Source organism: Castanea sativa, chromosome 12, assembly GCF_040712315.1.
Source record: "Castanea sativa cultivar Marrone di Chiusa Pesio chromosome 12, ASM4071231v1".
NCBI lineage: Eukaryota > Viridiplantae > Streptophyta > Magnoliopsida > Fagales > Fagaceae > Castanea > Castanea sativa.
In genome coordinates, this window is record NC_134024.1 from 35,622,970 (window position 1) to 35,695,058 (window position 72,089).

Genomic DNA, 72,089 nt, shown 5'->3' on the forward strand with positions numbered 1-72,089 from the left:
CAACAATTATCAAACACCTTGCAAGCAAAAAATTAGCATTAGGTGTGTCAAATGCTAAATTTTCAAAGAGTAAGCTGAATTGCCTAGATTACCCTCAAAAGTGTCAATAATGTTTCCTCAAAATTCAAAATAAATAGCTTCTATTGAAAGAGATGCCTCTAACTATTGACAAAGTTAACACTAAACAGTCTAAACATAAGAAGAAAGAAATAAATGTCAAATACGTTATCAGAGCAAAGGAAATTGTAATGAAACCCTTGGCATCACACTGTATGTATTGACAGCCATATATATTATTCTCATTGAAAAAAAAAAAAAACCTTATTTCAACAATTATCAAACACCTTGCAAGCAAACAATGCCCATTTCGCTAATCTCACTATATGTTAAATAATTATCAGACAGTGACGCGGTAGTGAAATTGCAAAACAACAAAAAGGTAATATCAAGCATATGCTGGGAATTAATATATATATATATATATATATATATATATATATATATATATAAACTGAAAATAGATAAAATTAGAGAGAACAAAGACTCGAGAGTAAGATAGCTAATATACATGGCCTCCACTGGCCTTTTAATGGTCATTCATAGACGATTTAAAGGGATTGAGCTGGATGGATTCATCATTTGTGATTGAAAAGTTTGTAAGTTTCAAGGATGCAAGAGAACTGTAAAAGAAAAACAAAGTTTTTCTTCTTGAATGATTTTGCCCGGGAGTGTTTTTTGGATTTAGATGTTTTAGAGAAGAATTGCGAGAGTGATCTGTGTTGATGAAATTTCAAGTTTGAACAGTCTTAAGAGGCTTAATTCATCTTTTTAGTGGTTTTAAAAAAGTAAGTTAGTGGATTGATGGGGTGACAACATCTTAGATCATTAATTTTAAATGAGAGGTGAGGATTAAAAAAAAAAAAAAAAAAAATCTAACTAGCAGAGCATCCTAGAAACTATAGAATATTTGAATCCCAATCACCATTGAACACCTTCTCCCCCACTTACACCGCACGTGTATGCGGGTGAGTGTAAAATGATTAAGGAAAGAAGGCTCACTTCAAAATGATTAGCATAGTTCAATGATTAAGCAGCACCCAATGTTCTGGTTAAAGCTTATTTTATGGATTGAAATTTATGACCTGGGTTTTGCAGGAGTCGAGATGTTTTAACAAAACTCTTGCTTCTGGGTCGCATGAAGTGAAAATTTAGTGTGTCTTTGTAGATTACCTCCTTGGTGTCCCTGAACCACAAAAGTAGATAGATTATCAAGCAGGAAGTTGAGCCTACAGGGCTTGGCGTGACCATCAATGTAAATTCCGCTGGACAAAGAAAGGAGGCTTAAGTTACCAAAAATAGTTGCATAAAGCAAATGATGGTGGCTGTTATTGTCCGCCAATTCCCATATTAGGAAAGGTAAGTAAATTATAAAAATGGATACATGTATTTGCTCAAATGGAAGTTTGCGTGGTGAGATTTTGGACAGAAAAGAAGTATAATTAAATACATTGTATATCCCTTAATGTAACAGGAAATAATGAACTGCGCCTGCACTATTTTTCCCAGCAATTACTGAATCAACGAAAATGCAATGTTGCATCTTTTGATAACACCAACAGCAATTTTCTTCATAAGGAGAGAAGTTTGAGAAGCGGCGAGCTTCAACTCCCAATTCGCCTGACAATGACCACCCAGTGTGATCATATTCTTCCCTATAGCATGGTTGAAGGAGTTCATCAACTAAAGAAGCCTCTGTAACGCACATCTACCCAGATGCACATTGATCTTGACTGGAAAATGCTACAGCAACTCCAAAAGGTAACAGTAAAGACTGAATAAAGGACCAGTAAAAAGATGCTTCAATCAAATAGATTCATAAATACCCAAACCAATGAGCTCGTACCCTAACATCCTTCTATTGTTTATAATCTTGGTCAAACAAGCAATAATTGACAACCTAAATGTCCTAATCTCTTGGAGTAAATTCTAAGGTCTATGTCCTCTCATTGTCTAACAAAAATGGGGAAAATCTCTACAATTCTGTACTCTACAGCAAAAGGGTATTTAGTGTGATCAGAGAATGCCAAACACTAGAGTGCGGCGACGATAAAGGGGACTTCTTTATCACCTTTGCCTGTCACTAAAATTTTGGAGAACAAAGTTTGGCTCCAAACATGTTCAGATCTCTTTTTTCCAACCCATTATGTAACGATTTATAAGACCATTTATGAGTATGTGATTAAAACTACACTTGGATAGTCTTTTTAATCGCCACATCATGGGTTGGAGCAAAATAGCTTCAAACATGTTTGGAGCTAAACTTTTTCCAATTTGGGAGTAAAGTTGAGAAACAAAAAAGGATCAACTGGTAAAAACAACCTAGTAGTTATGGACATGGCTGCAGATCCTTAATAAATATCTGATGGGTCAATACAAGCCAAGCAGATTATCAGTGGTTGAGACTATTGTTGTTGATACTCTGGCTTTAGTACCCAATGTGATCCATCCTCGTCCTTCTCTAGTATTGCTATTTCCTTCAGAAGATTCTTGAACAAGGGCAGATCTTCAGTAGGTATTCTGTCTTTAAAGTGCTGAACTATGCTGGCTGAAGTGCTATTTCCGTCTCTTTGCTGCATAAATGTACAGATCTGACGTATCAATACTTCAGGCTGCACTCCAGCTATTTTCTTTGATGACCTAGAAGTCCCAACATTGATAGATCTTGCCTGGTTACTTGAACTTGAAGCCAACCCAGACTGATGCTCGAGTCCAGCACCAACGGCTCTTTCTTGGTTACCTCGAATTTTAGCCAATAGTTCAGCTGAAGATAGTGCCTTCCCAGTAGATGCCCCAGCTGCAAGCCCATTTACATTGCTGGACAATTCATTTGACGGTTTAGTAACAATTGTCAACCGAGAGTTCACAGTTGAACCGAACTTCTGGCGCACAGATGATGGTGCACCAGCAGTTCCTGATTTCCCAGTCCATGTTGGGACAGATATACTGTCACGACTTCGGAGCATCCGTGACTGACGCAATGCTTCTGCTGCTCTTTGGGCAACTTGGGAAGCATGCTCCTCAAGCCTCATCTTCTCCTCATCGTGGGCATCCATGATTATGTCATGGTTCATGGCACTCTGTAGATGAAAAACAATACCAAGTGAGGTTACAAAAGGAACAAAAAAGCGGAGATAATTGGAGCAAAAATGCGATCTAGTGTAAGCAGTTCGTTAATGCATTCTTGTAAAAAATGGTTACTAACAAAATCAAATTTGAACCAAGAAATTCCATTAAAATATTTACTCTGTTGCCACACTCCACAAGTGTGACAAAAGAGTGTAATGACAAGGCTTCTCTTATCAAAATATACTAGCTTTTTAGCTCTCCCAAATCCAACTAGACAACAATTAGGAAGAAAAGAGAATTAAATGCCTGATTTGCATGATAATGATATCAAAGAAAGTACAACCAACCACAATAACAATACTAGCCGTAAATACAGACAATTGTAAACAAGAAGATCGATGAACTTACATGTATACCATTGGCATCAAAAAGACTCCTTAAAATGTGTGTTTCTTCATCTACATCACCACTACTTTTTTTTTGACAAGTATCTACATCACCACTGCTATGATCAGCTTTCTCTTTCCCTTTCCTCCTGGAAGGTGCAATCTCTGATCTGTTACCATTTTCAGCTGCAACACCATCAGCATGGTGCACAACAACTTCGGGATGTATATGGTTAGTCTGATTATCGTTCTGAGCCCCAACAACATTTATATTTTCAGAAACCTGACTGAAAATATTAGATGTTTCAGTTGACCCACTCTCTCCATTGTCATTCAGTGTGAAGAGATCCTTCATATCTCGAGATTTAAAGAACCTTCTCTGCTGTGGGTTCTTCAAAATCTTATTAGTGAGAAAATGTTTGTAAATCTGCCGGTGGTAGACCTTCTCCTCTATGGTTCCACGTGTGATCAATCTATATACTGTTACATCCCGTTTCTGACCAATGCGCCAAGCACGCTCCCTGGCCTGTTAAAGCAAAAGGTTACCCTTGATTTACACGTGTGTTTTCAGAATTAAGTAAAGTTTCAAAATTCACTTCAAGAATTAATTCCAATTCTGACTGAAATTAAGATATCGAACAAAATTTATGTTTACGCAGAATGAAAAGCATCACATCATATTTGTGAGATTCTTACCTTTAAGAACTGGACAATATTTAAGATGATGGAAAATTTTATATGCAAATGAATTTTAAGGAAATATATTAATTAGAAGGAAAAAAAAATGAGGAAAGAACCAAGTGCAAAAGTACCTGCATGTCAGTTGAAGGGTTCCAGTCAGGATCATAAATAATCACCCGGTCTGCACCAGTTAGATTTGTTCCCAAACCACCAACCTTGGTTGTTAAAATGAAGATAAAGACATCATCTGTGTTATTAAATTCATCTATTAAGGCCATTCTCTGTTTTATGGGGGTAAGACCGTCCATTCTCCGGTAGCTATAGCCACCATTGATCAAATTATTTTCAAGAATATCAAGCATTTGTTGAGTTTGTGTAAAAAGAAGAACACGGTGTCCTTGTTCCTTCCAGACCTTAAGGACTTGGTCAACAACTTTCATTTTTCCACTGCGTTCAGGATTCCCATAGTCTGGATTATGGCAGGAGTGTTCCCTTTCAAGAAGATCAGGATGGTTGCAAATCTTACGCATCACATCAATTCCAGATAGAGAATTCCTATTCCCATCTAAAATCTGTTCCACCTCAGTGCTTGCTAGAAAGGCTCTATATGCAGACCGTTGATCTGCAGTGAGGCTGCAAAAGAGGACATGTTCAGTCTTCTTTGGAAGGTGGGCATTCACGTCAGCCTTCATACGACGGAGGAGATAAGGCATGATCAAGTCACGAAGGACCACAGCACATCTGCACATCGACAAAATTAAGACTCAGAAATTACTGAGAATTGGGAATCAAAAAGTCAAGAAACCCATGAAATAGAAAATTACAAATAATCTGATTATGAAAGTGAATAATGAGTGAGCCTTCTTCCTGCCTCCAACCCTCCCCTGATCTTTCAACAATCAAGACTTTACTTGAAATAACTCAGGATGTCACAAGCCAGTTTTTTCTTTTTTCTGGAAGTCTCAAATCAGTTTGACCATACTAACAAATGTTCACAAAAAAGCTAGACCCTTATAAAAAGTTCAGAGATGTCGCAGAGGTCACCTGTAAGCTGTAGATACTTGTAATGGTGAAGCATTAGCATAACCACCGACAGATATGGGAACTGCAAACTCTGCCTCAAATATGGGCAGGACACCCAGCTTCCCAGGGAAAACAAAATCAAATAAAGACCACAGTTCACTCAGCTTGTTCTGAATTGGTGCACCAGTCATTATTATGCGATGAATTGTCTGTAGCTGCTTGCAAACCAGAGTGATTTCAGCATTTGGATTCCGAATTCGGTGACCTTCATCCAGAACTGCATAACCCCATTCAATATTAAGCAATTTTTCCCCTACTATGCGCAGTTGCTCATAAGTCGTAATGAGCAATCCAGATTCTGATCTCAAAACACGGTTTATCAAGGAATCCCATTTTCCATTGCTTCTACTTGAGATGTCTCCCTCGTGCTCACTGTCAAATGAACCTTCACTTTCACGATCACTATCAGATGATTTAGCTTGTTTCTTCCTATTAACAGAATCCTGAGCAGAATCATGTAGCAACTCCACATGAAACTTAGGGTACCATTTTTGTGCTTCCCTTTTCCACTGTCGCAAAAGTGTAACAGGGCAGACAATGATGCTTGGTTTGTACATATTACTGAAATGCAGTGCACCAAGAAAAGATAAGACCTGGATAGTCTTACCAAGGCCCATCTCATCTCCAATAATTCCACCTGCTCTTTGGCAATGCAATTCCCATAACCACTGTACTCCCACTTTTTGATAGTCAAAAAGTTCATGAAAGATTCTTTCTGGGATTTTTAGCCCACCTTCAAGTGTTACATAAGGAGTTTCATAATCATCTATGTCTTGAACATTATCTGGCCTTTCATCTTCACAACTGGAGGTTACCACTTCTCCCCTTGCATCTTCTACAAGAAAGGTAACAAGGTTGATATGAAGATACAAAGTTCAATATAGGATAGATGAGAACGTGGACAAAAATGCATTAGAAACAAATAAAAAATTACAATTATTACTTCCCAATTCAGGTAAAACTTGTCAAATTAAAAATAATAAATAATTCCAGCAGTGTGCATGCTGTCTCTTGGTAACTAGAAATAAGGGTCAAGGATACTTATGCAGGCAAGAATATAAACATACCACTTTCTTCCAAGCGATCCTCACAAGAAATGAGCTTTGACCACTTCCTGTCAGGCAGAGGCCGTTTCTTTTTCTTTATCTTTTGTGAATGTTTATTCTTTTTTACCTCTCTTTCTGGGGATCGAGGATATTTCAAAGGTGTTTTTAGCCTTTGAAAAGGACGTGTGGGTGCATCAAGCTTTGGCAAAGCTTCTGGATCAAGGAGCTTGGTTGTTGGGCGAGCATGAGCAGCCTCTGACATTGACTTTACAGCCCTGGCTACACTGGCAGCAACAAGATCATCACTCCTGTCTTCTTTCTTAGGTACATTGTGCCTATTAGACGGTCCTGGTTGTTGAAGACGACGCTCAAAGCCCTTTAGCTTATGAAAAGGAGTTAAAACTCCTTTCCGAATCAATTCATCCCTTTCCTACAATGTAAACAGTGTAAAAAATTAGTCCTCATTTTTCTTCCTTTTTTGTTAATTATTAACACTTTACATCATTAAAATAAAAACCAAATTTCTGTTACATCCTTTTCAACCCTGCCACAAATCTCATGGAAGACTGAGCTGAGTAGAATTTTAAGGCTAAGTTAACTTTACCGTTTCAACAAAGCCTGTAGATGCTGCATCCAAAATTGCATCAAAACCAGTATCCTCCTCAAATGATACAATCTTCTTTTTCTTTTCTATAATTTTTCCTGATTTCTGGACATCTTTCAGCTTCCTCTTCCGCCTCGGCTCTTCCTTGACCATATCTCGTAACACTTTATTATGTTCAACACCTTTCGATGAGTTATCCTTACGCAAATCTGAAAGTTCATTCTGAAGTTGAGCCATGGTTTTCTTTAGGCTTCTTAGCCTATCAGTAGCCAAGGCATGCTGGAGGTCTAAGCCATTTGGCGAAACCTGACCACTATCCTCCTTATTACCTAGCCCCCCACTATCATTACCATCACCAGCACAGTCTTCATCACTTGCAACATTCCTCGCCTGCTCAACAGTGGATGCAACGGCATCTATTTCAAATTCCACAGCCCTCAATTTATGGTAGAGCTTTGCTTCACTGGTGGATGATGGGTCAATACTCTCTGGCTTCTCAAGAGTTTCCTCCTCAGGGCCCCCTCCACCTTCACCATTGTTCTCATCATTCCTTGTCGCCTGCCAATCAAAAATCCCTATTGTCAGAAACCAGAAGTAATAATTTACTAAAAGTTCATACCAATAATAAATAAATCCCTTTAAACCCCAACAACTAAAATTCCAAGAACCACTCCAAATCTCATGGAGATCAACTTTCAAATCAATCCTAATATTTCTTTTTAAGTACTTACTAATGCTTTTCAAAACTAAATCAATAAATTCAAGAAAAGCGACTGTTACACATTCTACTAAACTTTGATAAACTAGAGTCTGATACCTCTGCTAATACGTCACGCTCAATATCTTCAGGGTTCGCGGACGCGATACCCAAACTATTAAGCAAAATTCTATCCTCATCTTCCTCCATCGGAATCACACCAACCGCTCCACACAAATGCCACTATGCAGCCAAAAAAAATCCGCCACCTGTGCCTCTGAAAAAAAAAAAAAAAAAAAAAAAAAACACATCACATTTATACTTCATCAGCATTGTCATTCTCTAAGACGCACAACACCTAATTATCACCACGTTTTTTGATAATTCGACAGTTACAACAATCGGGTCAAAAAGAATAACAGACAATGACACTGAGCTACATTACTGTTGGGTTTTTGGTTTTTGGGTTTTCTTTTTTTTTTTTTTGTTAGTCAAAAGTGTATATCATCCCTAACTTCTTTACACACATTTCACAAATAAACGTACAGAAATTCAGTATATGCATTTGCACATAAAATGCCATAGCAACCAAATTTTATTGTGAAGTTTTTTTTTTTTTTTTCAAAATAAGAGTTCGGTTAAATTAACATTAGCGCATGATCATAATCAGCTTCATAATAAAATCCATTCGAATAACTCAAAATTAGAACTAGGTCTGAGCGATGAAATTCGAAGAATTATAATGGGGGACTGAATAAATAGGGAAAAGTAATTAAGAGACAAATTAAGCAAAATTACAAAAATAAATGGGTTCCATTAACGTACCAAGAAAAAAAATTCGAAAAATCTTTCAATCTGTACAAATTAGAAACCCTAGATTCGCGGCACTTGGGCGATGACTCTCTGTCGCGCGCGCTCTTTCTCTCTTTCTCTCTTTCTCCGGTGGTGTTATGACTTTCAGCATTTTATACCTTTTATTTTATTTAATTAAGAATACATAAAATAAAAAGAGTAGGAGAATTCAATTACAAATTTACGAGTTTAGTTCTTGGTGTTGGAGCTATATTCACTAAAAAAAAAAAAAACTATTTTATTTATTTTATTTACTCATTTTAATAGAAGTGAATTTATTTTTAACTTCTAATATAGGGAAATAATATAAATATCATAATAAAATAATATATCTACTACTTACTAAAATAATATATTTACTCACAATAAAATAATATATTTTACCTTCTCTTTCAAAAAAAAAAAATTTTACCTTACCTTTCCCTTCTCTTCTTTTATGGCGCCCATTGGAAAGAACGGAAACCTTCTTCATCTTCCCTTTTCCTTTTGAGAATTACAACCCAACACGCAAAAATGGAAAAAAAAAAAAAAAAACATTTAGTATTTTGCATATTCATCTCTTTTTTATGAAATTTCTTACTTTGTTTCTGTATCTCTCTCTTTCTGGTTTTTTGGTGGGTTGGTTTGGTTAAGATTTTGTGAATAATTTCATGCGGTAAAAGCAATAAAATAAATATTAAAAGAAGGAAAAAGAATGAGCTGGAAGAGAGTATTGAAGTCTGTACAGGGTATAGTTGCTCACACCCTTCTCCTTTGCTTCACGCTATTGCTGGTTCTCAAGCTTGACCATGTCGTCTCCTACTCCTAGTGCTAAATAGCTATATTTCTATAGAAAAAGAGATGAAAACTGACCACCAGGAGTAGGAGACGACATGGTCGAGCTTGAGAACCAGCAATAGCGTGAAGCAAAGGAGAAGGGTGTGAGCAGCTACACCCTGTACAGACTTCAATACTCTCCTCCAGCTCATTCTTTTTCCTTCTTTTAATATTTATTTTATTGCTTTTACCGCATCAAATTATTCACAAAATTTTAACCAAACCAACCCACCAAAAAATCAAAAAGAGAGAGATATAGAAACAAAGCAAGAAATTTCAAAAAAACAGAGAGATTTATCATATGAATATGCAAAATACTAAATGGGTTTTTTTTTTCGATTTTTGCGTGTTGGGTTGTAATTCTCAAAAGGAAAAGGGAAGATGAAGAAGGTTTTCAGTTTTTTCCAATGAGCGCGAGAAAAGAAGAGAAGGGAAAGGTAAGGTAAAATATATATATATATATATATATATATATATTTTTTTTTTGATAGAGTAAGGTAAAATATAATATTTTATTGTGAGTAAATATATTATTTTAGTAAGTAGTAGATATATTATTTTATTGTAATGTTTATATTATTTTATTGTGTTGAAAGCTAAAATAGATCCACTACTGCTAGATATTTTGTAAAATGAGTAGATAAAATAATTAAAGTAGTTTTTTGTGGTGCCAAATAGCTAAAAATCTAGCTCTACTACCGTCGATGCTCTAAATGGCTATGCACTGTAGCAAGAAGCTAAAATTTTTTAGCCATAACTCCATTGTTGTAGCATGCATTTTAAGTATTAGTGGTGCTAAAAATAGCAATATAGCTATTTAGCACCACTATTGTTAATGCTCTAAACTCTAAACTATAAACTGTATCCTTTCCTTGAGGTCAAAAAAAAAAAAAACTATATCCTTTCCTTTAAAAAATAAAATTACGTATTTGGTCCATATCCTATACATTACATATTAATTTGATCTCTAACATTTCAATTGTGTCAATTTAGTCCTAACCTTTTAGTATCGTGTCTAATAGCCAAAATAAAAAATTAGTTTTCATTGATGTGAAAATACACTAAAACTTTATTTTGGCTGTTTGCTATGTTATCAATTTTCATTCAAAAGATAACAACATGGACTAAATTGACACGATATTGAAAGGTTAGAAACCAAATTGACACAATTGAAAGGTTAGGATCGGGTTAAGAGGTTTTTGACTTTTTTTTAATCTAAACCATCACAATGGCTTAACCTAACTCAACCCACATGAATCGGGTTGAACCCACGCATTGGATGGTTTTTTTTTTAGAACATTAGATTTATAAGATTACTAATATAATAACAGTAGATTTATAATCTGATTTGCGTTGGTTTGATGCATTAATCAAACCTAAGCATAGAACCAAACCAACTCAGATAACGGCAAACTTACAATTTTATAAACTTGATTATAGGACTAAACCAACACAAATTATTTTATTAGTGCATCAAACCATATAATAATTAAATAAAGAAACCATGTAATATATATTTTAAATATAGGTGGGTTGAGTTGGATTAGGCAGATTTGTGAATTTACTAACCAACACCCAACCTAACTCGTTGTAAAAATAATTTTGGCAACTTGACCCAATCCATCATCCCCTAATTACTGACCTAACCCGCTAGGTTGAGCTGTATTGGATTGATTTTGGTAAATTGGTGGGTTGACTGCACACCCCCTAGTCATAACTTTTTCTTTTCACCCTAATTATTACTCTCAAATTTTGTTTTCATGCCCACAGTTTCTCAATAATTGAACAAAAAATGAAGATTGGGAAGCTACATAGAAAACACTTATTGCTATTGTTGTTGGAAAAGTTCCATGATTCCATCTAATTGATGCCTCTCATCCTCACAGTGCCTTAAATTTTTATTGCAGGTCACTCCTCAAGCATTTTGAGGAAGCTTTCATCAACCATACCCACCGCGAAATGAATCATTGCGCAAATATTTTGGGCAAGGAAGGAAACTTCTCTAACTAGTCACTAACTCGTGCAATGCACATGATAGTTTTGTAAAAATTATATATATTTACTTTAAGCATGCTACAAAAGTATAATTACATTTGAAATATAATCAAACATCAAAGGAAAATCAAACAGTTGTATACAATTACTACAAAATATGTAGATGAAAAAAAATTGTAATAAATGAATGCTTCCTCTATTCAAATCCTGATAGGCAAATATATAATTTTTATTTAATAAATATCTTTCTTATATCTTGTAATCTAGAATATTAGATGATACTCATATTCTACATGAGCACAAAGAAGTTAAAATATAAGAGACATGTGGACGAACATTAGTTTTGAGTATACACTCTTCTATTTTTTTTTTTTTTTTTTTTTTTTTTTTTTTTTGTAAAAGTCAATAATTTGAATCCATTATAATTTGGTATTACTACATTTTTCAATCACAAAAAAAACCTAGGGATGTGATGAGTAAATTATTTCATCTAAAACGCAGAATACTCATCATACCTTTAAGTATTTCTGTGGTTGAAAAATGTAGTAATTTCAAATTATATGGATGCAAATTATTAACCTTTACAAAAAAAAAAATACTAGAGTGATTTAAAAACCAGGAGAGTGATCTTGTTTTGTAAGCAATGTTTTAGTGGGAGTCAAGGATATATCTACTTATCCAAAAAAAAAAAGTGTGTATATCTATTTAGTTTAGTTTTTTTTTTAGATATTTAGTTTTGTTTTTGGATAAACATGGGGGGGTTTTTTTTAAGGAAGAAAACAGCAGCAACGTAGGTTGTTTAACTTATTTTTCTATTTAAAAAAAAGAACAATAAACATATAGTTAATTTGAAGAAGTTGGTTAGTATAAGAGTGTTCCTATTTTGTAGGCAATGTTTTAGTGCAAGTTAGATATATATTTTTACCGAACTATCATTTAGTTTTGTCTCTACTTAAACCTAGGGGTGTAGGGGTATGATTTTCTCATTTTCTCAACCAAAAAAAAAACAAAGTATATATGGTTTTGTCTTCAGGCATACGCTGCTTATATATGATTACTGTTTGAAACTGTATTCATTAGCTTTTTTTTTTTGATGGATAACTGGAAGAAATATCATTCCACACTGAAATTGAAATACAACAAAGCCAGAGAAAGGAATATTACAGTAAGTCATCCCTAAGAATCTACAGAATGCAAGGGGGAGAAGTTCCTTTCCAAATTTTAGTTTGGCCTGAGATTTTTGCTTCTCTTGCCAAAGTGTGAGCTGCTCTATTGCCATCCCTTTTCAGGTGATGGAAGAAGCATTGAATGAGGGAGCTTGACGCCATCCTGATGTCCTTGAGGATGTGCCCCAACTCTCCATCGGCCTCACCTAAAGATAAGGTGAGGATGATAGATAGAGCATCAGAGTCAAATATGGCTTGATTTATTTGCAATTCCAAAGCAAAAAGGACCCCCTGGTGCAGTGCATAGGCTTCGGTAACTTTTGCATGGAGGCTCGCAGGGAGGACCATGCTAAGAGCGCCAATAGAGGCCCTTGAAGGGTCCCTAATGATAACTCCAATGCAGGAGTTGCCTCCCCCGCCGTCTGTTGCGCCATCAATGTTGATCTTATGGAATCCTGGTGGTGGTGTAGCCCAATGGCAGTGTGCTGAGGATGAGAAGGGAGAGGGGTAAGACGAGAAGCATTATAATCAAGAAAGGCTCTTCTCGCTGATGCCCAAACCTGAGATGGCGGGTTTGTAGCGTCATTATGAATGACTTGATTTTTGTTTCCCTAGATTAACCACGCAACCATGAAAAATAAGTCCAATTCACTGAGCTTGCCTTCTCCAATAAACCAGGCCGCAAGATCCACAATGTTAGCACTAGTGGTTGACAAATTCACTGGGCAGCCAAGCCAAGAAGCCCAAGTATGCTTAGCATGGGAGCAAAGGAGGAGAACACGTTAAAGGGATTCCATATCCTTGTCATAGAGCGGGCAAAAACCAGAAGAGTTTAAGCCTCTACACCGAAGGTTAAGCATTGTTGGAAGGCCATTTCTGCAGGCTTGCCACGCAAAGATCCGGACTTTTGGGGGAACATTAAGATGCCAACTTCTTTTCCAAAAAGGGGCTGAATTGTGCTCAGTTGTGCTTTCACCATTTCCATTTACTTCAACTACTCTCATCGCAATATAATAGGCACTCTTCACAGTGAAAGAACCCCTTTTGTTACCCATCCAAATGAGCTGGTCTTCAGGGAGGTTATAGCTAATAGGAATCTTGAGAATGAATTCAACTTCAAAAGGTAGAAAGATAGATCTCACCAAGTCTGTTTTCCACCATTTGGTGTCCTCGTCTATGAGTGATGAGACCATTGGGAAGTTGTCAAAATATTTTTGAGGCGAAATCACCTTGTAGGTGGTTGGTGTTGGGAGTCACCGATCTTCCCAAATGTGAATCCTTTTGTTGTTCCCCACCCTCCCTCTAGTGCCTTCTTTTAGGATCCGCAAGCTGTTATGGATGCTCCTCTAAGCATAACTAGGATTACTACCGATCTTTGAGCTTAGGGTGTCGTCATAGGGAAAATATTTAGCTTTATATACCCGAGCAACCAAGGAGTTAGGATTTGTGAGGATCCACCATCCTTGTTTTGCTAGTAAGGCTAGGTTGAAGGCTTGGAAATTCTGGAAGCCCATGCCACCATATAATTTGGACTTACACATCTTCTTCCAACTAACCCAAGCCATATATGACTCTTGGTTCCTTTGGCTCCACCAAAATTTCCTCATCTTTCTTTCCAAATCGTCACACATGGTTTTTGGAAGTAGGAAGCAGCTCATAGTGTACGTGGGCATCGCTTGTGCCACAGCTTTGATAAGAACTTCCCGATCTCCAATGGAAAGAAGCTTCTCCTTCCACCCCGCTAGTTTTTTGCTCACTTTTTCCTTGATTTCAGGGGAGACTTGTGTTTTTGATTTCCCAATCAAAGAGGGGAGACTAAGGTACTTCTTGTGCCAAGAGTCTTGCATCGGGCCGAGGATGTTGAGGATCTCATCCTTAGTGGCAAATGAGGTGTTTGGGCAGAAGAAAACCGAAGACTTATCGGGGTTAATTTTTTGACCCGACGCAGCTTCATAGTCGCTAAGAATGTGCATAAGCCCCTTGCATTCTTGGGCGTTAGCCTTACAAAATAGAAGGCTATCATCAGCAAAGAAAATGGGCGTGATAGGAGGGTAGCCCCTACAGATGGAGACTCCATTAAGAGTTTGAATTCTTGCGGCTTGGTGGATCAGTGTCGAAAGGCCCTCGACACAAAGTAGGAAAAGGCCTGGGGAGAGTGGGTCACCTTGTCGAAGGCGCCTAGAGGAGTAATGCAGCCATAGGTTTCCCCGTTGATAATGACAAAATACATGACTGTTGAAACAAATTGCATAATGAGAGAGACCCATTTGTTGTTGAAGTCCAATTTTTCCATGATTCTCTTGATGAAGCCCCACTCAACTCTATCAAACGCCTTGCTTATATCTAACTTAAAGGACATAAAGCTATTCTTACCCTCTGATTTGTGATTCAGATAATGTATGAGCTCAAAGGCGACAAGGACATTATTGATTATAAGTCTATCCGCTGTGAAGGCACTTTGATTTTCGGCTATCACTAGAGGGAGGACAGCTTTTAAGCGGTTTGCAAGGACTTTGGAGATGAGCTTGTAAACAATGTTGCATAAGCTGATGGGGTGAAACTTTGTCATTCTAGTGGGGTGTTTTGTTTTTGGAATTATAGATATGTTGGTCTTATTAATTTCTGCCATGGACATATTCAAGTTTAGCACATTCAAGACCATATTAGTGATGTCTCTACCCATTATACTCCAATATCTGTGAAAGAAAATGACGGACATACCTTTGGGGCTGGGGGATTTGGTGGGTGGATTTGATGGAGGGTTCTCAGGACTTCTTCGCTAGTGAAAGTTTTGGTGAGCTCAGCATTCATATTGTCTGAAACCCGAGATGGGATGGTGTTAATGATGTCCTCGGTTCTCCTTGGGAAGCTTGAGGTGTAGATCTTTGTGAAATAATCCAGAGCTGTGGTAGCAATACTATCTTTATCATTACACCAACAGCCTTCATTGTTCCACAATCCCAGAATGGTGTTTTTCATTCTTCTCTCTGAAGCTCTAGTGTGGAAGAACTTAGTATTTCTATCTCCCTCTTTATACCAATGTATTTTGCTTCTTTGATGCCATAGTGTCTCCTTACTATCCAGGAGTTCGTTTAGATCTTTTCTTAACTCATTGATTGCTGCATTGTGTGAGCCATCCCGGTCCTGCTCTGTGAGGGTGTGCAACAATTTCCTTTTTTCCTGGATCATTTTTGAGATGTTTCCGAAGACATCTTTACTCCAACTGGATAATTTAGAAGCGCAAAGACTCAGATTGGTAGCAATACCTTTCGGGGTGTTGGTGAGGCTACCATTGTTCCAGGCTGCCTCCACAATACCATGGTAGTCATCATGTTTAGCCCACAAAGCTTCAAAATGAAAGCAACGTTTTCGAGATAGGGAAGGAGCCCTTGAGTCGGTGATTCTCAGGATGCAATGATCAGAGTGGAGTCGACAACATGGTGGACTCTACAATTATAGATCTTGTTGAGCCAATTTGAATTTGCAAAAGCTCGGTCAAGGTGAAGGTAAATTCGGTTACTGCCTTCACGCATGTTGCACCAGGTAAACTGGGGCCCTAAGAATCCGAGGTCTTGAAAATCACAATCATTCACCGCGTCCCAAAAGCCTTCCATTTGACGCTGAGTTCTTTGGGGGCCACCTGATTTTTTAGACAAAGATAGTATTTCGTTAAAATCACCACAATAGAACCAAGGCAAAGAAAATTGGTTGTTAAGATAAGAGAGGAGTTTCTAGGATTCTTTTCTTATATGAGATTCCGAATGGCCGTAAAACCCTGTAAATCTCCAAGTGAAGTTGCTTTCCTTCTCTGTGATGGTGGCATCGATGTGGTGCTGGGAGTAGGATTTAATTTCTAGCTTGATATCTTTTGACTAGAGCAGAGCAAGTCCCCCCACTTTTCCCTTGGCTCGAAACAATTAGGCCGTTAGAAAAGCCCAGTTTGAATTTTATTTTCTCCATACGTTTTTGGTTTGCTTTGGTCTCCACTAGGAAGACTAAATAGGGAGTCCATTGCCGCACGTAGTCTCGCAGCGTATATAATTCTCAGGGGGTTCCCAATTCCCCGACAGTTCCAGCATAAGGAATTCATTGTGCCTGGCAGTGTTGCCTAGCAGCCACCGTCGATACTGTAAGAGATGGTTCTGTGTTTTGAAGGTGAGTGTCACACATCCTTTTTTGTGGAGGGGCTCCCTCCATATCTTCAGGAAAAGCTAACTTACCAGGCCTTTTTGAAATTGAGAGGCTTGCTTTGTGTTGTGTTTGTTCACCTTGGGCTTGCTTTCCTTTTTCACGGGCAATTTTCTTCAAGTTTTCTCTACCTTTAGACTGGGCAATAGTTGGTGGGTTTGGTGATGAGGTGGGCTTCTGCTTGGGAGTAGGATCTTCATTGGTAGGATTTAGTGGGCTGGTCACTTCTTGGGCTTTAGGAAGAGCATGAGATGGTAAGCCCACTAGTGATGCTTTGTCTCTAACGACGCTACCCGAGGCTTCAGATACATCCCTGTCGCATGAAGGGCTAGTGGATTGGGATAATTTGACAATTGTACTAGGCTTGATACATCCCTGGAATTCCGCCGATTGTGAGGTTGCTTTTTCCTTTCTGCCAGGTTCCTTGGGCTCCACAACGTCTCTACTTTGGAGACTTTCTTGAAATTTCGATAGTGCCCTTGGTTCAAAGGTTGGGTTAGATAGGTTCCTCGTTGCCGGAATGGTTCTTTCACTTCAGCGGCCTGATCTTTCATCATCAAAGCCCTAGCTATTTGAGGACTTTGGCTTCTCTGCGCCACTTTTCTGGTTACCGTTTGCCCTTAGCCATTCTCCTTATTGCTTTGTAGTGTCGAGGTTACAAGGTGGGCTTGGACAATGTTTTACATCGTGACCCAAGTAGCCACATTGGAAGTAGAAGGAGGGTAACCTCTCATGTTTAAAAAAGACCCAGGTCTTGCCTCCATCGAGATTGGCTATGTTGCCTCCCCTGCGGAGTGGTTTATTAAGTGGGACGTCAATCCAAATTCTCAAAAATTTGGCTTGCTCCATTAGCCACATACGCTTATCTGTTTCTAAGTATCTTCCTAACCTGTTGCCCAGGTCTCTACCAACATCCTCAAACATGTTTTCAAAAGGGAGGCCCCAAGTTTGAACCCAGAACGGAGCGTGAGTGAATGTGTATTTGAGACTGAGAGTCCCTTTTTCACCTGCAGAGGAGAAGCAATTTATTGTCAAAGTCCCAAGGACCATTTTTTTGTACCCATTCCAATTGGTATTTTGAGGAGAATTTGAATTGGTAGATGTTCTTTCCCATGTCCACAATTCTCAGGTCCGAGCCCATCTTCCAAGCAGCTCTAAGAGTGCTTTTTAAGGCTCGTTGATTCTGCTGTCTGTCTGAGAGGAGTTTTCCAAATAAGCTTAGAGCTCACTTCTCTATGAGGTTTGAGCTATTCATTGAGGAGATTTGGATATCTTCTTCTTCGTCTTTTGTGAGGCAAAGGTGTTGTAAATCTTCAATCATGGTCAGATCCATAACTGGGTGAGGCAGAGAGGCTTGTAATGGTTGTGATGATGTGGGTTTTGGAGGTGGTTCTTAAGGGGTGGGGGGAGGGAAAGCCCTTAGCAAGAGGGGGTGAGCACAAGTATGGACTAGAGAAAGGACTCTTACGGAGAAGGAGGGCTCCTACGAAGGGAGAGCATGCATGGTGAATGGAACTTAACTGCATTCATTATCGGTGGCTATATTAAACCTGTTTGAAATAATATGTAAGAAAAGCGATTTATTATATTAATTAAATAAAAAAAAGAATTTCATGTTAGATAAAAAATGAGAAATTGTATTGCTAAAACCTGTTTGGAATAATATATATATACATGAGAAATTGTACTTAGAATAAAGTATTGTTCTTTCTTTTTTAATGAAAAGAATAAAGTATTGTTCTTGAACAAGGAGTAGAAATTGCTATTTCATTTTCATTGATTCTCATTCATTAGACTTTTCTTACTATTACTGATTTAAATTGCATTATGCATGTCTCTTTTAGGTTTTTGAACTTCTTTAACATTTTATTATGATATGTTTAGATATATTTATCAGAGGAAGTAATCATGAGATTAGATTGAATAACATCCATAAAAAGTTAAAATCATGGTTAAAACTATTTGACAACATTAGACCTATGAGATTTTAAAAACCTGAAGCATGAAATCCATAAATTAGAGATAAGACTATTATGTATTTTGAAGTTTGTTATTTTCAACAATGAATATAAAATTCTATAAGGTTGTGAACAAATTTGCTTGACAAAATGCATTTTTCAATATTATAAGTTTTTTTTTTTTTTTTTTTTGTTGTGATTTAAAGTTATCATATATACACATTACTATGATAATTTATGATGCCTTAAAAACTAAGTACAAAAAAAAAAGTCACAATGGATGTGGAAATATATATATATTTTTTTAGAGAATTTCAACCTATGACATTCGCTCCCGATGATAGTTCTTTTATTAAATATGAAAATATTTTATCAAATCCCTCCTACATTTAATATGCACCACATTAAATAAGAGTTTTTTTTCTTGGGATGATTAGCTATAAGAATAAGAATGGGAGATGATGGATATATAATTATAGGATATTATCCGCATGTTTAATATTTATCATTAGACCAAGATACCTATTGGTTTTTGGTGTAAACAAGATTGAATTTTAGATCTATTATTCAACAATAAGAGACTTTACGTTGAATTATTTAGAACCCACTTTAATCTTTATATACTACAAAACCGAAACCTTTGAATTTTTTTTTTCTTGAGAGCTTGCCATGTAGGATTTCAAGCTCTCATAATTGTTCACATCAATAATTTGATAAAAAAAAAAAAAAATCCTTTTTTCCCTAAAACCAAAATTGATTAAAAAAAAAACTCTCTTCCTTTCGCATACTCAAACACAGTGTTGAGACATATGTGATTTATGTTAGGAACATATGTCATCATGTATTGGCTAATCCTTTGACAAAACACATTTTACTTGAAATTGGGTAGATCTAAGATGTGTTTAATGCTTCAAGGAACAAGGTTTCAAGTTCAAGTGTTAAAACCATGCAAGTTTGACTAAGAATCAAGTGATGAAGTGCTGGTTTTTAAAGCTCGACAACTAGCTCAACAGCTAGTATCTATCGAGGTTTAATGAGTCTCGACAACTCTCAACAGATTCTATCTATCAAGGTCTCGACAGCTACTCAACAGCTGTATCTATCGAGAATTATGAAATTCAGATTTCCAAATCTGATTTTCGGTCCATGCTGACATGTATGTGTAGGGTTTATTTTCTCACAACCTTAGACATATATAAGACTTATTTTAAAGGCTGTCACATAAGATAATACAAAAAGAACACATGAAAAAGTGACCGAGTGCTTATTCTCTTTGTAGAAGTTACTGCGTCTTTGTGCCTCACAGTTTTGTAACTAAGTGCTTCTTGATCTTCATTGTTGATGAAGTGAAGAACTTTGCAGCCAACATCTTTTTCAAGTTGGTGAGTTAGTCACGTACTGGGAGCCGTGCATCATTAGTTAGTCACGTACTGGGATTCGTGCAAAAAAGGTGGCATTCATATATTGAAGAGTTTAGAAGTTCTGAAGCGGTAGAAGGTTTCTATTGTAAGTTCATCTACGGGGATTGTAAAGTCTATGGACAAAAATTTTGTACTAGATTTGAAACTTCTCTTTACTATAGTGAATTGTTTTTCGGGAAGGTTTCCCCTCAAGTTTTTTAGTGTGAAATTAGTTTGTTTCATTGATTTTCCCGGGTTATCATATCTTGTCTTATTTATTTTTCCGTTGTGCATGATTTTGACATGATATTTATGTTTGTTTGTTTTAACAAGTTTTATTCATAATAAATATAATTAACAACTTGGGTTTAAAACTTGTTAATTCTATCAACCGGGGTCTAAATTTCCCAACACACAATAACACAGACTCATTAAACTCCCTTTCTTCTTCTTCAAGTAGTCTCATCTCCTTCTTTGCACACACAAGTTCCTCCATGCCTCTCTCTACATATAAGTTCTCCTACCTCCAATCTTCTCCCTTCTTTGTGTATGTAGGAATGACAATGGGTTGGGTTCGGGGTGGGTTTTTTTTATGCCCAAACCCGCCTCGCAGGCCTACCCCTGTTACCCAAACCCTGCACGTTTCATAAACGAGTTTTTTTAAAACCCCCAAACTTGCCCTGTCAAGCTCCCACGGGCCTTGTCCAACCATGTCTGATTTGAGCCCAATCCCAGCCCAAATCGTGGCCCAATAAAAAAAAAAGGGATTGAATTGAAGCCTATATCGTGGCCCAAACAAAAAATATTATATTTGCCCAGATTCAAGCCCTACATTGTAGCCAAAGTGCCAAATTAGTCCAAATCATAAGACCATTACAAACATATTAATCATAAATCAATAAAATCACCTATTAATTATAAATCAATAAATCATAGCGAACCTTTTGATTGCAACTAGTAAATATAAAAATAAATACAAATTATACAATTGCTAACCTTTAATTTCACTCCATAAACTAAGTAACAATTAACGAACCCAAAGTTATTAAAAAAAAAAAAAGTAACAGTGAGTGAGCCGTGAGTGACAAACCTGTAACAAATCAGTGAGGCGGTGACAGAGCCTGAGGGTTAGAGGTGAGAGTGAGTGAGGGTGAGACTTGAAAGTGAGTGAGAGTAGGTGAGGGCAATTTGGGGGGGGGGGGGGGAAGGGGGTTATGAAATTAGGGTTAGAATAAGTTATATACGTATAGGTTTTTTGGTAATTTTGTTTTAGGGATTTAATATAAGGGTTGAGTGTGAGAGTTTGGTTGAGTGTGAGAGTTTGGTGAAGAATTGGGAAGACAGTAAAGTTTGCGATTGGCTCACGAGTGGACAACTCACGAAAGGCTACGTAAGAAACATATGTTGGAATTTGAACAGTCTTTTGCTAAGTTGTATTTCACGAGTCACTTCGCTACTTAGGCCAAGTCATGAGTGACCCACGAAACTCTCTGCCTAAAACTTTTTAAAGTGTGTTTTTCTCATTTCTTTATCAACATTATATAAGTCCACATTATCCACGAAATTGTTAGAAGATTTTCAGAGAGAAAACCCTAACAATATACTTGAGAGTTAGAGATTGTAAACCCATAATTATCTACACAATTTCTCTTAGTTTTCCTCTACTCTTACTTCTTCAATTTCAAATCCTTGAGAGGTTCTTAGCCCAAACACTTACTTCACCCAATCTGAGTGTTAAGAGAAGTTTTGGAGCATGTGAGAAGTATTTAAAAAAGCCATCGATTGGCGGATGCAATTTGGAACTAATTGTGGGATCCGGATAACTAGTGAAGAGATGGTTCAGTGAAGTCTGTTGTAGCTGGAATTTGGAGGGTTCGAGTACATTGGGTAGACTAGACTTGGAGAATCTTTTTGATACCTTTGTACTCCAACTTTATTCACTAGTGGATTGATTTAGTTTGGAGGGTCGTAGAAAGGTTTTTCACGGAGTACTTCAATTTTTCAATAACACATCTCGGTGTTTTCTTGTGTTTGCATCTCTCTTCCTTTACTCTTTAAACTTTACTTTTATTGTTTATAGTATTTTCTTATGCTGTAGAGAGTTATTTCAGTTTCATTGCGTTAGACTTACTCCTATTCTGCATTTAGTTAAGTAGGGGAAAAGCAATCTAGCCATAAGTTTTAATTTGGGGGGGTCTAAACAATCTACCTTTCCTTACTCTTTAAGTTTTACTTTTATTGTTTATAGTATTTTCTTATGTCGTAGAGAGTTGTTCCGGTTTCATTGCGTTACACTTACTCTTATTTTGCACTTAGTTAAGTAGGGTAAAAGCAATCTAGTCATGAGTTTTAATTTGAGGCCTAAACAAGCAATAGTGTTTTTTCAAATTTATCAGTGGGATTGAATTTTTCAAGAAGTAGCAATTTGAGTTACACAAATATTTTGATTGATTGATTGATAGCTGGACACAGAGGCTTAAACCATAAATATAAGTAAGCGTTGGCTAACAAGCGAGTTTGCAACTAGGGGTGGCAATTCATGTTCGCATGTCGGGTTTGTATCGTGTCGACTCATGAGTATTTTATTATACAGGTCAAGATTCTTCAACCCTAACACAACCTATTTATTAAATGGGTCAATCGTGTCGACATATTTATCAGATTTTATCAAAATAAAAAAAAATAGTATTAACCAAATTGAGTTATGAAAAGCAAAAAAAATAAATATTTTTAGTATAAAATTCAGAACTAACGAGTAACTGCATCACAAATAATTATTCAAAACTAAAACATATTTCAATATCACAAATAATCAATCATAATATGTTAAAGAAAAATAAACTATAATAACTAATAAGTTTATATACCTAGAATTAGAATTTGAAGGGTGTAGTGATAAATTTTCATTTAATTAAACGGATTAAACGGGTTCCATATATTAGACACTAACTCAATCTATTTATTAAACTGGTCAATCATGTCAATTTAAATATGACACTATCCCATTTATGTTCCACCATGACCTACCAATTTTGTTTCGAGTTCAGGGTTCGTTTCCAAATTTGCCAACCCTTTCTGCAGCTAGTTTTAATAGTGCGCTAACTACCAACGAAACGAAGACCAAGCAACACGGACACGACATGACATGCGTTGCCAACCAATTGGGTGGAAAGTCGAAAGTGTAATAAACAAATAAACTGATACGTGTACTATAAAATGACCAAGGAATTGAATAAACACACACACATATTCATATATAGTGAGGTCCATACTAGCACTCCATTTCAATTCGAGAGCCAAAGATGGCGGACGGAGAAGAAGAGAACAACAGTATCAGAGTATGTGGCATGCAATTCTCATACGAAGGCCAACCACCCATCTTCGCCGACTTCAACCTCAACATCCAACCCGGATCTCGATGCCTCCTCGTTGGCGCCAACGGATCTGGTAAATCAATCAATCAATCAATCTTATCGCTTTTACTTATTCACCCACTCATTTTTCACCTCTGTAAATTAACCATTTGAGCATTAACTGGTTAGAGACGAGTCCAGGGGATTTGTCTTTTGAAAGTTTGCCTACTTTATCAAAAAAATAGAAAAAATAAAAATACCCAGTTGTTAAATTGTACTGGAAAATACTTATGTTGTGCAGGAAAGACCACTTTGCTGAAGATTCTTGCGGGTAAGCATATGGTGGGAGGGAGAGACGTGGTGCGTGTGCTGAATCGTTCGGCTTTTCATGACACCCAGTTGGTGTGTGATGGTGACTTATCCTATTTGGGAGGATCTTGGAGTAAAACCATTGGCTCTGCTGTGAGTTCTTTGACTCTGCTTTTATACTATTTGATATTTTTTAAAAACTAAAACTCATTCATGGTACAATTGTGTTTATATAATATAATGCTATTAATGAGCTGTCTCTGATTGAATTTAGCTTGTGGAAATCTATAATTAGACAAATTTTAATCCAATGAACATTGGACTCCTTTGTTTTGGAGTGGACTGTCTCAAAGAGAATTACATCTAACACTAATCATGTCTTGGGCTACTTGGAAATAAAACTGATTTTACAAAGGTTGTATCTAGTGCACAAAGCTCCCCACTTTTGCAAGGTCTAGGAGAGGTGATTGGTAGGCAATTACTTCTTTTCTTTTTGGAGTGGCTGATTCTTGGAAATGAAACCGATTTTATATGGGTTCTTAAAAGATTATGGCACCCCGGAATCTTTAGAATTTGTCTGACTTCATTTATTTGGCATTGCCTAAGGTTTGAGGCTTTCACCTTTGTCTCTTAAGTATGACGCATACCAGGGTGAACGCCTCATTTTTTTGAAACTGAATATTCATTTCATTCAAAGATAGTCAATACAACCAATACAAAGCTCAGGAAAAGACAGAAACCTGCAAGGAAGAGTAACAAGACAGACCACAAACAAAACAGACCACAAACTAATTTCCTTAGCTGAAACTATCTTTACCAAGAAGATTAGCTACAATCTCTGGTGTTGTACCAGTCCAGCTCTTCAATTCCCCAACTCTCTTGGCCCGTTGAGCAAGTTCATGGGCTATCTTGTTGCCATTCCTATTAATGTGTCTAGCCTCTGCCATCCTGAATTTGGACATTTCATGGATGATGCCACAAATGATGTGGCCAGTCATTCCCTTACACTCTTTGTCTTGTACTGCCTGGATAGTTTGCAGAGAATCTCCTTCCAAAATGACATTTTCCAAGCTTAGTTCAAGAGCTAGGATAACACCTTTTTCCATGGCTAACGCTTATGTTTCCTCTACTGCAAACTTCCCAGATAGGGGCATGCTCACAGCTGCAACAATCTGACTCTCCCAATCCCAAATGACAACACCAACTCCAGAATGACCATCCTCAGCAGGGATTGCTCCATCCACATTTATGAGGAAAATTCCTTCTGGTGGAGGCCTCCATTCTCTAATCTCCTTCTCTTTCCCTATTGCTGAAAGATTATTTGCCGTCTTAAAATCTTCTACCATTCTGATTGCTGTCCCCCAAACCTGATCTGCTGTTGTTTTGCTAGCTTCAAAAAATAATTGGTTTCTTTGGTACCAAATCACCCAGGCAATTCCAAAAAAATTTTCCAGGTCACTTTGAGTTCCCTGGCTTATTATAGTGAGAGCCAGATCAGATATATCACAATTGCTCTCCAAAATTTTTCCTGGGCCATCACTCCACTTTGACCAAACTGCCTTGGCTAGCTCACACTTTAGTATGGCATGCTCCACAGCTTCTTCTTCATTCTTGCAGATGGGGCATAGGACATCAACTTGGATTCCTCTCCTATTTAAATTCACCATGGTGGGGATTGCATTCATGCACAAATGCCAAGCAAAAATACGGATTTTTTCTGGGACATTCAATTACCATATCCTTTTCCATAGAGGGGCACGTACATCTCCCCTTGAAGTCTCACCCTGCATGTCTGAATCTAGCATTTTCTTGCCAACATAATAAGCATATTCATTTAAATTGTGTCCAGCAAAGCCTCAAAGCTTATTGCACAAACATCGTAAATCTCAATAAGTCACTCTAAAGCTTTATCTAGGCCGAAAGCACTTTTATATCTTTTGTTTGATATTTTCCTATGTGCCAATTGCTCTTGTATAGCTCTTTCTTCTGGCTAACATTTCCATCCATTATTTTAAGGGCAATGTACCATCATTCACAATTGTGTCTGACTCATAACTAACATACGTAGGTTCAAAAAAAGTTATAGAGATGAACAGGTACTACATATTAGTAGAATATAGTTTATATAAGATTGTTGGCCCTTACCTCATATCTATGCTATAGTTTTTACTTCTAACATTGTTTATGTGAGAAGGCCTCAATTTATGGTATTTATTTGACAAATTTGTACTGCTCAAATATCATTTGAAAGTCCTTTCAACGACATGGGCAATGATGTCAGAGACAAATTTGATTTATTTAACACAGCATGCACCACAAAAATGAAGTGAAATATAGAATTGAGATGCACATGTTCATATTTATGTGTTTCTACTTTCTAGCACATTTCCGTCTTTAGTTATTCAAGATAGAAAAAGAATAAGCTTTGTAGTTAGATTTTCCTTGTTACCTAGCTTGGTAAGACTTGGGTGATGATAATGAAGTTGATGTTATTTGTAAGAATCATATTTCTGTGTTGTCTTCATTGTCAAAAATGGTTTTTCCTAATAAAAAAATAATTTTAAATTTTAGTATGGTAATTTGTCATTTCCATTTTCTAGGTGTTTCCAGGTAATTAATCGGTAAGAATCACAATCATTATTCTATGTCACTTGCAGCAATATCAAGAGAATAGCCATTCTTCTCACTACTCCCCTATTTAATTCAAATTTTCTGTGTGTGTATGCGCTCACTGAATACACCAAGTACATGCAAACTAGTGTATCATGGATTTGTGTTTTTTAAGAGCAGATTTATCAAGTAGTTATGTGAGTATGCTTTGTGCTATTTATAGTTACCTGTACTTGGGTTGTGCCCCTTTATGCTTTTTAATGATTTACTAACTTATCAAAAGGAAAAAAAATTCTGTATGCTTGATCAGTAATATTCTATAAGATTGTCTAATTGAATTCTTTCTCCTCTCTAAAATATAAAAACTTCTTTTATGCCTCTGATATAATGGAACCTATAGACTATTAGCCCGAATTCGGGTAGTGTCACTGCCACTTCTTGTTTGAATGCATATGTACTGAACTCACTAGAAATATCTTATGAAGAAACTCATCATGTGTTGGTAAACTGTTTATGTTTTTACTACAATCGCATGCATTTGTTATGCTCTGAACAAAAATGTGTCTGCAAACATTCAGGGTGAGGTTCCACTTCAGGGTGATTTTTCTGCCGAACATATGATATTTGGAGGTGCGTAATAAACTGCATATTGGATTTCTCTTCTATTGCTGATAACCACTTTATGGATGTATAAACCCATTAAGATCTAAATAAATTGTATAGCAACACCTCTGCTGCTGCCTGATGTTTCTTTATGCACGTGCACATGTGTGTGTGTGTGTGTGTGTGTGTGTGTGTGTAGATAGACAAATAGTCCTTTTCATTCTCCCTTCAATAATTTTAATCCTTTTTTTTTATATGCAAAAGAATTGAGATTATACACATTCTCTTTTGGCAGTTGAAGGGATTGACCCTGTAAGGAGAGACAAGCTGATTGATCTACTAGATATTGATCTGCGATGGAGAATGCATAAGGTATCTGATGGGCAGAGGCGTCGAGTCCAAATCTGCATGGGTCTTCTTCATCCTTTCAAGGTATTATGGAATCTTGAATGTGGAACTGAATGTTATTGATAGGGTTGTACCGTCCTCATTCTAATGTTTATCATCATTGAAACTAATGATATTTATTTGCTTCCCCCCAAAAACAAGAAGAAAATTTTTAACTTTAAGCACACATTAGTTGCTCTCCTAATATTTCATTGTTTTGCTTTGCTTCAACATGTCAAAGCCTCTACTCAATTGCTATATCATGTTGCATTTGGGTTCTATCTTGATGAACATTCAGTGATATGTTGTAGTGGTCCTACCTACTCCTAACCAATTGCTATCTATGAGACATCCGCAGGTCCTTTTGCTAGATGAAGTTACAGTTGACCTGGATGTTGTTGCTAGAATGGATTTACTTGACTATTTCAAGGAAGAATGCGAACAGGTTTTCACTTGCTTTATATAATATTCCATCTACATGCACGCACACACCAAATTTTCAAACATGGAAACACTTGAAAAAAGAGAGGGAGACAGTAGATATTCTTAGAGGTCTGGACACACCAGTAAAACATGTGACAAGGAATTGCCTCATCTATTTTCAAGCCACTTGTAGAAAGTAGAAACTATGGCACACTTTAGATGTAATCATATTAATGACATCCTATTCATGCAAATATATTGTCTTTATTGATATTGTCATATATTCTATAGAGAGGAACCACAATAGTATATGCAACCCATATTTTTGATGGCCTGGAGACATGGGCATCACATCTGGCATACATCCAAGATGGTGAGTTGAGGAGGTCGGAGAAGTTATCAGAGGTTAATGAGTTGAAGAATTCATCCAATTTGCTTTCAGTGGTTGAGTCATGGCTCCGCGCTGAAACCAAATGCGAGAAAAAGAAACATGTTAACCCTCCTGCTCAAGTCCAGAAGACATCTACTTTGGGTACTTCTCCTTTTATGTCATCCAGACACATGGCATACTATCGTTAATCTTTCTGAAGTTTATTCTTTGTCTTATTGATCAAATAAACCTCAAAATAGGAATTCAATTCAAAGCCAAATGTAGAAGAGAGATGCAAAAGCTTTTAAGCAATATGTCAGCATTGCTCAATGCTGCTTCATTCTTGTAAAATTCTTATTTTTTTGAGTGATAGTGTTACTTTTTAGTAGCTCCTACGGAGACTGGGGATATCAATAGCTATCTGATTTGTTGGCTACCTGGCGAAGCCATAATATTCTGCCGCCAGCAGATAATAATGTATCAAATTTCAAATCACATTATGATTCATATTTGGCTATATTATTTTGGTTTTCGAGAATTGTTGTGATATGCTGACATCATTAAGCAAGAAATATGTTTCCCGTTTTCTGTTTCATTTTGTACCAGTGAATTGCTTTTAGGCAGCCAAAGTGTACAATATCGCATATAGTACGATACGTATTGTGTCGTGTATCGTACAATAATAGATGTAAGTTGTATTAAGACCTGCAATCTTTTTTGTACTTACCTCTTTTGCACCTTGACAGTATTGTTTCACCAGGATTGGAAAATTTAAGAGAGGTGTTACGTTCACAACATTTTCACAACAAATCATAAATGTAAAGTTGTTATTGGTTCTAATTTGAATTCAAAACTTAAATTACTTTTTTATCTATCCGTAACAATCAATAACAACTTACCATTTAGGATTTGTTGTGAAGATGTTGTGAACATTTCTCAAAATTTAATTACAAACAAACACGCAGTACATAAATATTGAGATTATTTCAAGCCATACCTTGATATGTTATTAAGCCTCAACACATTAGTTGTTATTCTCTACAGTTTACACAAAACCTCCTAGGATTGTCTATTGCTTCCCTTTGTCAAGTTTGAACACAAAAACTGCAAGAGTGTGGCTTCTACTAAGGTAAGCGGAGCTTGGCGTAATTCAATCACCTAATTTATGAAAAATTGACACTATAGCTACCTTTAAGTTTAAGCCATAAAGCCATTGGTGTTTAATACAGACTTGAGTAATATTGTCTACCTAGAATGTGGACCTTTAGGCTGGGAGTATTATATCCTTGAAGAAGTCATCACCCACAATGAAATTGTCTTTGATTTGATTTGACTTTTTTTTTTTTAAGGCCAAGCAGTGAATGAGTTTGGTAGAGCCATTCATGCTTTAGTTGAAATTATAAAACAATTATCTTGATATCAAGATTGTGGGGTAGAGAATTTCAGATAGACTGAGAGTGAGAGCAACAAACCCAATAATAAGACCATAATTACAAGAACACCTGGCAAAAGGTTTGGGGGGAGAAATTGAAAAAAGCAGCTCTTATCTTTGCTTATTTGTTGCAGCATTGATAATGTGATGATGGCTATGCTTCTCCAACTTCCTACACAACCACCACAATAACAGTAACAGTTCCCAATTGAACTATTCATTATCAGAAATTTTGTCCATTTCATGTTGTTGGCTTTGGTTCTACATAATAATGGGGAACCATGTATGTACAATTAAAGGAGGAGCAAATCACAAAATTTCCCAAAACCATTACCAAATAATGCAGCTTACAAACAAAAATTCTATTTTTATATATTTATTTTTTAATGTGGGTTTTTGTCAGTTTGTCTCTTTGAGTCTTTTGTTGCCATTTTTGAATTGGAATTGTTGAGTTTGAGTGCTAAAGTTTGTTTTATTGGAACATTTACTTTTAAAGCTAAGGTATGGTCCCATTGACATTATGCCTGTACTCCAAGAAACCTCCAATTATGTCTTCGACGTTGCGTCTGACTTTTTCTAGTGGTCCTCTCCTCACGAGAAAGACCCGCACCCCTGCCATAAACAAATGCCAATTCAAACTTTGGTGCAGTGTTTGTGTTTTATTCCTTTTCTTTGGACTCCAAGTTTAAATAAAAAACAAACAAACCAAACCAAAAGCTTTGACTGACACTTCTTTTTTGATGTTTTTAACGGAGACATCCAAGGCTTAAATTTCTCTTACGGTTATATTTAATTAAGTCTGGTAATTATCAGGAAAAAAAAAAAAGAAATGAAATGAAATTCATATTAAGAAAAGCTTACTAGCATCTCTCATCTTTTGTCTTGTGAAATATAAATTCTAATTAACAAGGTATTTTTGTTGTTGTTGTTGAAAAGTACCACTTTTATTTTTATTTTTTGATAAAAAAGTACCACTTTCATTTAAGTCTTTTAATTCCCTGAAATATTTAAAATTTTAATATAGACTGCACAAAATCAAATAAATACCAAGCAAGTATCACAAATTTAATTTAAAATTAAGGAAAATTGAAGGATTTATATGGAAGGATATTTTAGAAATAGACATAAGAAGATCAAAATTGGCTCAGTCCCATTGGGCCAAATTGCAAGTCATACAATTGGCCTTTCTCTCAAGACAAATATACAAGCCGAAACAACAATATCACTTTCTTAAAAAAGAAAAAAACAATCAATATCACTTTTTTATGCCTATATCAATATCACTTAATATAGTGACAATGGATTAGGCAGGTGCTTCCCGAGGGTGGTGGTTTAGGCACCTTATAATTATTTTAATCTAACTTCTGAATAGGATTTATTTGATTCTTGTTACCCCATGTGGTGTCATTAACCAATCAAGCTCCTTTACCTTTATGCAATCATCAAGATAATTATATCATCCTAGAGATTTGGGATAGCAGCTCTTTTATTTTTTATTTTATAATTTGAAGCCAAGTCAAGTTATATATGATGGTGCTGGTTTCTTTGGTTTGAAGAGGTGTGTGTGTGTGTGTGTGTGTGTGAAATCTTAAAAGCGACTGTTTGATAGCTTCTTCAAAGAAAACAAATTAGGAACTTATGCCATATGTTAAAAAAATAAACCCAAGTTGATAGTGTTAAGAAATGTAGTGATTTTTAAAAGATGACATGTGTCTGATTTTCAGTTTGATTAGTATAATTATTATTGATATTATAACACCCTTTTTTAATACTAATTATCAACATTAACAGCTTTCCCCCTAATCAATAAACTAAACAAAGCAATCATGTCATGTGCATCATATCATAATGATGTGATTCAAATGAATTAACTATAGAAAGAAAAAAATAATCAACAATAGAGTAAAACAAAGGTTATTACACGTCTATATTCATAATATTTTCACAATAAATCATAAATAGGTGATTATTACTGGCTATTGATGAGTTCGAATTAGAACCAGTAATAATTTACTACTTAGAATTTATTGTGAAAATATTGTGAATATAACATTTCTCTACTACTGTTATTTCAAAAAATAAAAATAAAAATGTTACACACCCTTGATAGGTATTTTTTTTTTATAAAAATAATTTCTTTCTGTTATTGGCAATGATATGGTTTTTACAAAATTATCCAAACCAATCAAGTACAATTTCCCTCTTTATTTTTTTAATAGTAAAAATCGCTTTCTCCAAAATCCAAATCTCACATACCAAAAAAAAAAAAAAAAAAAAAAAAAAATATATATATATATATATATATATATATATAAATTTCTATATTTGGGTCAAAAGTGGTGCGCAGTACGCTCAAATCTCTCCTATAGGATCAAAATCTCGTGTGAGGTCCAAAGCACCAACAGAAAATTTTTTTATTCTTTAAAATCTCTCACACACTCACACATTCAAATAATAATAATAAAAAGAAAAGAAAAACATAGAAGAAATTAAAAAGAGCCGAGCCGAGCCGAGAGAAGAGCAAACGAAGCGAATCCGACAGTGGCGGAGTGACTATCAAAATTTGATTGCTTTTTTTGGGGGGGGGGGGGGGGGGGTGTGGGGTGTGTTGATCTCTTTAGGGTTCGCGGGATCACGGTATATGCTTTTCCTTCCACATTTGACAGTTATTTTACGCGCTTCTCCAATTTCTCTCTCTCTCTCTCTCTCTCTGTTGTTTTCTACACCATCTTTGATTTGTACGGATTTGGATATTTTGAATTTTCTTCGTTTATTTTTTTTTTTGGGTCCGCCAAATTCGTTACATTGTTGCTGTCTTTGTCTTGAAACTGCGTTGATTCCTCTGAGAAATTAAGGTATTTTAAGGAAATTTGATTTTTTTTGTTTTTTGTTTTTTGTTTTTGTTTTTGGGGTGTAAATAATGGAATTGGAAGAATTCAAAGGAAAAAAAATTACATTTTGTCTTGTTTTTTTTTGGGGTTGAATTATGTTTAATCATGTTTTAAATAATGCAGATTACAGGGCATTGGATTTTTTTTTTTTTTTTTTTTTGGCATTTGAGGACAAATAGATTGGTGGGTTTTTGTTGGTGATTTGATTTAGTATATAGAGGTATGGAATTATACGCATAGCATTCTAAGGAAATTTGAACTTTTTTTTAATATATTTTATTTTAATATATTGAATTGTGAAGTACCTATCAAAAAAAAAAATATTGAATTGTGAAGCATTTTGACTTGTATTTGCTAAATAATGGAATTGGAAGAATTCAAAGGAAGACATTTCCTTTAATTTTGTTTTTGTTTGGTGGGAAATTTATCTTCTTTTCTGTTTTTTCGTTAAATTATGTTTGTTAATGCATGATTGTACGTTTTCTTAATAATGTTTTTAATAATGCAGATTACGTGCCATTGGATTTTTTTGGCATTTGGGGACAAATGAATTGGTGGGTTTTTGGTGGTGATTGGATTTGGACTTAGTATATAGAGGCATGGAATTTATATAGTATTTGAGGTAGCCATTTGGGCTAGAAGAGAAGGGAATGGATTCGGCAAGGAGTTGGTTTCAGAAATTTCAACCACGGGACAAGTTGAGGGGTTCAACGAGGAAAAAAGAGCCTGGTGAAGAAGGGATTGGGATTTCGAATGTGCATGATGCAGAAGCACTTTCCAATGTTACAAAGCAGAAGGTTGCGGCTGCAAAGCAGTATATTGAGAACCATTACAAGGAGCAAATGAAGAATCTGCAGGAGAGGAAGGAGCGGTATGTTTTACAACCTGTGAATAAATAGTTGTTAATTTTTTCTTTTCGGATATTAAAACACTTGGGGGCTGATTTAGCTGTCTATAAAACAGAACAAATTGCATATATCCATGGCCATTTTATTGTTTTAATTAGTTTTTTTCTGTTCCTATTGTTAAGCAGGAAAAGTTATATGGTTTAATGTGCTCTACTACATGTAGTATGTCATAGAAAACAACCTTTCTTGACAATTAGTCTCAGTATTATCAGATAATACTTGTATCAAACCTAGAGCCTGTATTGGCTATGTATTCTATTTGTTAAGCATAGTGATTCTGCATGAAGCTGTATAATTTCCCTAGAAGCCTCCTCTCCTCCTTCATTGTTAGCAGAAAAATTGAACTTTCATCTGTAAAGGCTGTAAATGGTTGATAGGGAGTAAAAGGTAGAAGTAAATATAATAATCTCTCTCTCTCTCTCTATATATATATACATATATATATATATATATTTGTGCGTGGGTGTGTAAATTGGTAGAAGTATGTCAAGGATTAATAAATCTTATTTTTCTTGGTAGCTACACTTTTTTCCTTTTGTCGAAAAAAGGTCGTACCTAATGCACAAGACTCTTACTTTTGTGGTTGGTTTGTTGTCTTACTCCAATTTTGGAAAGGCTGATTCCAGACTTGAACATGGGATGCCTCACCTAGGCTGAGAGAACTTGCCATTGCACTCTTTTTCTTCTTCCTCCTTATGTTATATTCTGGCTTCTTCAAGTGTGAAGGGTCTATAGATTTTGATGTAGTCTTTATCTTAAGTATTATAAGTAACGAGTGATTCCTTTATCAGTGCATCGATTGCTTGAATTGTATTAATTTGCATAAAGCGTTTCTTTTTTAATGAAGTATAATTGTGTGGCCAAGAGTTTTGTGGCTCAATTTGTACTTCTTGGTATTTTCAATGGAGACGTCTATGGTTCAAATTCCCCCCCATTGATGTAACTATTGAATTATCAAAAAGTATAATGTTGTGGAATTTCCACTTTTTCTCTGATTAATATATTTTGATAAGGTACTTATCAAAAAGAACCATTTCATGAATAGGACTAGAAAGTTGAAACTCTAGTGCTGGAGAGCTATAAGATTTCTTGTTTTACTTCCCTTGAACAGACGAAATATTCTGGAAAAGAAGTTGGCTGATGCAGATGTCTCTGAGGAAGATCAAACTAACCTACTTAAATTCTTGGAGAAAAAGGAAACCGAGTACATGCGCCTTCAGAGGCATAAAATGGGTGCTGATGATTTTGAGTTATTGACAATGATTGGAAAGGGTGCATTTGGAGAGGTATTTACTTTCTTAACTTCATATACTATGATCTCTTACATCTGCCCCTTTAGCTGTGTTTTGAGTGCTTTAGGGATGAACAGGTCCCTCACATTAATCCATCTGATTCACTTTGTCAGCTGTCTCTTTAGTTGTCTTGCTGATCATTTTAGGGTGGTACATGCTCTCAATCTTATCTCTAATTTTTTACTTATCAAAATAATATTTTTGAAAAGAGCTATTAATCCTAGTTTTCTACTAATTTTTTGAAGGATAATTATTATATTATAGTTCACGTTAAACTTATCAAAAATATTATAGCCCATAATATGAACAATCAAACCTTTAGTGATTTTGGGTTCTCAATCACAGTGCTGAAATCATTGTTCGTGAGAATTTTGGTTGAGTGGTCTTGCATCCTTAGCCCAAGTGAAATGCAATCAATTGTAGATTTATTGATTCTCTCTCTTACTTGTTATTCTTGTGTAGTTTTTTAGGGGAACTTTGTGTACACACCATGTACGTTAGGTCTTTCCTCTATTTTTAATAAAATTTAATTACATTTGAAAAGAAAAATTTTTCTGGTTCCACAATTGGTGAACCATATGTGGCCTTGGTATTTTCACAGTCCCGATCCTATTCAATCAAACACTAAACACAAAGCATTTGTAGCATAGCTCCATATGCACGATTTGTTATTTGTCAATGAAAAATTTCTTACAACCTTGAACATTCTGACCTGGCTGCTTTTTTGGTTGAGATATCGAGCTTCTTAAAAATGGAGAAAATATGTCTCAACCTTAGCTTAAAGATTTATAGTTTAACACATGCGCGCGCGCGCGCGCGCACACACACACACACACACTCTCACACAGAGACATGCGAATATGGGGGTGGTTTCTTTTATTTGCTATCTTCAGAATTACACTAATTAAGCTTAATTAAACAGACATGAAAGAGCTTATGTTGAAAGCTAGGTTCTTATATCCTTTTTAAAAGAAAGCATACTCTCTGTTATGGCTAGTAAAAGAAAATTCTATATAATGGAACACATACATTTAGGAAATCTATGAGTACACAATTTATGTATTCCTACTGTTGGACTCTTTTGGGGAGGGTGATAGTGATATTTTGTAGAAGGATATTTGGAGAATTTGCCCCTCTTGGATGTTGTTTATGGTGGCTTTTGTGCATGCTTGAGGTTTGGACCACATGGACATGGGGGCATAAGTCTTTAACCTGCTATTACGGGACAGTGATAGGTTTCCTAATCCATGGTAGAGCCCCACTGTAATTGGCATAAGAGTTTTTGTGGAAACAGGAAATGAGTGGTTAGGAAAGTTGTTTCTTTATGCTTTGTGGTGGCTTTGGAGGGAGAGAGAAAATTGTTCTCTGAAGGAAGTGGGGGTTTCTGGTCAGAAGCTGAGGCTCAAGTGTCTTATCTCTTTTCTGTTGGAGTTTTGATTCAACTTCCCTTGTCTTCATTCTTTGTTGGATTTTCTGAATACAAGTTTTGGGGCTTGATTTGTTGTTTTCCTTAGGGTTTGAATTTTTATTATTATTATTTTTGGTGTGTGTACTTCCCATGTAGTTGCTTACATCCTCCCTTGGAGTTGGAGCATCTTGCAAAATTTATACTTTTATAGAAGACAATGAGTCAGTTAAGAACTTCCATGTGTCCAGAAAATGTAGTGCATCTTCTCTTTTTCTTCAAATGTGTTTGGTTCTTTTCAATTTTGCATAGTTATTGTTATTGTGTATACTTGTGCATCTCTATCTCTGTGTGGGACACGGGTGGGCTAGTGGTGGCTTTCATTAAGTTGCCGTCATTGTAATAGATGCATAACCCTAACACAATAAGGACTAACTACCATTAGGAAAGAAAAAGGACTTTCAAGAACTAAACAAGACTCAACTCCAACTTGGAAAATGAAATTCAACAATAATTAAAACAAGCTACTCACCAAAGACCTACTACTCTTGACTCAAAACCACCCCTAACTTGAAATTACTGAGATACATCTTTCTTGTGAGATTAAAGTTGCAATATTGTATTCACTGCAAGCAATCCATAAGAGCAATTTTACTATAGAAGCTAGTCGATATAGCATAAATTAAGTTTTATTGTCTGGGGACTGCTTGAGATGTAGATATTATTGACCATTTTCTTTTTTCCCCCACTCCCTTTCTTTTACTTCATTGTCTGCTAATAGAAATTTTATATTGGTATGTGCTATAAAGTTTTAGGATTATAAATTATATGTAGTATAAATTTGCCTTTTGTGTTGCAGGTTAGAATTTGTCGGGAAAGGAATTCAGGTCAGGTATATGCTATGAAAAAACTTAAGAAGTCAGAGATGCTTCGAAGAGGCCAGGTATACATTTATCAGACTTGCCAGGTGGTATTACTGAGGTTTTGTATGCTATATCTGTTGCCAATTGGCTTGTCATCCTTTTAGGTCGAGCATGTGAGGGCTGAAAGGAATCTGCTTGCAGAGGTTGACAGCAATTGCATTGTCAAACTCTACTGTTCTTTTCAAGATGATGAGTTTCTTTATCTTATTATGGAGTATCTACCTGGTGGAGATATGATGACTTTACTTATGAGAAAGGATACCTTGACTGAAGATGAAGCCAGATTTTATGTTGCAGAAACAGTTCTGGCTATTGAATCTATTCATAAACACAATTACATTCATAGGTTTGTGCACTTATATGTCATGTTGTATAAATTTAATCTGAAATGGATCTGAAAATGTTATTTTGTTTTACTGAAGCATGGATTGAGCTAGCTTGTGTTATACCTTACAGGGACATCAAGCCCGACAACTTATTACTGGATAAACATGGACACTTGAGACTGTCAGATTTTGGACTATGCAAACCATTAGACTATAGTACATTGAAAGAGCAGGATTTTTCAGTCGGGAATAGCCCTAATGGGACTGCACAGAATGATGGGCGCCCAAAGCGCACACAACAAGAGCAACTACAGCATTGGCAAAAGAATAGAAGAACACTTGTAAGTTGTTTCTATTTTTATCTCCTTATCCCTCTCCCCTTAAATCTGGCTCTCTCAAATAGAGTATTTTCTCCTTTATGAAATAGTAGCATACTAATATAAACTATAAAGAGACATAATGTTGCTAGTTGCAACTTGTTTGGTGGTTTGAAAGATTTGTTTTCATGCATTGGAAGAGTTTCCATCTTCTTTTAACGGATTTTTGATTAAATTTTGTGGTGATGGACACACGATTTTTTATTTCGCTAAATCAGTTGATATTGGGCATTGTAGGCTTATTCTACTGTTGGTACACCCGACTATATTGCTCCAGAAGTTCTGTTGAAGAAAGGATATGCAATGGAATGTGATTGGTGAGTAGTGTGTGTGTTCTCTAATGGGTGTTTGGATGTCTCATAAACATTAATCTGTTCAATTTTACATGCTATAATGAGTCATTTGCATCCTAGAATTTCAGTTGATTTATTTTATTTTTGTGGCTTGGCTTTCACAATAGTTTTATCTTTAATACTATGATCACACTATTATGGAAACTGGTCGTGTGTTTTTCAATGTTATGGGGCAATAAATAATTACACTTTTATGGGTTTTCTATATAAAATTTAGAGCAGTTTAAATTTGACAAAATCATGGTGATTATTGATGTGCAGGTGGTCACTTGGGGCTATAATGTATGAAATGCTCGTGGGTTACCCGCCTTTTTATTCTGATGATCCCATGACAACGTGTAGGAAGGTACACTTTCTTAGATTTTTTGTAAAAGCTTTATGCAATATTTGCTTAAATTTTCTTTCTTCATCAGTGTATATGACAACATGCTTGTCAGTTTGAATTATAATACATTAAAGTCAGCATCTGATGTTGAAGTTCAACTGAAGCTCTCTGCATCTTTTGCTTTTGGATCCCTATGATGTAAACTGGTCTGTAGATTGTTTCCACTCTAATGAAGTGTGGTTAATTGCTCAATTACAGAGGTTGAACTGAACTGCACTGAAGTTTTTAGTATACAAAAAATTTAATGATCCTGAAATTCCTTGCCAAGGGAGCATGGGTTTGTCATTTTGGTCGGCACACCCACATCAGACTCTGCGGGATGCATTGTGTGGCCTGGACGCTGCTGCACGCGCGTCCCCTGACCATTTATTTTCCCAACATGGCCCGATACAGTCCGACTCGGTCCGAAATGGTCCAAAATAGGACCCAATATGGGCCGAAATACTTATTAAAAAAAAACATTAATTTCAAACTTATCTTTTATTTAGTTTTAATTTCAAACTTTCGATACTGTATTCTAATTTATAAACATCATGTAATGGTTATGCATTCACTTTATTATCTACTGTTGCTCTTAAATTGATATATGTTTACCATTATATTAAAAAAAATGCGTAGCAATTATAGAAAATATAAATAAAAATATATTTAATAATTAATTAATAAACGTATCCTTCTGCACCCATGTCCTACTTTTTCAAAAATTACCATGTCGCTGCACCACACCTGAATCCACTCCCATGCTTCCTAGTTCCATGCAATGATAATGAGGCTGAGTTGAGTCAGCAGAATTTATTTGATTTACAGTCCTTTGATTCTGAACAATTGAAAATTTGTATTTTATGGGGTTAATTATGAATTATGAATTTTGAGAATAATAGAAGACAGTAAGAGGATCAGAATATCAGACACAAATCATGCATAACTGACTTTATATCGGACACAAATCATGCATAACTGACTCTACTGGCACAAAGTATAATTATTCCTCCTGCTGATTCTATAGTTCTTCTAAAATACACTTCAAAAAAAAGAAAAGAAAAGCATGTTTGGCTGCTGATTTACTGAAATGATATTTTAATTTGATTGCTTTTGCATGAGTTGTCATACTGGATCCATTTTTCTTAATGGTTCTTGGTTCCTCATGGAATTAGTAATGTTCCATCTCATATAAGATGGACACATGCAGAGAAGGATGGCCAATTTGTATCTCTGTTTATTTTCATGTGGGTGCAAAAGAAATTTTATTGCCTTGATGTTACCATTCTTCCCTATGTTATGCAGATAGTAAACTGGAGAACTCATTTAAAGTTTCCTGAGGAAGCAAAGCTATCTCCAGAGGCAAAAGATCTTATTAGTAAACTATTGTGTAATGTAAACCAGAGGTTAGGATCAAAAGGCGCAGATGAAATAAAGGTGTTGTATGGTGTGTCCTTTTCTGAAATTTTCGATTTGATCCATGAGCTGGTTGCAAATAACAGGAATTACCTTTCTGCTTCTTTCTTTTTTCAGGCTCATCCATGGTTTAAAGGTATTGATTGGGAAAAGATATATCACATGGAAGCTGCATTTATTCCTGAGGTCAATGATGAGTTGGATACTCAAAATTTTGAAAAGTTTGAAGAGGTATAAATGTTTTTCAATTTATTCCTAATTTCGTGGAGCTACTTTTTTATGGGCATCTCCCGTTGCTAATCACATTTATTCTCTTTTCCACTTGCTTTTGGTTTCAGTCTGATAATCAGTGTCAGAGTCACCCAAAAACTGGTCCATGGAGAAAGGTAATTTTCTAGTATTACATGCTACTTTAGCTGTTCATCATTCATTCATATGTAGTGTAAATATATATTGCCTTTTAATCCATCGGTTTGTGCAAGCATGAGGTATTGTCTATTCATTTAACCCTGTTGCCATGACATATTGGCCAAAAGAAATTAATCATAATGCCTATCAATAAAGTAGAAGTCGTGTAGGTTCTGGTCCGGTAGAAGTCCATTGGCATCTTGGCAATTGCTTTATTGAAGAATGATAGTAGTACTTCCACGCTACTCTTGCTAGGTCTACTAATGATGGTTTTAATTTTTTTTTATAAATGCTATGTTTGTGAATTTAATTGAAGGGGCAAAGATAAGGAAGTAGGGTTTTTAAAGTTGCTTTCTCTAAGAAAAGCAATGGAGTGCTAAGGGGCACTTGTTTAAGAAATTTGTGTCAAACTCTTAATGTCGTTTAAGAACTCTGGGCATTTTTTGCCCACAGATTAAAACAAAAGAAATACTCTTGGTACAAATTTTGTTTTGTTTTCATTTGAGAAACTTAGGCTTCAATGGAGATGGAAGTATATTTCTGCAATTTTTTCCTTCCAAGTTACCAGGATGTTATGAGGGCAAGGGACCTCTTTTAAATCTTGAACTTTTGCTGCCATTGGTCTTTGGATCAAGTGGTATCTCTTGCCATTTGATGTAACTTTTGTGAGTTGTATTCAAGTATAAAGGAAAATATTTAACTTTGTCAGAATCTTTTTTTTTTTTTTTGGGGGGGTGGTAAACTACACACACCCAGTGGGTCTTGAACCCACAACCTCACTCTCCTCCTAGCACTCATAAGGGGAGGAGGTGACAGTTGAGCTAGAGCTTGATGGCGTTGAAATTTGGAATTCAAGTACTAGCTTGGGAGAAAGGGGAGATAGTTTCCTGAACATTGTAGAAGCTTAAAATCCTTGCTTCTCTCAGAAGCGGCCTTTAACAAATTTGTTTCTCAGACATCACAGAATTATACTGAATAATATTTGGTCCAACAAAAGTCACATAATAGATATGATATATTCACATTGGTGCATATATTGATGGTCACAGATGTGATGTTTTATGCTAAACCCAGTTATTTGTTAATGAGGTTTAGTTCAAATGGTACTTCATTCCTTTAGAAGAGCATGGTAGATGATGAGGTTGTGGGTTTAAACTCACCAGAGTGTAACTTACCAACAACAACAACAACATGCTTTAAAATCCCAAATTTTGGGGGCCAGCTGTGGATTCTGAACAGATTAGTTAGGGTCGGCCACATGTATTCTTTTTCTCTATTCTATTATATTTGAAGTCGTATTCTCAGTCACTTAATTGATAAGTCATCTTTTATTACTTCTACTAATGTTATGCTAGGTCATCCTCTATTTTTTATAGTTCTCTCAACTTGGTTCAACTCACTTTTTCTTACCCTTGCATTAATCGCTCTCCTTTGAACATGACCTAACCATCTTAAATGACTCATCTTTTCATCAATAGGAGCTATACCCCTCTCTTAAAGTGGATTTTCTCATTTTGGATCCCATCTTTTTGTGTATTTCCACTTAATAGCCTAATGTTTGGTACTATAGAGCATAGCTGGTCATATAGTCTTATAAAAATTTCCTTTTAACTTAATAGGTATTCTATGATCACACAATATTCTTGATGCACTTCTCCACTTTATCCACCCTCCTCTCATGTTATGATTCACATTCTCTTTAATCTCTATATATTTATGAATTATTGATCCAATTTTGTTTAGGTAAGAAAGTAATATTGTTGAAAATAAAGAGAAAAAAGAATAAAGAGTGTTCACGATAATGAACAAGGAACAACACAAAAACAAAGAAAAAAAAAAGGAATCAAGAAACTAAACTTAGAGATAAAAGAAATTCAGTTAGGGAAGAACAATTCGAGAGACCCCAACACCGAGACCAATCAAAAAGTCCACTAGCACAGATCAGTCAACTAAGCCAAATAATTCTCAGTATCCTCAAAAGTACGTTGACTACGTTCCTTCCAAATAATCCACAACAAATAGCTTGAAACCAAATTCCAAACATCAAAATTATGTTTCCCAAGCCATTGCTGCCAACTAAATAAGAGTCAGTAAAAGATCCTGGCTCTTGCGCTTTAATATCTCTTGGCCATCAAGTCTTACCACACCTACGTCTATATTTCTACTTTACTAAATTTACATTCCATGCACTCTATTTTAGTCCTACATAGTTGAAAGCCTTTAGATTCTATAGCGCCTTGCCAAATTTCTAACTTGGCAACTCGCTTCTCGTTTCATCCACTGAAACTAAAACATCTACAAAAAGCATAGACGTGTAACTTACGAATAAAAAAAAAAAAATCTAGACTTGTTATTTGATTTCATAGTCAAGATTCGTTTCAATTGGGGATAAATCTTTTCTATTTTGATTGAAGAGCTAACTCTAGCCTGACTTCCTTAGGATTATGGAAATTTGAACACCCCTTTCATGTTTGCAGTCTGATAGCTTTGGGTCAATGTTTCATAGGCTGATGATTTATGAAATGTTTTGCATTTACTAATCTTAGTAAGATTTAGATTTTGAAGTAGTTAATTCTTAATATTTGTATAATTTTTCTAAAAAAAATTTCTTGTCAACCTTTTCTTTTTGCACCTTTATCCTTTCCTTGCAGATGCTCTCATCTAAGGACATCAATTTTGTGGGTTACACATATAAGAACTTTGAAATTGTCAATGATTATCAAGTGCCTGGGATAGGTATGTCTCTTTTTTATTAAGTTATTTTTGTTAAGTGGGCTTGGTGGAGGTGTCAGTTCTGGGTATTTCTGTACATGTTTAACTTGTCTGATGAATCATATATCTTGGGTTGTGGAGGCTCTATGTGTAGTTGGACTGACGTAGTAACAACAACAGCCTTAGTCCTAAAACTTGGGTTTTTTATGCATCCTCAACCTGCAATTGGAAACTTAATTCACTTAAAAAAAAAAAAAAAAAACCTACCAGTCTGGTTTGTTATTGGGAGTACACTATGCTGTCCAGTTGTCTAAATAGGCTGGGTTATCTTCAAAAAACATGCAGGAATAATGACTTCGGTCATTTTCTTGTGCTGGTTCTCTTGTATTCCTAATTTTTATTAGGCAAATACCTTTTTCTATAGCTGATTTTATTTTTCTTTCCTTGTAGCTGAGTTGAAGAAGAAAACCACCAAACCAAAGAGGCCAACTATCAAGTCACTTTTTGGTAGGCTTATTTATACCCATTTACACCTTTCAATACTTGCACACATTTTTTTCTTCTTTTTTTAATTATCTAAAGCAGTATTTATTTAGTTGATCAGCATTTTTATCCATGCCTAAGAGTATTATATTTGTTTTTCTTACAACAGAAGGTGAATCTTTGTCAGATATATCTGAGGTATCTGAAACGTCTTCAAATCATCAATCTGTACATGGAAGCTTCTTGAACCTCTTGCCTCCCCAACTAGAAATATCTAAAAAACGGAATGAATCCCACTAACCCAGGCAAGTTTCATCTGATGAAGAGCTCCAGTCCTTTAGTCAACTCATTTTGACTTTTAAGTAATGAGGTGTAATTTTTGGGTTCTGCATTTGGAGTCGAGTGTGGATATATCGGCTTGGAATTTGAGGTTTGTTTGAAAACTCAAGCTTTAGAGTGTGAAGAAAGGCTGCTGGTTTTGAAGCAACTAATCAGATTTATTAGTGATATAAAAAGGTTAAAGAAAAAATGAAAAGTAAATACTAATTCGTTACTATTGACATGTATTTGGCTGTTTTTTTTGTCAATGTGTTAAATGCTGTACAAATACACTCCATCAACTCATTTCCATGTAAACGTTGTGTATTTTTATTGGATCTAATGATAACAAAGTATATTTTTTCCACGTAACAAGCTGTTTGATCGTATGCTTTTTGAGACGATTGTGCTGGACAACTTGAAGTAGTGTTGTAATGAAAAATGTGGGGAGGTTTGTTTTCTTCATTAAGATACCGATTAGTTCCTTTTGATGTGTTATGCTTCCAAATTCATTATCGACACTTTTGTTGGCAGTCTTGAGTCCTGTTTGTAACAAGGCAATGTGCTCAATGAGAGAGAGGAGGGGGAAACAAAGGAAAAAGACGTTTATAAGCTTTCATTGACTCTAGAATCTCTAGATTATGAGATTACCATGATTTTTGTTCATCTTCAGTTTCTTCCTGCATGTTCAGGAATACCTCAGTTCACAAAATCTTTGTTCATAATATTTGACCTCTTATTTAAATTTAAAACCTACTCCTAGTCCAACCCTCATTGAAAATTTCGGATGAGTCGAATTATCATTGTCAAGGATACACAAAAATGAAGCATATGGACAAAATGCTAGGGTAAAAAAAAAAAAGAAAAAAGAAGAAGAAAAAGAAGCAGATGAGCTTTCTTTTGTAGAATTCAAATAATATAATATTTTATAATAGATAAAAAAAATATAACTTTTACTATTAAACATATTCTAAATATAATTTAGAATTTTATAAATATTATGAACCTTGTTTTTTCCCAGTATTATAGTCTATAATGGTAGAATGAAAGCGTTAGAATTTTTTAGGACTCTTCTTTCACAACAAAATATTCAGAATTACATGAAAAATGTAAATTGTTACATTTCAATTGAAACCAATTAAAACTTTCTTATCGTGATTTAAGAGTTCTATTGACCTTTCATTAGCCTATTATTCATGACGAGGTAGACAGCTGTCACAGCTCACATTCATGAAGAAAAAAAGAGAGGGTCTTCCTTGATATTAAGGTGTCCAGGTGATCAAAGGTCACATCGCAAGTGGAAGCAGTCGATGTTTTGGTTGAGCAAGGTCATACGCTTATGGTTTCAAATTCATGCAACTCAGATGCTACAATATTAGAACTTAATGCTAAACAAAATTTGATAAAATCATAATTTATATCTTGTAAATTGGGTTTATTTCTTATAAAAGAAACTTTTGACATTTTCTCTAGAAAGCACGAACATTTCATTTGGAGTGTTATACTCGTGTCGTACCCATCATGTCATGTTGTAATTTTTCAAATTTTGCTCATGTTTTTGTGTCGTATTCGTACCCTTATCCGTGTCTATGCTTCCTAGCATTTTCTACCATTTTTTTTTTTAGAATTCTTAACCGCCCGTAAAACATATTATAGCCAGTGCAATTGGAAATCGATATACATTTGCCAATGAGACACGCTGCTTGTGAGTGATTGGAACAGGAAGAAGTTGTTTATACTAAATAAACAAGCTTAAGCCTGATTTCTGGATGTACATGATAAACAATCCATATTTGAGTAAGCCTAAAAGATTGATTATGTGTGAGTGGAATTTAAATGACATGATAATGATGTGCACCTTTAGAATTAGATCCATAAAAATTAAAATCTGATCGTGAAATGAATATAGTCCATTTCTTTATGCAATGGAGAGGATCCAGGCCTGTGAAGAATACTCCTTAACAAAGCTTTTATGATACATCTAGACCCACATATGATTGAAATCTGAAAGAAAATGAAACGTAACTCACTAACATTTAGATTAGATCATTTTTATTGTCAAGTTTAACGAACATAAATTATTAAATGCCTTTCGCACTTAAATCGAAATATGGTTTTATGCAAATTTCATTTTGGACTTGAGCTTAACCTTGGACTAAGTTTTCTTCTGGGAACATTTCAAGGGATCGATGTAGATGTAGTAATACACGAATAATCACACTGACAGCCATAAAAGCAAATCATTCCAAAGACAATCTCACAGTCCCAGGTCATGGTTTTGATTGAGTCATCGAGGTTGGCCTATAGTACGTATCTATTGTTGGGTATATATCAATAATTTATTTTTGTGATAAAGTAAAAAGAATAAAACACAGATTTAAGAAAAAGCAATAGCACAAAAAGATATACAAGATAACAGTAACGAACAAACACTATATATATATAAAGAAAAATCTACAAACAATTAAAAACTCACAGACCAGATGCGTAAATGATGAACAAATCAGATCAAGTCTTGTGTTTGACACAATCTCCTTAAAGCAGATTTCGCCCCTCACACAATCACTGTGGTGCTTTGAAACTCATGGACGTCTGCCTCCCAGGATAAAATGATCTACAATACAAAAACGAAGCACTCAAGGTCGTGCTCTGCGAATTACTCAATATCTCTTGCTCTCTCTTTGACACATAATGAATGCATAAAATATTCTCACTTTTGAGTTTTTCCTGTAAAGTTGTTTTTATTAATGTGGGACTTTGCAAAACTATACGTTACTGAACAGGTATTCAGTTTCAGTAAAAAATTGTTGTGCACAGACTAACTGACTCAAAAATTAAAATAATAAAATATTATTATTTGGACAAGTAGGCTCAATCCACATATACCAAAAGCCCAACCCAATGTCCAACTCATGAGCAAATAAACTCATATATTATCTATTTCTTTTTCTATGTGGGCCTTAAAAGTTTTACCACTTTTAAAAGCATCTTCAAGTGAACATAAAAATGTCAATTTCTTATTCACCCCAAACTATTTTTCCAACATCTATGTAACTGCCATTTGTCAGTGTATCATGCCCACTTAGAGTCACCATCATCTTAAAAGTAACTGATAACTACTACTTTTTTAGTATATTTTTTCATCATTGATTATTGAGTTAATCAAAGTTCTTAACATTCGTGATTGACTTATTCTTTAATTTTTCCTTTTTTCAGATAAAACGGCAGCAATGATGGCACATAGACAGATATTTGTCTGGCCAGGAAAGAAAATGTTGAGTGTATAAGGAGAAAACAAGTTTATGTTAGTGCATTTTGAAATATGCTTTCGAGGAATGGTTGGATATTTCACTTAGATGGTTTTATGGTTATATTAAAAGGTTAAATCTTGTTATACATTTATTAGTGCATATAGTCTGTACATACTGTTAAAACCTGATGTTTGTAGAGTTAAATGTTTGTAGAGTTAAATGAAGGGTTGTTGGTCTGTTGCTTTTTTACATTAATACGTTCTGCCCTTTAAAATAAGGCATATGACAGTTATATAAGAAATTCAAATTACAAATACAAACCCAATACTTATCGTTCCTAATTTTTAACTCCAACTACAACTTCTTAATTCTTATCTTAAGTCTCTGCAGAAACTGATGTGCAAGTTGAGTGTCTAAGTGCAGTTACACGCATATGTTGGTCGGTTGCTGTTATTTGAATCATAACACATACATTTATGATTTTAGTTAAAACTGTGAAATTAGTTAAAATTGTGAAATTTTAAATCACGTTAGAGCATCCACATCAGTGTATCTAAAATCATGTATAATGCAAATTTTTTTCAATTTTACACATTTTAAGCTACATCAGTAGAGCTAAAACTGGCTAAAATAGTGTAAACCCATCCCCGAGCTACAGTACCGTGTAAATATACACGGTTACTGTAGCTCGTTTATACAATATTTTATGATTTTCCTTCGCTCCTTTTTTTCTCTCTCTGATCCGTTTGCAACAGACTCATCCTCTCATCTTTTTCTCAACACAGAATATACAGATATAAACTTTGCTCAAAAAAAAAAAAACACAAACATACACAAACAAACATGGATCGGTGCTTGACTGGTTGGAGCTCGTGGGTCTTGCCGTGGATTGGAGCTGGCGGATCGGCGACCGGAGCTCACGGATCACGATCGGAGCTCGAGGATCGGCGATCGGAGCTCGCGGATCGCGATCGGAGCTCGCGGATCGCGATCGGAGCTCGCGGATCGGCGATCGGAGCTCGCGGATGGTGATCTGAGCTCGCTGATCGGACTCGCGGACGCTGATCTGAGGTGGTGATCCGAGAGGTAGTTGATGGAGAGGGAGAGGGAGAGTCTGAGAGATGGGTTTGGAGAGAGAGAGCAAAAGTGAGAAATGAGCTGGGAGAGAGAGAGCGATAATCTAAGAGTTAGTTGGTGTAAAATAATAAAATATTAAAGAAAATTAATTATTTAATTAACAAGGGTGGTAGGATAGATGAACTGATGTGAAGGTTTTGTAAAATTAAATGTGTAAAATAGAAAAAGTGGATTTTTAGTGTAAAAGTGAATGTGTAAAATGGAGGAGCTGGTGTGAATGCTCTTATATTTGTCTATACTACTATTTAAGGGGCTTTCCCTGTTTAAATTCCTCATTTTTTTTTGTTAAAAAATGCCATTACACCCCTATATTTAAGTAGAGATAAAACTAAAGGACAATCCGGTAAAAATGCAACTCTAACTCTTACTAAAACATTGCCTAAAAAATAGGATCACTTTCCTGTTAAGTTTTAAATTGCTTTATCTACTTATAAATTAGATTTTCAAAATAAAAATTATATATATATATATATATATATATATATATAAAATAAAAAAACACAAGTTTTTTTGTTTTCTACAAAATTAGACCACTAACAAAAAAAAAAAAAAAGCCTCATCATGTGAGGCTAGTATAGAATAATGAGTGCATGATAATCATTCCTCATATTATAATTAATGCTAATTTCTCGGATACAGATAATCTCTTATCTTTGCATTGGTATTGATATTGATATGGAAAATCAAAAGTGAAAAACATATGCAAAAGTATTTCTCGTAAGTCTGAATTTTTGTGTAACTCCAATACCTCTTCAGTGCTAAAATAAGGGAGCAAAAAACCCCTTGGACCCTGTGTATGCAATTAATTCTGCATTTGGCATTCACTGTCTGTCTGTCTCCAATTAGTTCTCTAAAGTCTAAACCAGGCTCTTCTCAAAGAAAAAAGAAAAAAGAAAAAAAAAAAAATCTAAACCAGGCCACTTCGCCAGTATGTCAAACAGTATATAAATTTTTTTTTTTCTAAAGATAATACAAAATTTAATCTGGTAATGAATGTATTTAGAGCATGTCAACAACGTAAAAAATAAATGTTAGATTAATTTTTTGTGATAGGTAACACAATTGTTTGTAACTCTTTATAGGGGTGGCTCCACATAGCAGTCAGGTGCGGCTGTGACTGCCCTGACTTCCAAAAAAAAAAAAAAATTATATACATACTTATATTTAGGTATAAAATTTTATTATAAACTTGGTTGTAGTCTAAAACTACAAGTTTCTTTAAAAAATTAATATTATATTTTAAAAATCTAACCATCTAATTGCATGTTCTTTTACACTCTTAACACACATGTCAAATTTCGTGCTAATTAGATATTATTTACTATATGATCCATAAACTTATTTTTTATGGATAATTTTATACTACAAAAACTTGCAATTGAAATTATTGATTGATAATATAGTTATTAACCTTTAATTTTCTAGAAATTTTTAAGCATGGAAGATATAGGAAGAAAATGTAATCCAATGGTGATAAAAGATATTAAGTAAATTCACATGTAATAAAAAGATATTAAGTAAAGTTGTAACCTTAGACTACAACCAAGTTTATAGCCAAATTTTGTTAAATTTTGTTCTATATTTAAATTAACATGTTTTGTCTACTCTAAAATAAATATTCACCACCCTAACTTGATAATATCAAGAATGTGGATTCAATAAAAATAAGAGCAACGATAGAGATGCAATAAAATGTCACAAGAATTTCACAAATTTTCAAAATTAGCATTCTAACTCATACATGGGCTTTCTTTAATCTCTAATTTAAATATTTTTGAATGCTAATGTTGGAATTAATGTGACGTTTGATTGTGTCTCTAGCATTACTTACAAAAATAATCTTACCCCCCAAGCATAATCCTCAACCCCTTAAAATAAAAATAAAATTTCAAATAGCAATAATAATGAGAGCAAATAACATAAAAAATAGCCTAAAAAACAATAAGATTAGACCAAACAACAAATGAACAAAATATTCAACAAAAGCTCATTCAAAAACAAAAATAAAAACCCTTAATCATTCAGATTTGTAAGTCGTTCAAACCATTCCATACAAATAATTAAATAATTCATAATTTCATTTTCCTAAATAATAGTACCAAGAGAGAGGTTGTGGCCTTGAGTTCTCTTCGATGACACTGGGAAATCTTCTCCTCAATCGTAATATGCATGTATTCTTCATTGCTTCCTCTCACTTTCTCAATTTTTCTCTTCTCTATTATCATTTCAGACTTTTTCTAACTCTGATTTTAGCATTCTCAGTTCTCACTTAATTTCTCATTAATTTTTTTTAAAAGAAAATTGTAAAATTTCACGTATTTAATTTTTTTTTTTTGGTGATGTTGATATATTTAAGTTCTCTTTTCATTAGATTTTGTATGACTTAAGTTTCTTAATAACCACCTTAGAAAAATGACTTTTTAGTATCACAATTCACAAAAGAGATGAATATGCAGAGAAGATTGATGATCATGTAATACTTGCATCATCATGAAGGCCAGGACTGTGTTGTTATCATAGGTAGGAGTTTATAGAAAAATCCAGGCTGCTGGACAGACTGCTTGACCAGGAGGACTGCTTGGACACAGTTTCGGCTAGTTTTGACGAATTGACTCTACTAATGACATGTTCCACCAAGACTATGGATTGGCTTATATGGAAATAGAACTAGGGAAAAGTTGTGCTATCCTGCTAGCACAAAGCTTATAGAAAAAATTGAGGAGAAATCTTTATATAGAGTGAGATTGGACTTATGCTGAACCCCATTTCCTTTAGGAGATTCGCCCAAAGTATTAGAACTTCGTACTCGGGTGTGTGTTTTTCATCCCACTCTATGTAATCTTAAATAGAACTACTTTGGTATGCACATTTTTTTTTTTGAGAGAGTTTCAACGTATGACGTTCGCTTCTGATGATAGTTCTTTATTATCAGACTAAGACATCAATCAATTTTTGGTGTAGGCGGGAATTGAAACTTTACTAGTTAAACTAATTGGAACCCACTGGTCTGCACAATTCTAGATCTAGAGTTATGGCATAAAAGAATTTTAACAGTTGGGATAATCACATAATAAACCTTAGAGTTTGATCTTGATCTAAAATTAAAAATTTCAATTGCATATATATGCTCACCTTATGTCATAATAAACCCTATGGGAAACCTTCTGACTTTCTATCAGTTTGTGTGAAATGAGAGTATACAACATACAACATACGACATAGCTTATGGGAAAATACTCCTAAACTTTATTATTTTACCGCAAAGTGCACAAGAGTCAAGACATTACTTAACGCTTCCCCTCACAAAACACTAGCTAGGGATTCTGTCATATATCTCTTGAGCTTCCGCATTAATGAAAATCATTTGATTATGTTTATATGCAAACTGAATTGAATCTTTACCGTACCATGAAAGGAAATGAGTTCAACTATGAAGCAGCAAGAAAATGCTTAACTATTTTTGTTAGAAAAACACATGGAAAATACGTGTTTATATCTCATACAAAACATGCGTAGCGGAAAATTAACAGATCTACTTCACTCGCAATCGATAACATGTATTATATAAGTTTCAGAATTTAAGAACAAGAAAGCGAATTTTGGTGCGGTGAAATTCAAAAACCAAAGATTATAAGTGCTTGGGAAGACTTTTAATCTTCACTCCAATTCCACTTAATGCCCAAGAAATGTGGTCTCTCAATCAGTTTCCAAGGAGAGAATAGGAGAGTGTCCAACACTTACATACAAACCATTTCATTTCTTGTATGTTCTTAATGAAAACACTTATGAAAAGAGACTTATAAAATTATGTATGTTTCTCTCCTTATAAATAATTGATTATCTAATTGGGCTAGCCTTTCGGGCCAATCCAATTGGGCTCTTGTGTGTGGCTTGGAGTGGGACCAAAAGGGAACAAATAAGACTCTAGCTCCAATGGGTTTTGGGCTTTTCTATCAACTTTTGACAAGTCCAACGTTACCATTAATTATATTCAATACTACTATATGAATATAATTGCACTCTAGGCTTTATTAATAAATTATATTCCAAAACTTTATTGTACATGCAACCCTTTTATTAAAATATTCGTAATAATACAAAGTCATGAATATAGACTGTCACTTTGAAGAATACTGCATCTTAATCCTTAAGTACTCAGTTTAATCATTTAAGTTATTCATCATATATTTATGAAATTCAATTTCATAAATATATACTTTAGTAACTCTTTACTAAAGTGGTTGGGTCAAACTCTCTAAATAACCAAACCCATTAAACTTATCTCAAAGGAATATTTTGTATCTCCGTTAAGGGATTATGAATTTCATCTTGAGAATATATGTTCCATCAACACTAAATGTGGCCGTTTAACATACTGAGATTTTGATCGTGACTTTAAATCTCACTTCTGATATATCAAAGCAACCTACACTTCATGATTAGGTCCATTATCCTCTCAGAATTAAGAGTTCATGTAAATAGAAGTCGTGAGATTTATTATTCATTTGACAGTTGTTAGGAGAATAATAAATCTCACAGCGGCCCAGTTCAATATGTCTTAACTCTTAAAACATATCAACATGCCAACTAGAAATCTCAATTTTCATGATCGAGACAAATCATCTTAGTTGACATGTTATAGTCTTCGTAGATGAAACGCCCAATTTAATCACCGACTACGAACTACATTTTGAGTTTACAAGGACCTTGTGATTTACATCTTCTGTGACTAAATCACATAAATCACATATAATCTCATGAACTAAGATAATGTCTCATTAGTTCATTTATAGATAGTCTCATATAATTAAATAATTAAATTATTATTACATGTCAATAAATTGGATTTTAGGGCATAAACCCCAACAGAAAATAGGGAGAGATAGAGAGGAAAGAATTTTCCATTAGAAAAATATTATTACTTGCATGATTTTTTTACAATTACACGGATTCATATGTATAAGCTTAAATAAACCAAAACTTATAGCTCTTTTCATAAATTGAAATTTTACAAAAAAAAATTACAATCTTAACAAACTCACTAAATATAATCCGTAAAAAACTGAACCAGCCTCAAATTCTGTTTTGAATTAATCATTATATCCACATGTATAAACTAAACAATCCCTTGTCTATATATTTAGTTATATTCTGTTTTACTTGTTTTGTCTAAACTAGCAAAGCTTTTGTATATTTTGCTATCTTTTTTTCCTTGTTTTGTTTGAATTAACCGATGATATCTTGCTATCTTCTTTTCCTTGTTTTGTTTGAATTAACCGATTTCCTACCGATGTGCGGTACATTTTGAAATTGTAATGATACAAAAAATCACTAACTTGTTATTAATTCCCTCCAATATTCAATAATCTTTTTCATAAAACTTTTAAATCTTATTCTATTTTATAGACAAAATAGAAAGCCAATAAGATTAGGTGTAGTGATTTGATTATTTTATATGCGTTTACAAATTTGAAAACTGCACAATATGGTGATTGATATAGATAGGCATGTTTCATGCCTATTCAAGAATGAAATTATTGTTTTGATAAAATAAAAATGCAAATATTTTTCATTTATATTCTTCTATTCTTGATTGTCTTTTTATTATTATTATTATTATTATTTCCTTTTGTTGAACTTTTTTTTTTCAATTGTTGCAAAAACAACTAGATATGAGCAAGAATACCATATTTCAAATCAATTACTTCTCATAAAACTTTAGAAAAATGACATCAAAATTTCATTATACTAATATAATTAATACACCATTAAAAATAATTAATATAACAAAATAAATGTATTTATCTACTACTACTATTATTATTATTATTATTATCAATTACATAGAATAAAATACTACAATGTCGATTCTCCACACACATATATACATGTCGCTTGAAAGAGTTAGGAAATTTAAATAGTTAAAATTAATTTTAGTGTATCCACAAATATTTAATTTTGATGATTTTTGTTTCTTATATAAATTTGTACTATAAATTCCTTTAATATAACTAATTAATGCATAACTATAAATAATAATTGATATATGTATTTACTTTATTAGCTAATTCAATAAACTAATACTTTGATCATAAATGTACTTTTTTGTTAGGTTGGAAACTAAATAAAAAGAATCTCAATTAATACACCACATGGCAAACTTTTATGCTCTTCCACGTGAGGCTTATATATATATAAAATGTTGAGATCTATTGCATATATGTTGAGCACTCCTAGCGTTTTTTGCTATTCCCTATGAATGATAGTGCACGTGTGAATTACCGCTTATTAAGTTTTTAAGTTTTAACTCATTTTCTTCTTTAAAAAAAAAAAAAAAGTTCTAACTCATTAGATTCTCAAAAAAAAAAAAAAAAAAAAAAAATTTAACTCATTACAGGTTGCTTTTACATTTTCTTTTATCCCAAATGAGCAGTTCATATAATTCGTAGTGATAATTAAGAGCTTGTTAGGACGTGATCGTCATGTTGTAGATATGGACTAAATACTATTGATATTTTGAGCACTTAGTTGATTGTTCTTGAAGAATTTTCTTGTGTTAGGATTTTAAATTTTAATTTAAAAAGATTATTTGTGGGGGAGATTTTTTTTTTTTTTTGGTTTATGTTTAAATCTTGTGGAGTTTAGATCATTTTTTTTTTTTGGGGAAAATTGAATGAATTACTAAATACTTTTTATAATTTTGAGACTCAATTTAATTGTTTCTGAGATTTTCATTACGGGTTAAATATAGACTCTATGAATTGAAATTTTTGAGCATTACATTATATGGAAGTGGTTCCAACTTGATAGAGTCAACCTGAGATAATTCATTGCCTGCCTATATATTTCTGGTTAATTGGCCAGTCATAGATCAAATAAGTTAAAACTATAAAATGATTCTTGCGTACAGAACTCAAAGATATTTGATTTATTTCAGAAATTTTATATGAATATTTCATATTTTAAGGTTTATGTACATTGGTTTTGATAAAATCATTTGAATTCTAGCTATATTGAATTAAGCTTCTGGCTTTAGTTGAGTCACCAGGTGCATGTATTTTATTTTGTTCCTAATTTTCAATTAATTCTTCTTGGAGTATAATAGATTAATATATAGTCAAGTTTAAAACTACATATATAGGGACAAGAAAATATTTCTTGTGTACATGCATGGTAGTCTTTGGGAAGCCATTGCTAAGAGATTACAAAACAAGCTTACTAAAGCATGATGTTAAGTTTAGTTATAACTAGAGTTTATTAAGCTATCATTGAAGTTCATTTAAGTATTAAATTTTCCCTAAGATGATTCACAAAAAAGCAGAAAATTCAGCACCTGAGACACCAAACTCGGGCAAAGCCCCCACAACCACAAGTATATATAATCTTGATTTCTCACCAATAATATGTCTTTACTGGTCGGCCAATGTAGCAAGAATGATCATCTTCTGAAAATGAAATTACCTTTATTTATTTAACAGGTGGAATTAAATTAATTACCAATATTTGTTTTCTAAGCCATGTCAAGTGTCAATTCGACTTGGTAAAGTGACTTATGGGGGTTTCCATCTTAACCAGTAGAAGTGTAGAACTAACAGGAAATATGGCATTGTAGCAAGAAAAAGGTTTTCTAACAAATTAATAAACTTATCTACTAATTACAAGTTGGTATTATTATAGTGATTGCTATTATATAGTGGAAGAGCTTACCGGAAACGCACATCTAACTTTCTAATTTCCAGGTAAATTGAAGAAAGAGCCAAGCTGCTTAATAAGACTTATTCAACCTAATCGAAATAATTAACATCCTAACTAGTCTAACTAGATATTTCTAACCTCTTTGTGTGAAATTACTCATCGCCTTCCTCGTAACTATTCTATATGGCACTGAATAATATTTATTAGAAATATTATGGTCTGAAAGGTTGAAAACTCGAAATTCATCGTAGACTCGTATACTTGTAAATCAAACATAATAATTTTACTTGTAATGCAAATAATACTATTTTAAGATTTATTGTTATCATTATTTTTTTTTGATTCTTGCTTTCACTTTCTCCCTCTTTTCTCTTACACTTTGCAATACCGACGTGTCAATATTGAGATATAAATAGTATCATTCCCTGCATCTTAATCATGTGAACCAGCCCCCAATAATTGGATATTCTATCCCGTATAAAAAAAGTATAAGCCTTCTATTCACGCCAAAAGAAATTACTCAGCTTTGTATTTCAGGTGATTAACAATATTATTTGACAAACATGGGCCATTATTTACAGTTGTGATAATAAATGATATAATGGGTTAGTTACTTCGTACCCATTTTATAATGCCCTTTAAAATTTTTGTCTTCATCATTCTTCTAGAACCCTAGACCTCTAAAATTTAATGAATTTTTTTTTTTTACACATTCGTTATTGTATAATTTGTATTCATTTTGAAATTGTGTTTTTAAAACACGATTTCATAATCTTATTTTAAAAAATAAGACTTTAATTTATATAACAATGTGTGTAAGTGAATGTGTAATAAAGAGCGTTTGACTATCATTACTTAAAATTCAAACCCTACCAACATGTTCCTTGCAAATTTTAAGTTAATAATTTGAAATCACTACCAAATTGACGTGTGTGATTTGGCTTTTAGCAACTTATATTTTTCTATGTGTCTTGGTTATGCCGGCCATCCTCTGGCATTAAACTAGTGCCATTATTATGTTATGTCACAAAGACCTTTCCTTGTGTCATCTCTTTGGTCATCATCCAAACTTTTCGCCTTTAAAAATGGTCTTCACCTCTCCCAAAATCCCCTCCCACCACTTCACCATCTTTACCCTCTCTAGCTAGCTTAATTTCTCTCTTTCATTCTCAAGTATTATAGCTTATAACTTTCACTTCCTTAATTTCCCTAATGAAAGCAGGACCTGAAGTTATTCAGGGTGCTTTGGATATGATCCAACCCCATCATGAACCATGGGACTACCCCACTAATATTGGCTTCCCAACTCCACCCGTCAACCCTTACCAGCTCAAGCCTGTAATGGCAAACCGTTGTGTGAACTTGGAGCGAAACGAGCTCTCTGAGTGGGTAGAACGAATAGCAAAGCAACTCATAGAAGACTTACCTGATCAGACTGAGAGTTGCATAGATATTTTGCACTCTGACACAACCTCTCAGGACAAATATGTCCCATCAATCCTTGGAGACTTTAGGCCAAGAAAAGTTGCAAGAAGACACTACTATGACACCATTGGAAGCGAGGTTCAATGGACCAATGAGCCTAATCAAGTTTCTGTTCATCATGCAAGGAATGTAAATAGAGAATTAAGTAGGCTAGATGAGCATGGCTTATCCCTAATAACCCTACTTCTTGAGTGTGCGGTTGCAATCTCAGTTGACAATCTAGGTGAGGCACATAGAATGTTACTTGAGCTAACACAAATTGCCTCACCTTATGGGGTTTCATGTGCTGAGCGAGTTGTGGCCTATTTCGCTAAGGCCATGTCTAGCAGGGTAATCAACTCATGGCTTGGTATATGTTCCCCTTTAGTCAACTACAAAAGTATTCATTCAGCTTTTCAAGCTTTCAACAACGTTTCCCCTTTCATCAAGTTTGCACACTTCACATCCAACCAAGCAATCCTTGAAGCATTCCACCGCAGCGATAGGGTTCACATTGTTGACCTTGATATCATGCACGGCTTGCAATGGCCAGCCTTATTTCACATCCTCGCCACGCGAATGGAGGGCCCTCCGCACCTTAGATTGACGGGGATGGGCACATCAATGGAGATTTTGGTGGAGACGGGAAAGCAGCTTTCGAGTTTGGCTAAGCGGCTTGGAATATCATTTGAATTCCACCCAATTGTGAGGAAGTTCGGAGAAATTGATGTTTCAACAGTGCAAGTTCGGCATGGAGAAACTCTAGCCCTGCATTGGCTACAACATTCCTTATATGATGCTACTGGACCCGATTGGAAAACAATGAGACTACTCGAAGAATTGTCACCAAGAATCATCACATTGGTTGAGCAAGATATTTCACATGTTGGGTCTTTTCTAGACCGTTTTGTTGGGTCGCTACACTACTACTCGACCATTTTCGATTCCCTGGGAGCAAGTTTGCCTACTGATGACCATAATAGGCACAATGTTGAGCATTGCCTTCTATGTAGGGAAATCAACAACATATTGGCAATAGGAGGGCCAGCAAGAAGTGGGGAGGACAAGTTTAGGCATTGGAAGAGTGAGCTTGCAAGAAGAAGTTTTCTGCAAGTGCCCATGAGTGCAAATTCTATGGCTCAAGCACAATTGATATTGAACATGTTCCCTCCTGCTCATGGATATAGCCTTGTCCAAGGAGAAGGGACACTCAAGCTTGGGTGGATGGAAACTAGTCTGTATACTGCTTCTGCATGGACTTCAACTGCTTCTAGGTAGCTGCTAATGAAAATGTGTTTTTTTATTTGGTGTTGTATACAGAGCTCAAATGCACTATAATCCAACTAGGGAGCTGTGAAAAGTAAATCTATGGGAATGGAAAATGTACTTTTTGAAAGGGAATATTTTGGTCGGAATGCAAATAGAAAGTATATTTATGCAAGGCCCCTGAAGTTTTACTTTTGTAGTTACTGGAAGTGTATAACCATTTGTCCACAATATATGTTTCCATAGCTAATACTGTTTTCCTTGGATGCTTATGTGTCACCATGTAAAACTTCCGCTCATATACGTAAACTTAGAGGTCTTGTAATCATTTACTTTTTATGTTCGTAGTCTGTGTCTTTATACAATTAGCATCTTAGCGCTTACATTAACTACTTCCCAGCGCACTCCAGGCAATATTGCTATGATTCTCTCTCTCTTTCAAAAACACTAACATTGATTTTTGAATGATAAAAGCTTTTTAAGGAACTACCATGTATTCCGAAAATTTGACTAAGCCCTCGAGGTTGATTGATTGCTATGACCCGCAACAACTTTTGAACTATATGTATATGAACCTCTTCATGAACAACTCGTTTGTGATCACAATCAAAAGTTTTGACCGACTCTAAGAAACCTCCTTGGAGATTTGATGCACTGCAATGAACGTCACTAGGATGAAGTCTTTGTAGTTTTAAGATCTTTCATCACTCAGAAACACAGCAGATTAATATATATGTCTACATACTCTTTATACTCATGGGTTGGAAGGTGGAGGCTTTGATGTTCAAGTTGCGTTGTTCTCAGAAAAATGGCTTAACAATTGTATGAAGTTTTGTATAACAGGCCCTTATATAGGCTTTCCACCGACTTCGTTAAAATGCATTACTCATGAAATCCCTGATTTTCAATTAATTATGTCGATGTTGAAGGGTAGTCGTAAATCCACTTTCGATCTATTAAGAAACGATTGCAAGTGATCTGTCATAACCTAGAGATTTCGATCAATCAAGAGACAATCAAATGAAAATTGAAACATGTACAAAGTATCTTCTTTGAGCTGCTCCTTGACACTTCGATCTTGAACATTGAATGATTCATTACAGACTTAAGAATTATTACATTGTCAAGGAATTTGCCAACTAAAAATCTAACGATCTACCCCTTTGGCACTTCTATGGCAAAATTCAAAATTCAAAATAAACTCAAATTAAATACTTACAAATACAAACAATCCCAAGAAATCATATACTAAACTAGGACTGACTGATTGAAAAGACTCAATAAAAACATAGCAGAACCTATTATGCACCATGTGGTAAACATGACAAGTGATATTCGGCAACATAACAGCTTGCAATAATATTAGATCATAGAACACAAATATATTCAATCAACACATGCCTCTATTAAACAAAACAAATACTCCCTTTTTGTCCCAAATTATTATTATTATTATTATTATTATTATTATTATTATTTTTTATACAAGATAGAATTTCTACTCTAGCCTAATCTAAGTGTATATTTGTGTGAAGCTCCCTCCTAGAGACTTGAACCCCGACCCTTACCCCCTACACCCTACAAGTACTTATACTTGTGGAGTGACCACCGCAACAAGGGTGCGCAGTGGTCCAAATTATTTGACATGTATTTCATTTTGGTATGTTCCAAAATTAAATCTTGTTTGAAAAGTTAAAAGCTATTAATTTATTAGTATTCCCATTATGCCTCTAATTGATCATTAGCATTTTTTTTGTTGTTGAAAATATTCAAATTTTAAAAGTAATAATAAATAATTAATAAAAAAACCTTCAACAAAGAAAACTCAGCCAATACATGATGTTCGATCTATAGGTATTGTTTGACGCCAATAGAGCTTGTAGTCTAACACTAACCCTATTGAAATTTGATTTGAAGATAAGATTGAATTTGGGTTTGGGTTTGGGTTTGCTTCTAAATATAACTCTTAAATTGCTTGGCGCCAGTTATTTATTTTTTTGATAAATTTGTTTAAGGGTAATTTTGGAAACTTATACTTTTTTTTTTTTGAGACAAGACATTAAATGATATTTTCCTAAAAAGTTATGTTTTCTAAATAGGCCAAACAATTTGGGAAAAAGAGAATAGATATCAATTTAATACAATAGCCAATTATCACTATATATATATATATATATATATATATATATATATATATATATATATATATATATATATATATATATATGGGTCATGCTAATAAGTGCCCTTACGGCATTGATTAATAATTTATTTTAGAAAAGTTTTGATGTCACTTTTATAAGAAATGAAAAAAAGCTATCAAAACATTGTTTTTTTTCCCATAAAAATTTTCTTTAAATGAATTATTAACCAACACCCTAAAGGTATTTGTTAACATTTTCCTATTTATATAAGGACACGTCAAAGTAAGCCAAATCAAAGTTTATTTTATTAAAAAATTTGAAAAGCACATTGGATCTCGTGTTACAAGTAACATTCCAAATAATATTAGTACATCTAACATAGGTTTAGATTTAGAAAACCAATCGTCAAGCATGATTCATGATGAGGGAATTAACTTGGTCACTTGGGTCCTTGCAGGTGATGGCTAACATGTTCCCCCCTCCACTTGAGCGTCAGCAATGTAGTTGTGGAGCACTAACTGGAAAGTTGCGAATATTGTCACCTTCTTTGATTGGTATAGTGTAGGTTTGGTCATCAAACAGGGTCTTCAGGTCTAGCAGCAACTGTCAGTCATTTTTTTCCATTGGGTCCCATATTTCTAAGGCCTTGGCAAGCTTCTCGGCGTGGTCTTTGGGTCCTTAAAAGCCTTCTTTATCAGTCCACATGTGCTCTCTGGTGTCCCAAGAGTCTTCCCATGATTCAACATCTCCTTCTTCAGAGAACTCATCAAAGTAAACATCCCAGTCTCCAATGTTTCCCCAAGGTATGCCAGGGATCATCGTTTTGAGTTGACAAGCTAGACATATTCAAGTTGTATTAAAAGGGTTCGAGGACATGCTTTCTTTGAGGGAGGAAGTTATTGTGCCTGAAACACACCACACTAATTGAGTACAATACCCCTGATTGTTTGAAATTCTTTGAGAGTCTTTTGACATTTGATTCATTCAAGGCCATGGCTCATTTGGCATAACCTGTTTACAGATTCACTCCCTTCCCTCGAATGGAAGCATAACTTACTTCATTTCTATAGTGGGCTTAGTTCGTTTACATTTCACTCTTCTCAACTTCTCATAATGGACATCTGTCAATGGTGCTTTGGTCTTGTTTCTCTTTCATTTTTTTTTTTTTGGTAAACAAAGGAAATGCATTTAACTTAGGAATTATCTCTTTCATTCATTGATTATCTTGTTCTTTTTATCTTCTTTCATTGGTCCAAATAATGTTATTATCGTTATTGGGCTCTTAATGGGCCTAAACATATCCTGAAGTTTGAGGATTACGAAATTTCCCCACGATATGGATGAGTCCAACAATCTCTATACAAGTTTTATGGTGCATTGTTGACCTTGGGCCCCTTGTAAGAAAATAGTTTTGGATGGGCCTAAGAGTTAGGATATGTTAGGGTATTTTTTTTTTTTTTACACCTAATTTTATTTGAATACCACCTATTTATTTTCAAACACCACTAATAAGTTATTGGACTTTCTCAAATATTTTTTGTCCTGTTATTATGTTAATCACAAATATTTCATATCTTATCATTTAAATTTAGCCACGATATAAACTATTACAAAAGCCCAAAAAACTTATATTTTATCTAATTTTAGTATTATTATTTAGCTAAGCCTAAAATTGGCCCTACGAGCCCAATTCATACATCACATTCTTTTCTAAAGCTCAAGACTACTTATACTTGGCAATATTTCAAAAGCCCAATATTCATTGGCAATATCAAAAGCTCAATTTACGTTAGTATTATTAAAAGCCCAAGCTAGTAAAAAGTCAAAAATGATCAATATTTGACAAAATACTATATCATAAGTATTTCACATAAAGTCCAATAATTAACAATGTTTTAAGTTCTTAAACCTATTATTATAATACTAAAAGCCTATGTTATGTGATACCATTCATTTATGTTATGTGATACCATTCATTTTTCCAATACCAATGACAAACATGTATCAAACCCATAGAGAATTATGAATTTGTGTTACTTGTGTGGGCAATTTATTGTACTCCAGGGAAACTCATGTGTACTCCTTGGTAATAACTGATGGTACACTCCTCTCTTCGGCGCAAGCTTATAAGTGAGAAAGTGGTGAGGAATCTTTGCGATGTGGGACAAACAATAAGTTCCCAGGGAGTACACATGAGTTTCCCTGGAGTACAAAAAATTGCCCACACATTACTAATATAAAAACCCATGGAAAGTTATTTTTTATCTTAAACTCATAATATGTATTTATTCCATGCCATATTATAAACCCATAGTAACTATTTATGTTATGTAACACTATTCATTTCTCAAAAACCTATGACAAACATACATCAAGCCTATGGAGAATTATGAATTTGTGTTACTAATATAAAAGCTCATGGAAAGTTATGATTATTTATTTTTACCATAATATAAACCCATGGAATTTATATAAGAACCCATAGTCACTATTTATCTTACACCACAACATTCATAATATCTATTTTCAAAACTCATAATAATTATTCACCTTACAAGCATATTATGATTATCTATAGAAAAAAAAACCCATAACACTATCACAATATTCCATTATAGCGGTTGCTACCATATTTTATTTGAAACCCATGGATATTGCCTCTTTTAAAACTCATGGTAAATATTATCACAAGAAACATTGGAGGTTACTATTTAAAAAGTCCCAAAGAAAATGTCATTTACATAATAATCTATGGTAAAAATTATGAGAAACTATTCAAATTGTTGTTTAAAGCCCATGGAAATTAATACCCAAAACCTATCATAAATACTATTTAAAACTCATGAATACATTTCATTTTTACTAACAACTAAAGCCCACGTGGAATAAAACTTCATGACAATATATAGTAGCTTTGTCCATTTTGTAGGGCTCACAATGAGAAAGTAAAATGATAGGCCCAAGTGGAGAGGACCACCAGGTCAAAGGCCCACCAAAGTACTCAGCTCTCAGCCAAGCCCAACATGAAGTCTCAACCAAAACAGCTCACGTGTGCAAACTGACCCAACTGGAGAACTCCATTTAGTTTTGCCTTCCGCTAGAGGTCATCTCAAGAAGCAACTAAGCTCCCAAACCAAATTAGGAGCTGGCCACCTATCCCACTGCCAACTTTGACATGAAAAGTACTAGAGGCTGACACCTAAAGGCTAATTAGCAATAAATACCCTTTCTCTCCAAGTTTTGGTCACAATTCAAGGAAGCCGTAACCAAGACCTTCAAGCTCATAAAATTCTCAACTAAATAGTTTATTTTATTACTAAAAATGTATGTAATTGATTCATGAACTAATCCCATGAATCCTAAAGGGGAAAATTTGGGAACATGTGATTGGAAGGGTATAAAGGGAACTCCGACGGAACCCTTTGAAGTGGACTTAAACTTTGGCACTTGGCTTGGGGTGGTGAATCCTACTTTCTAGGGTCCAAATCTCAGTTGCAGAACTAGAATTCCTTTTTAATACCTGCCTTAATCCCATTGGCTGAACACAATCTCAAAATTCTTAGCATTTAATGCAAGATTATTCTGATTTTTACCCATGTGTGACATTGCCCAAAGAAACAAAACAGCCCTAATAGCAAATCTCCTATTTTAGGCTAAATCCTAGGATAATTATATCAGCTGTTTTGCCCCTGAATTAGTTCTACGTTTTGGACTTTTGCTAATTAATGCTCCCTTAAACTTCCCTATAAAAGCCTAAGCATATCAGCCCACAAGACACCAACTCCCTCTGAAAATTCTGATTTGCTTGCCATTTTGCTTGTGGTTTAGCTCTCCCCAAGCTAACAACTCATTCCCCTTAACCCTCACTCACTTAGCCTTAGACATTCCTTTCCTTTTTTGCATATTCACAGCTCATAAATGCTTCCTAATCAGTCACAAACAACTCTTTACTCACTAAAACCTTAATCTTAGCATAGACTCCATCACACCACACTACAAAACACGCGGGTCTTAGGCCGCGTTTTTTTCAGCCGCGTTTGTAAAAACGCGGCCTAAGACCCTACTTGGGCCGCGTTTCTAAAAAATGCACTCACAGAACGTGTATTATGGCCGCGTGTGATGAACGCAGCCCAAGCCCAACTCTGTAGCCGCGTTTTTTGGACCAATGGCCGTGTTTTTCTGGAATGGGCTGAAGCCGCATTTTAAAAACGCGGCTCTAGGTATGTCCTAAAGCCGCGTTTATTAAAAACGTGGCCATAGTTAACCCTGAAGCTGCGTTTTTTAAACGCGGCTTCAAGAATCCCTGAAGCTGTGTTTTAAAAAACGGGGCTAAAAACCCTACTATAAATATTAAATGAAAAAATCTGCTTACCTAAAATAGCCCTTGCAATTGCTCTGTCCAAACCTTCAAACCCAATTCCCTCGATCAAGACCCAACTCCAACTCAAGTCCGCCCCACCCTACACCACCCACGCCGTCGTTCACCAAGGCATCGTCACTGACCTCCAGAGCAAGCGCCGCGGCACCGCCTCCACCCTCACCCGCACCGAAGTCCGAGGCGGCGGCGAAAAGCCTTACACCTCAAAAAAATAACAAAAAAACCCCTAAGCTCCACCACCGATCGTACACCGGCGCTGCCTTGGGTCTCTCCCTCTCTCAATCTCACTCAAGACACTGACAGGGCCAACTAACAGTAAGTTTTTAAATTGATTGTTTTGATTTTTGTTTTAGGGTTTTGATTTTAGGTTTAGGGTTTCGATTTTGTGATTGTAGGGTTTCGTTTTTGTGATTGTAGGGTTTCGATTTTGTGATTGTGGGGTTTCGATTTTAGGTTTAGGGTTTCGAGTAACAGTAATTTTTTTCCAAATTTTGGGTTTTTGGTACTATAGGTTCAATTTAGGCATTTGGGCTAGATTTGATTTTGATTAAGTTTATTTGATTAGATTTGGTTTATGGTTAGGGTATTTGTGTTGCTTTGGTTTGGTTTGGTTTTCGATTTTCAAGTTAAAGTTGTTTTGGGTAATTTTTCAATCGCATAGAGAGTAGAGTATTTTTGATCTTTTCAATTTCTTTTACGCTTCTTGAATGAGTACTCCTGGCGAAGAATTTCCAATCGTTCCACTCAGCGTTTATTTATTTAACTCTCTCTTGGATTAAATTGTAAATTTAATTTGTCATTGATTGATTTCTATTCCAAATCCATGTAATAAAAAATTAAATGGTTTTTCTTTAACTTTTCTTTTCTGGGTTTGCAGGTGAAAAGGCAAATCCTTGGAAGCAATCCAAGTCTGAGTAGAAACAGTACTACCAGGTAAAACTAAAACTTTATTTGTACCATCACTGGTAATTTTCTTTTTAATTGAGTGTTAAATATGCTTTATGTTTGGATATTTGGTTGGATTGATTGATTTAGGTATTTGGGTTAGAGAAATTCTTTTTTGTTTATTTGTTTTTGTTTTGGATTTTAGGATTGAAATGGTTCAGGGCTGTTATGTGATTAATTTTACAATCTGCATACTATGCTACCAACCATATCTGCCTTGCTGGATACTGCTATATTTAATATTCTTTTACACATTTCTTACATGAATTATTCTGCTCTTTTTTCTATTCGTTTATAGGAGGACTTCTTCTAGATGTTTCTTTACATATATTTTAGGTTTAGGGTTTTGATTTTAGGTTTAGGGTTTTGATTTTGGGTTTAGGGTTTCGACTAACACTAATTTTTTTTCCAAGTGTCAGACCTCTGAATATCCTCAGGTTTTTCTTAAAATAAAATTTGGGCGTTTATTAATATTTAGTTTTGCATATTTTGGTTGGCTGGTTCTGATTTACCTAATTAGGTTAGATTTGGTTTTTTTTAATGTTTTGATTTAACATCACACTTTATTTGGTTGGCCTTACCAAGTCTGTCTTTGTCTCTCTTCTTCTAATTTTTAGAGACCCTGTTCTGTGTTAATTTTTTTTTTTAAACGTGATATATTTTTGATGGTGGAATGTTTGAAATGAATAACAGAAACCAGTAGGCTGTAATTGTTCTTCATGGCATGAGAAGAGAATAGAGGCAACCCCATTACCCAAAGTGTTCGGCAAACTGGTAAGATATAATCTATAATCAATTCTTTTTTTTTTTTGGTTATGTGATAACGAAATTATTATTATTAATTATCAAATATAAAAGTTGAATGCATCTATTAAAATGATTAATTTGCAGACTTTAATAGCCTAATAAATAAATGTTTGAAATATATTTTTTTGTGATTGGTGATTTGTTTATAAGATTTATGTAATAAAATTAGTAGATTTCTAATAAAGACTATCACAAATACACATACACACATAAATCTGACCAAAATTGATACAATCAAAATTACTCTGCTAGTTTCAGCAATCAAGTTTAAGTTTCGACAGAATTCTCAATAAATTTAGTATGTGAACTTCACATGAAGGTACTGTTAGTTTTGTGACAATAGTGATGGTTAAAGTGGTGTTGGTGGTTAGCTGCAGTGATGGCAGTTATGGTGGATTGCCTGTCATGAATTGGCCATGGTGTTCACAATAACAGCAACACTGATGATGGTAGATGTGATGCAAATAAGACGGTTTGTATCGGTGTAGAAAATGACATGCATAGTTCTTCTAATTTATACTAAATGTGCAGTGGTGGTGAGAACTTTTTTTTGCTTGCCGATTAACAAAATCATTTCCCATATTAAATACCAAAACACATGAATTTCATTTATCAATTTTTTTTTTTTGGGTATAAAAGGAGGAAAACTACACTAAATGTGCTAATACTTCCCTGCCCAAACAATTTATATATAAAACTATAAAGGTTCATAATGGCCATACAGAAGATTACTCCCAATGTAAATTTTGGACATGGAAGGCCACATATTACAGATTGTTAGTGCTATCGAATCTATCTACTAGGACAGTTAACAATAGGCCCGTGAAAGAGAGAGAGATTCAAATTAAAAAGTCAGAAATAGTTTTTATCATTTGTTTTTCAAATACACATACACACATAAATTAGTAGATTTCTAATAAGATCTTATAAAATAAATTTATAAGATTGTATCAATTTTGGTCTGTTTTGCAGCTGGGTAAATCTGACTTTTACGTCCAAATTGTCCTAAATATCTGCTTCCAGACATCATTAAATCTGATTTTTGTTTTGATTTTTTGGTTTTTGTTGGACAAGGAAGAATGTTTTGATATTATTAATTGTTCTTTGATTGTAAGGTATTGTTACGCGGAGGCCGTTAGTGTTGCAACTTCATAAGACAGAAGGGGGGCAAGAATATGCAGAGTTTCTCCATGCACCAAAGAGAAGGTTAACCGATTTTGGTATGTCAACTTCTGATCAAGGCTTCAATTTATTTCCCTCTTTGATTATAACTCATGTCATTAGTGGCTAAATTCTTTATCTGTGTATTTATTTTTTCTTTTTTTTCTCTTTGTGTGGTTTTAGAAATTTTTACTTACCCATTGCCTGTCTTAAGGATTCAATTTATTCTTTTATATACAGAGCAATTCTTTTAAAAAAAGAATATTAAGATAACATCGTAATGATGTGTAACATTATTTTCATTATAGGATCATCATTGACGTATTTTTATTGTACACCAATTAAAATTTGTCAATTTAACAATTGTAAATGTTATTGTATACCTAAATTTCTTATTGCTGAGGCAATCCATTATCATTACCTCTTGAACATTTAGAAACGTGCTTATCCGTAGTTAAAATAGATTTGAAGTTAATAGATTTTATTTGTTAATTTGTGACCAAAGAAGAAGGTAGAAGTTTGGACTTTAATCCTTGTTTCAGAGTCAATAATTAATCAACTAGTTTGGGATCTATGGGTCTCTAACCACTAGAGGACACCGGAATTTGGGGACCCAAAGTTGATTAACAAAGATTAATTTTTGTTTGTTTAGGAAAAGAAGTACAATATGTAGCCACATTGTAATGATTAAAGAATAAGGGTAAGAAAAATAATAATAATTTTTTGGATCTTAATTTTGGACTCTAACAACTACATGACACTGCCACCAGAATTTTGGGACCTAAAAACGATTAACATATTTCAAATTTGTTTATTTAGGACTGCATCTACATCTTAATTGCAACAGAAAAAAAAAAGTATAAAAACTGAGTTTAACCCTTAAATCGGGGTCTATATTCAATAATCAATTCGTTTTGGATCTCCAACCTCTAGAGCACCTCGAGATTCTGGTATGGAACTTGATGGGTGGTGTAGCTATAGGTATATAGGGTAGCATTATTTCAATTTTAAGAGTGTGCATTGGCGTCAATGGAGTAATACAAATGATGAAAATGTCCTATATATCATTAATTTGATAGTATATAAATTTGGCAAATTGTGCAACTTGTAAATGTTTGAGTGTGAAAGCTTTTTTCACTATCTCAGTCCATTTTCAGTATTTTTCTATGAAATTGGAACTAATAAAGTTATTCACACCCCTAAAATATTGGGTTATTTTTTACTTCTTATAATTTTCAAAATTTTGATCTCTAACGTTAGGAGTTGTGTTGAATGGTGCGTAATCCCTCCATCTATTTCTTGCTAATAGGTTTGTTAAGTGACATTTAAACCTCCCTCTCAAAAAAAAAAGTGACATTTAAACCTACCAATACATGAATTTACTTATTACATATAATTAGATAACTTATAAAGATTTAAATTCTTAAAATATTTTTTTCTTTTCATTATTTTATTGGAATGAACATGATAAACAAATCCTTTTTTTTTTACTCAAAAAAAAATCCTTTTTGTTCTTCCACAAAATCTGCAGTTATAAATTTCTAAATCAACACAACAATTGAAAATTGTTCTCTCTCTCTCTCTCTCTCATGGAGCATTGTGAACCTCTAAGGTTGATATCTTGCTTTTTTAAAATGCTCAACCAAAATTTTGAAAAATTTAAAATTAATAAAATTGATATTGGTTCATTGGAGCATAGCCTTTTTTTAAAAAAAAAAAAAAGAAAAGAAAAAGAAAATGCAAAGCCAAACCAGATTTAGAGCTAAGCCCTAGCGAGCATAGTATTGAAGAGAAATTGTTATGAAATTTAGTAAAAAATCAATCATAAATTATAATCACATCTTGATTTGAAAGAATGTAAAGTTTCCTTTTGTTAGATATATAGTTGAGTTGGGATGCATTAAGAAACAACTATTCTATCTCTTTTCATTATGTATTTTTATTTAACCTTAAACAAATGCTATCTTATTTTTCATATGTTAATTTAATTTGAATTATAGAATACTTCTCATTTATATAGTTGAAATAATGTATCTTCTTGTTCCCTCTAATTACTCTTATGTCATACATAACTCATTAAATTAAAGTGTATTTGATGTATACCATATGTAATTTAATTATGTTTTATATTTATTAAATTGACACATAATTTTAGACATATCAAGACTTACCTTTTTTTTTCAAAGATGTAAAATACTTAGTTGATGTAAATATTTTTGCTTACATAAGAAATTATTATATGTTAAATCAAAATTACAAACGTTCTTAATATATATAAGTAATATATGTATATATGTGTGTGTATATATATGATAATGGAAAAAATTGAATATATTTTATACAGAAAGCGAAGTAAAAGAAAACGAAAATGAATAAATTACCATAATCATTATGTCTAGTAAGAAAATGTTTATTTTTCTTAAGCATTATCTTGCAAGAATTATAAGCTAATTGATTTTTTCTTTTTAGAATTAGATTTTTTCTATCCAAAGAATTGATAAAACAATAGAAAAAAAATAAGAACAATTAAGCTATTATTTCTATCTAAAACACTGTTGCCATTTGGTGCATCTACTTGATAATTAAACTAAATATCTTCTTGGTGCAATCACAATTTCTAAACCTTATTGTTTAATTTTTTAAATCCTCATGAAAAGTGAAGAAAATAAAACAAAATTTAATCAAGTTACCATAATTTAGTATTAGTAATTAAGAAAATGTTTATAATTTATTTTAAGGATAATCTTGCAAGACATATGGGATAATATGTTTTTAGATTGTGTCTATCCATAGAATTGATAGATTAGTAGAGATAATAATAATTAAGGTATTGTTTCTATCTAAAAAATTGTTTCAATTTGGTGATAATAATTAAATGGGATATTCACTTTTTTATTTTAGGAAATTGATTATCCATTTGAAGCTAAATTGTGTTAGGACTTAAGAGTTGATCCAATAATATATATTTTTTTGCTCTTTATATTTGCCATTTTTTTAATTGTATTTTTGTTCTTGTTAGCTAAGTAGTGTTAATTTAACCAATGATTAAACATTATGCAAACGGTTGTTTTGTGTTGGCCTTGGGCGGATGAGTAAAACGAAACAAAAAAAAGGTTAACGAAAATGAAGGAGATCCAATATAAAATGGTAGAAGATGTCAAGATGAATTGGAATAACGTAACATGTTGTCCACCACTTCTACTTCTTTCTCCTCCTACAACAACAACGTGAAACGTAAACGTACATGTGATTTTGATTTGTTTTGATTTGCTGTCAATTTTTATTTTGTTAATAACAAAGAATGCAAGACATATGTAAAGCCATAAAACTAGTCAAAATCATGCAAACAAAACCATTCGTCACATTACATGTGCACTGCTCCTACTTCTTTCGATCATCTCCATCACCCCAAACACTTAGCCATGTGGTTTTAATTAATATCTTTGTCATATTCTCACAGATTTCTTCTCTTAAATATTTCTATGTTTTCTTATTTTTATTTTTATATATATGTTAGCTTTAATTGAAGACTCTCCTCGGTGTCACTGTCAGTCCAGCATTCCCTCTCTTCCACTTATTATATAACTATTCAGAAACAAACAGTGTTTGTTCTAGACTCAGCCAAACCAATCAATAAGAATCAGCAGTAGAAAAGAATTGGACAATGTGCAGTCTCTTTCTCTGGGGAGGATCATCCACTTTGTGATTTCCGTTCCCTCTATGATGCATTATTGGTTCCACCGTTTGGCAATCCCATACATGTCTTTAACATGCATATAACTCGGTTCTCTTTTGAACTTCATCTTTTCATTATCTTCTCATTCTATCTATCAATACATGGATTCTCCACAAAGCCATGCTACCTTCTCTGATGAGTTTATGGTAAATGGTTTTTTTTTATTTTTTTATTTTATAATTCTAATAGTAATTTATTGTTTACAAATAGATATATAAACTTGTAGAAGCAGTGATAGATCTTTCTCTCTATTATTATTATATGGCTAAGCAAGGAATTTGGTGAATATTTCCTCTCTTTTTTTTGGGTATTCAAATAATATAAATAATACTACTTTGATGTTTGCTTGACCATTAATTTTGCGTGTCAATTTAATGACATGAAAAATTATAAAAACTTTTGAGTAGGGGGATTGTGCAAACTTAGGCTTCATAACCCATGGTT

The 72,089-nt window shown here is 34.3% G+C and overlaps 4 protein-coding genes and 1 non-coding gene across 8 annotated transcripts; 4 read left to right on the forward strand and 1 right to left on the reverse strand.

Annotated features, from left to right (window-relative positions):
• Positions 1–1,350: 1,350 nt before the first annotated feature.
• LOC142619741 (protein CHROMATIN REMODELING 8) lies at positions 1,351–8,645 on the reverse strand. Its single transcript, XM_075792996.1, has 8 exons — positions 8,449–8,645; positions 7,744–7,900; positions 6,927–7,484; positions 6,344–6,752; positions 5,238–6,111; positions 4,325–4,934; positions 3,535–4,038; positions 1,351–3,137 (listed from the first exon to the last, which is right to left on the reverse strand). The coding sequence occupies exons 2-8, from the start codon at positions 7,831–7,833 to the stop codon at positions 2,463–2,465; spliced, it is 3,720 nt and encodes a 1,239-aa protein (XP_075649111.1). The 5' UTR covers positions 7,834–7,900; positions 8,449–8,645; the 3' UTR covers positions 1,351–2,462.
• A 14,569-nt stretch (positions 8,646–23,214) lies between these two features.
• LOC142620031 (ABC transporter I family member 21-like) lies at positions 23,215–28,591 on the forward strand. Its single transcript, XM_075793470.1, has 6 exons — positions 23,215–23,445; positions 23,653–23,813; positions 26,849–26,900; positions 27,169–27,305; positions 27,619–27,705; positions 27,975–28,591. The coding sequence occupies exons 1-6, from the start codon at positions 23,301–23,303 to the stop codon at positions 28,260–28,262; spliced, it is 870 nt and encodes a 289-aa protein (XP_075649585.1). The 5' UTR covers positions 23,215–23,300; the 3' UTR covers positions 28,263–28,591.
• Positions 28,592–31,938: 3,347 nt separating this feature from the next.
• Positions 31,939–44,126, forward strand: LOC142619752 (uncharacterized). Of its 4 annotated transcripts, none has more exons than XM_075793010.1 (14): positions 31,939–32,122; positions 32,885–33,247; positions 34,396–34,570; positions 36,841–36,924; positions 37,009–37,250; positions 37,361–37,571; positions 37,845–37,924; positions 38,222–38,306; positions 39,630–39,761; positions 39,858–39,971; positions 40,079–40,126; positions 42,800–42,884; positions 43,311–43,367; positions 43,513–44,126. In XM_075793010.1, exons 2-14 carry the CDS (start codon positions 33,027–33,029, stop codon positions 43,641–43,643), a joined length of 1,665 nt encoding a protein of 554 aa, XP_075649125.1. In that variant the 5' UTR covers positions 31,939–32,122; positions 32,885–33,026; the 3' UTR covers positions 43,644–44,126. The 4 variants fall into 4 exon arrangements, with proteins under 4 accessions (XP_075649125.1, XP_075649128.1, XP_075649126.1 ...); XM_075793013.1 differs by having other exon boundaries at positions 43,531–44,126; XM_075793011.1 differs by lacking the exon at positions 31,939–32,122 and adding an exon at positions 32,163–32,340.
• Positions 34,635–34,734, forward strand: LOC142621418 (small nucleolar RNA snoR99). The gene has a single exon (XR_012841797.1). It is a non-coding gene; the product is annotated as a small nucleolar RNA snoR99 (small nucleolar RNA).
• Positions 44,127–56,956: 12,830 nt separating the features above from the next.
• LOC142618607 (scarecrow-like protein 23) lies at positions 56,957–58,602 on the forward strand. Its single transcript, XM_075791551.1, has one exon. It carries the CDS (start codon positions 56,957–56,959, stop codon positions 58,484–58,486), a length of 1,530 nt encoding a protein of 509 aa, XP_075647666.1. The 3' UTR covers positions 58,487–58,602.
• The last annotated feature ends 13,487 nt before the right edge of the window (positions 58,603–72,089 follow it).

Excerpts from the sequence above, each read along its gene's own strand:
- LOC142619741 (XM_075792996.1), bottom strand. The coding sequence starts at position 7,833 with ATGGAGGAAGATGAGGATAGAATTTTGCTTAATAGTTTGGGTATCGCG. Across the intron at positions 7,485-7,743 it reads AGCGTGACGTATTAGCAGAG|GCGACAAGGAATGATGAGAA; the intron begins GTATCAGACTCT and ends TTTGATTGGCAG. Across the intron at positions 6,112-6,343 it reads GGATCGCTTGGAAGAAAGTG|AAGATGCAAGGGGAGAAGTG; the intron begins GTATGTTTATAT and ends CCTTTCTTGTAG.
- LOC142620031 (XM_075793470.1), top strand. The coding sequence starts at position 23,301 with ATGGCGGACGGAGAAGAAGAGAACAACAGTATCAGAGTATGTGGCATG. Across the intron at positions 27,306-27,618 it reads GTCTTCTTCATCCTTTCAAG|GTCCTTTTGCTAGATGAAGT; the intron begins GTATTATGGAAT and ends AGACATCCGCAG. Across the intron at positions 27,706-27,974 it reads TCAAGGAAGAATGCGAACAG|AGAGGAACCACAATAGTATA; the intron begins GTTTTCACTTGC and ends TATATTCTATAG.
- LOC142619752 (XM_075793010.1), top strand. The coding sequence starts at position 33,027 with ATGGATTCGGCAAGGAGTTGGTTTCAGAAATTTCAACCACGGGACAAG. Across the intron at positions 39,762-39,857 it reads AAGGCGCAGATGAAATAAAG|GCTCATCCATGGTTTAAAGG; the intron begins GTGTTGTATGGT and ends TTCTTTTTTCAG. Across the intron at positions 43,368-43,512 it reads AACTATCAAGTCACTTTTTG|AAGGTGAATCTTTGTCAGAT; the intron begins GTAGGCTTATTT and ends TTCTTACAACAG.
- LOC142618607 (XM_075791551.1), top strand. The coding sequence starts at position 56,957 with ATGAAAGCAGGACCTGAAGTTATTCAGGGTGCTTTGGATATGATCCAA.